At 47.5% G+C, this 70,875-nt stretch overlaps 3 protein-coding genes across 3 annotated transcripts; all 3 read right to left on the bottom strand.

Annotated features, from left to right (window-relative positions):
* Positions 1-11,806: 11,806 nt before the first annotated feature.
* LOC123352498 (ficolin-2-like) lies at positions 11,807-22,964 on the bottom strand. Its single transcript, XM_044992700.1, has 9 exons — positions 22,957-22,964; positions 22,062-22,186; positions 20,405-20,518; positions 19,951-20,004; positions 18,603-18,638; positions 16,964-17,091; positions 15,379-15,508; positions 14,643-14,777; positions 11,807-12,054 (listed from the first exon to the last, which is right to left on the bottom strand). Exons 1-9 carry the CDS (start codon positions 22,962-22,964, stop codon positions 11,807-11,809), a joined length of 978 nt encoding a protein of 325 aa, XP_044848635.1.
* Positions 22,965-30,565: 7,601 nt separating this feature from the next.
* On the bottom strand, positions 30,566-42,653 carry LOC123352497 (ficolin-2-like). Its single transcript, XM_044992699.1, has 10 exons — positions 42,572-42,653; positions 40,822-40,935; positions 40,287-40,340; positions 39,988-40,023; positions 38,769-38,813; positions 37,896-37,922; positions 37,140-37,267; positions 36,420-36,549; positions 35,680-35,814; positions 30,566-31,039 (listed from the first exon to the last, which is right to left on the bottom strand). The coding sequence occupies exons 1-10, from the start codon at positions 42,651-42,653 to the stop codon at positions 30,792-30,794; spliced, it is 999 nt and encodes a 332-aa protein (XP_044848634.1). The 3' UTR covers positions 30,566-30,791.
* A 15,333-nt stretch (positions 42,654-57,986) lies between these two features.
* LOC123352495 (ficolin-1-like) lies at positions 57,987-68,394 on the bottom strand. The gene is made up of 9 exons (XM_044992696.1): positions 68,131-68,394; positions 67,596-67,649; positions 67,297-67,332; positions 66,078-66,122; positions 65,205-65,240; positions 64,449-64,576; positions 63,729-63,858; positions 62,988-63,122; positions 57,987-58,356 (listed from the first exon to the last, which is right to left on the bottom strand). The coding sequence occupies exons 1-9, from the start codon at positions 68,264-68,266 to the stop codon at positions 58,109-58,111; spliced, it is 948 nt and encodes a 315-aa protein (XP_044848631.1). The 5' UTR covers positions 68,267-68,394; the 3' UTR covers positions 57,987-58,108.
* Between the last annotated feature and the right edge of the window lie 2,481 nt (positions 68,395-70,875).

Here is a 70,875-nt window from a genome sequence, read left to right as displayed (position 1 = left end):
GCCACATCCCTTTATCCCCACCTTTGCCATTGGTCCTTCTTGCATGAGTTACGGGATGGGCCGTTTTGCCATTGACCTCAGTGGGAGCAAGATAGAGCCTCTTATGCTTTTGTAAAACTTGGTGTCCCCTGTCTGTTACAGCTCCATTTTGTTTCTTAAAGCTGTCCCCTTACTCCATTTTGTTCTTGTTCTCCTCTGTGGCCGCCCTTCCCTGGCTGTTAAGTTGTTACCAGGGCCTCTGCCCTTCTCAAAGGGAGGGCCCCTTAAGTTGTTTAACAAAAGCCATTGCCCTTCTCAAAGGAATGGCCACTTATGCTAAGTGGGACCACTGCCCTGTTCAAAGGGTTAGTCCTGTTATCACCTTGTTAAAACCTGGGTTTGGTGTAGGGTAGGCTCTATCCAGAGCTGCAAGACTATTGTGTTTTTAAGATCCTGGGCATGAGTCATACCTCTGGGCTCAGGACTAGTCCAAACATGCCTCTGTGGCTACCTGCAGTTTTTCCCTGCTTGCTCTCCTCCCTGTGAGAAGGGGAACCAATCAGAGTTACTGGCGGGAAGCTGCCAGGGTTTGCCTTTATAAACAGACATCTTTTGAACAGACTTCAGAAAGGTTCTTGCATTGCTGCCTGGTCTGATCAGCCAGGGGTTCTGGGGGTCCTTTCTCCGCTCTCGTTTTATTTTTGAGCGTACCCCCGTTTTTGAACCCCCCCCCCCCGAACAACGAATTTTGCCTGGAGATCTCCTGATTATTGTGAACGAATTGAGCCCTCTCTGCATCCTCTGATGCTGCTGCTGCTGTGCCTGCTTCTGCCCCTGCTGCTGCTGCCTTGTGGGATGGTAAGAATCCCTCTGTGAAACTTTCTGTACTTTTATTTTATTATTTTAGCTGCTGGCTCTGTCTCCCCAGCACACAGACTCAAGCTAAACCTTGGTCTGTGTTTTAAAACCTCTCTCTTAAACCCCGTGACACTCTGCCACTGAAAATAAGTTTGTGCTGCTGCTAAGTTCTGCTCCTGTGGGCTTTGCCTTGGACTGTTTTCAGCTGTATCCACTGCTGCAGTCACACCCCCCCCCCCTTCTTTGGAGCTGTGTCCTGGACACACACCACTCAGCCCTCTGGAACTATCCTTAGCATAAGGTGCACCCATTAAGTTAAGTTTAGCATTATACTTTTGTAAGTTAGGCTTAGAGAATTGTTGCATTGTGTTTTAATTTGTGTAGTCTTGGTTAAGTTAGCTCATAAATAAGATTTTGCTGTGTTCTTTATAATTGTAATTGTCTGTCTTCCCACTGCAAACACCCCCCCCCCCCAGCTTCTCTGTGTCTTTCTACCTTGTTACACTCTCTCTGCTGCTTAAGCTTGCAACCTGTTTGCTCTGTCTCACTAAGTTTAAATCTCTAGCATAAAACCCCATTGGTTACTTTCTTCCTTTCTGGTACCCCTCACATTCTACATTTACACCACTGTGACACATTTTTACCTGGAATTGTTTGTTATTTAACACATTTTATCCATAACTGTTAGTTGGTTATATGCTGCTGTGACACACCTTTTAACATAGAAATCGCTAGCTACCTGTTACATTTATACCTCAGTGTTAACTGATTACCCACTGTATTGCATCCTACTGTGTTGTACCCCACTATTGAAACTCCCTTACTGTTCACCAAAAAGAAACCCCTCCCCAATTGTCTACCTTAACAACCCCATACCCCTCACTATTGAATTTTCCCTGTTTTTGTATTTTCTTAATAAAGTTTATTTTGCACCCCACCCGTGTGGTAATTGCTCCCCAAGATCCCATATACCTGCTGGCAGGGACATGGCGTCACGAACAGGATCTTGGGGTAACAATTACTGCCATCCCTGTCCCTGGAAAGAGGCCAAGACCTCTGGGACAGAGGAAGACCAGACCAACCACCTACAATACCACTTGCTGCAAAGCAAACAGCAGCCTGAGGCCCTAGAATGGGTCTGTACTATTGGCAATGGCCAGAGCTCCAGGATGTATACCACCCACCTGGGGCTCACTTATGTGGGGTGCCTCTTAACCTGCCACCCCACATTCAGGGCCAGCCCTGCTGATTCCAGCCTCAGGCCAGTCTGCACTAAGGCAGGAGAGCCAGCCGCAGATTCAGATCCCACCCGCCTCTGGAGAGAGGTGGGAAGGGTCATGAAAGCCTGCGGGGGGGCCCCATCTAAGCTCACCCCTGAACCTCGAATTTTGCAGGGGTCCCCCACCCACCAGATATTAACAGAACTGGTGCAAAAGCTGGATGAAATTCGAAAGCCCAAGAAACTGTGGCATGACATATATAAGCCCCAAAAGGTAGCCACAGTTACCTATGAGATCCTGGCTCAGGCCCTTGACAAACTAACTGTTTTCCATGGGGCCCTAATGACCTCGGCCAAGGAGGCCACTAGCCAGCCTAGCCAGGAGGGACCACCACTGACCCCAAGCCTGCCCAGTCCCAATAAATCCCCTGAAAAACCACCCCCATATACCCGCCCAGAGGCCTCATCTCCCCTCAAGAAAACCCCACTATATCCAGCCCTACCTTCAGCCCCTCTAGAAGCCCAAGCCCATGAACCTGCACCCACTGTCACCTCTGGTGAAGCCCTACCAGTATCCATCAGTCGTATAAAGATTGATGACCAGGGCAACACCACACAGGTGACAGAACTCCGGCCCCGCTCCAAAGCAGAGATGAAGGAGTTCATCTCAGACACCGCTAGGGGGGCCAATGAGCCACCACTACTGTGGCTAGGCCGCCTGGCTCTGGAAAATGGACAGGAGTTAGTGGATAGGGAAGAGGGCCTAGTATTAGCCAGGACCAGTAGCTGGTCCAGGGGTCTCTCAGGGAGCCTGGTGATATCTAACACTGCATGGCCCCTGACTGCCCCAGCCCTGGCCTTCCTCCATTTACAGCACTCCCTTCAAGGGATCCAAGTCCCCAGAGGAAGTGTCAAGGATATCCCTTCCCTGAGATGTGCCATCGCAGGGGGGTCCATCATGCTGTGGTCCCCTACCCAACACCCTCTCGGACTTACTCAGGCCCAGATTAACCAGGTCAATGCTTTCAGGCATGTTATTGACCCCACCGAGATACCCATAGCCGAAGCTGCCATTGACTTAGCCATGGATAGCAGTACCACCCCTGACACTGGGGCAGTTCTGTGGCTAAGGGGGTATGCTAGGCGCCCCATTGGGCGACTCTATGAAGCCCTCGAGAAAATAAGATGGCCCTCAGCCCAAGCTCTACCCATCAGTCCACCCCCACCGCACGCCAGTCCACCCCCACCACATACCAGTTCACAACCCAGGTCCCAGTACTCACAGCATTCATTTACAGAACGCAAAATCTTTGGGTTCTTATTGTACAAGGGCCTCACTAAGGAGGTTGTACGTAAGCTCAATAGTGAGCAGCAAAGAGCCTTGGCCATAGCTCTGGGATGGGAAGAGCGCCCAAAACCTTCCCAGCCAAAAAACGAATAGCGGCCGGGTGCTTGGCGGCGGCCGGCACCCGGCCAGGGGACCCCCGTCCCTATTATCCGCTAGTTTTTGACAAGGGTCTTGTCATCCCCTTTTTGCTGGACACGGGGGCACAGGTGTCCATTGTACCCCCTCACGTCCCTCACACTCCCACAGGACACACCATTTATGTGCAAGGCCTCAATAGCACAGAGCCCCGCTCAGAGGTAAAGGTACATGCACACATAAACCACACACCAGTAACATTTCGGGCCCTAGTGGGACCCACGCCCCTCCTTGGGGTTCAGGAGCTATGGAGTTTTAAACTGGCCAAAGCCGTGCTCGATGCACTACCAGTCACCCTATCGGGTGCCAGTGCCCCCCACGAGCCTGAACTGCTCAACCCCACACCCTGGAAATACAGACCCATACCCACAGATGGGCCTGTGGGCATCGCCATGCTTGCTGTCCAGTGTGCTCTCCCATGGGGTAAATCTGCCACAGGCACCCTAAAGGGGCCTCATGTGGAGCTTCTCCCATACCTCACCTTCACCCCGGCCCCCCAGTTCCAGGGAGCCCCTGCTACTTGGGAGCGACTTGTTTACCAGGCCCAAGAGGTATTTGGACATTGGGCCCTCAAGTCCTCCTCCACCACAGCTCCCACTGAGCCGGGGGCTATTGGCCAACTAAGTGCCTATGCCCCTTGGATTGTATCTGATGGGGGCACATCGCCTTCTCCCCGAGCAGGAATGCTATGTGCTACCTGTAACACCCTCAAAGTTAAACCCTTAGATTTTTCCAGCTCAGCTCAGAAGACCGAAGCAGAAGGCGTCCTGTTGGCAGCCTCTCACATTGTGGCAGCCCGCCCGAAAACACGTGTGGTCCTGGGAGTGGACTCAAGCTACTGCGTGTCCATCCTGGTGGGAGAAGGACGGCCCACCGCTCATGAAGAAATATGGGCACAGGTTACTCAACTGGCAGCACAGTCCAAGCTGCCATGGTTTGTTACCCATTGTCCTTCACACAGGTCTGACAGTAACCCTCTTCATTCCAGCCTGGATCCACAACTCCAAGAATATAAATGTAACACATTCCAGGTTAACATTACCTCTTGCAGCGATCCCTTCATCACCTGGCTCCATAAAGAGTGGGGGCACCTGCCTGCCCGTGCCCTACATCAGCTGTTGACTGACCGAGGGAGACGAACATCGAGTGTGTGTAGGCAGCAGTGCACCCAAGCTGTCCAAGGGTGTCTGAGCCGCCAACAGGCACGAGTCACTAACAAGCCTGTCTATGCTCATGGTGCTTATAGCCCTGAGCACTTTAGCCCGGGTAAAACCTGGCAGATGGACCTCATTGGCCCCCTCCCGGGGGCAAAACAGTATCTAATGTGTTCTCCCCTCAGGCGATCTACTGCACCAGCTGTTTCTGTAGCCCTTCTCCAGGTAATTGCTGCCTGGGGGGCACCCGAAGAGATCCAGACCAATGGAGGGCCACCGTTCAGCAGTAGAGCTATAGACCAGACGGTGTCCCAGTGGGGGGAACCAGTCGCCATGATTGCCGCCCCGCCTCGAGAAAACCCCCTGGTTGCCTGGTTGAGAGCCTACGCCCTACAGGAGGTCCTCATCGGGAACCTGTCAGATGTCCCCCCATCACACGATTGCGTTGCCTGTACAAGACCAGAGGCCTCAGAGGGAGGGTCCCCCTTCCTCTGGGAGTTCCTCCCCCTCACGAACCTGACTCCACAGCATCCAGCTTCAGCCTGCAACGACACAGACTGGGTTCATCGGCCTCTGTTCACATGCCACACCACCAGTGACGCCCTCACTATCCTAGCCAGCTACGCCGAGCAGAACCGTCTTCTGATCCAGACCAACCTACAGAAGGACTTTTGTGTTGCCTTAGAGGACCCTGATCCTCGCTTTAAGGGACAATGTTGCCTGCACCTTCAGCCTGGGTGGAACAACATCTCAGCCGTGGCTGACCAACTGTCCTCCTTCGCCATGCAGATTCGTAAGGAGCGTAAGCAGTGGGATCCTGGGCCCAGTCCATTAAGCAGTGGCTTATTACTGTTGCTATTGTTCTTGTAGCCTTTTTGTTGGGGATGGCAGTGGTCAAGCAGCTAATTCGTAAGGTTGTGTCAGCCCTGCCTTTGCAGGTGAGGTATTCCTCCATCCCCTTGGACAGCAGCAAACCACCACCTCCATACTACGAAGACGACGACTTGTAAAACACCTATTTTTTTTTCTTTTCTCTTTTACCTTTTTTTGGTCTTTGCATGGGATATCCCCCTCACAGCCCGTTCAGGTCGGCCAGGGGGGCATGTCTGTTACAGCTCCATTTTGTTTCTTAAAGCTGTCCCCTTACTCCATTTTGTTCTTGTTCTCCTCTGTGGCCGCCCTTCCCTGGCTGTTAAGTTGTTACCAGGGCCTCTGCCCTTCTCAAAGGGAGGGCCCCTTAAGTTGTTTAACAAAAGCCATTGCCCTTCTCAAAGGAATGGCCACTTATGCTAAGTGGGACCACTGCCCTGTTCAAAGGGTTAGTCCTGTTATCACCTTGTTAAAACCTGGGTTTGGTGTAGGGTAGGCTCTATCCAGAGCTGCAAGACTATTGTGTTTTTAAGATCCTGGGCATGAGTCATACCTCTGGGCTCAGGACTAGTCCAAACATGCCTCTGTGGCTACCTGCAGTTTTTCCCTGCTTGCTCTCCTCCCTGTGAGAAGGGGAACCAATCAGAGTTACTGGCGGGAAGCTGCCAGGGTTTGCCTTTATAAACAGACATCTTTTGAACAGACTTCAGAAAGGTTCTTGCATTGCTGCCTGGTCTGATCAGCCAGGGGTTCTGGGGATCCTTTCTCCGCTCTCGTTTTATTTTTGAGCGTACCCCCGTTTTTGAACCCCCCCCCCCCGAACAACGAATTTTGCCTGGAGATCTCCTGATTATTGTGAACGAATTGAGCCCTCTCTGCATCCTCTGATGCTGCTGCTGCTGTGCCTGCTTCTGCCCCTGCTGCTGCTGCCTTGTGGGATGGTAAGAATCCCTCTGTGAAACTTTCTGTACTTTTATTTTATTATTTTAGCTGCTGGCTCTGTCTCCCCAGCACACAGACTCAAGCTAAACCTTGGTCTGTGTTTTAAAACCTCTCTCTTAAACCCCGTGACACTCTGCCACTGAAAATAAGTTTGTGCTGCTGCTAAGTTCTGCTCCTGTGGGCTTTGCCTTGGACTGTTTTCAGCTGTATCCACTGCTGCAGTCACACCCCCCCCCCCTTCTTTGGAGCTGTGTCCTGGACACACACCACTCAGCCCTCTGGAACTATCCTTAGCATAAGGTGCACCCATTAAGTTAAGTTTAGCATTATACTTTTGTAAGTTAGGCTTAGAGAATTGTTGCATTGTGTTTTAATTTGTGTAGTCTTGGTTAAGTTAGCTCATAAATAAGATTTTGCTGTGTTCTTTATAATTGTAATTGTCTGTCTTCCCACTGCAAACACCCCCCCCCCCCAGCTTCTCTGTGTCTTTCTACCTTGTTACACTCTCTCTGCTGCTTAAGCTTGCAACCTGTTTGCTCTGTCTCACTAAGTTTAAATCTCTAGCATAAAACCCCATTGGTTACTTTCTTCCTTTCTGGTACCCCTCACATTCTACATTTACACCACTGTGACACATTTTTACCTGGAATTGTTTGTTATTTAACACATTTTATCCATAACTGTTAGTTGGTTATATGCTGCTGTGACACACCTTTTAACATAGAAATCGCTAGCTACCTGTTACATTTATACCTCAGTGTTAACTGATTACCCACTGTATTGCATCCTACTGTGTTGTACCCCACTATTGAAACTCCCTTACTGTTCACCAAAAAGAAACCCCTCCCCAATTGTCTACCTTAACAACCCCATACCCCTCACTATTGAATTTTCCCTGTTTTTGTATTTTCTTAATAAAGTTTATTTTGCACCCCACCCGTGTGGTAATTGCTCCCCAAGATCCCATATACCTGCTGGCAGGGACATCCCCGACTCCCCACTTGGTCAAACGAGTACAAACATGGAGTGAGCCCACTGATGTTAGTGAAGTCACTGCGGGGTAATCAGGGCTGGACTAATGCATAGGCAAGCTGGGCATGTGCCTACGGCCCAAATTCAGGGAGGAGGAGGGAGGGATTGTTGTTTTGTTTTGTTTTGACCATGATATAGTGAGGACCAAGCAAAATGTGACTGAATGGCATTGTGAGCTGGTGTGCGGGGTTACAGCACTGCTCAGGTTTGGCCCAGCCACCCCTCCATCATAATGGGGGGGTAGCTGGGCCAAATGTGCGTGGCCAAGTGACCTGGCATGTGGGGTTGCAGCCACCACTCAGGTTTGACCCAGCTGCCCCCACACCACGACTACAGAATAAACACCTGCTTCTGGGGTAAGTACTGGGGGACTCTCCTGCTGCCAGCGCTACCTCTTTGGAGAGAAAAGCGGCCCCTGCTTCTGGAGAAGGGAAGGATACCTCATGGCATGGCTGGTGAATCCCCTGGAAGGGGAGGATGGCCCTGCCACTTGCATTCCAAGTTGGCAGAGGCCATTTTGGGAGACACCTTGGGACACGGATCGCTTTAATCTGGCCCTGAGGGCAGGTTTAAGGGTTAGCGCATAGTCGTCAACCATGCAGCGCGGGGCCCAATGGTCACATCACCGTAGGCTTTTATTTTGAATCAGAAAACATTTTTTTTAAAAACCCCATGCATCTCTGTGTCCCGCAGCAAGAGGCGGCTATGGAAGCGACATGTCCCATCAGCAGCCCCTCCAGCACTGGCACACGCCCAGCGGCTGCGGCCCCTGCAGGATGGGGAAGGAAACTTCTACTAGCAGCAGCCTTTGCTGGCCATGCTCAGATGCTGCGGCATTTTTGCAATGGGCTTGCAGGGCGGGTGGCTGAGGTGACAGGGGGCATGCAGGGTCAAGTGCCCCCCCACCCCCAATTGGCCTGCCCAGGGGGCAGCCGGGCCTGGGTGGGGGGGTGGCTCGCCCCTGCTACCACCTCCCCAGCTAGGTTCTCTCAGGCAGCTGCTGTGCTGCACAACCCGGAGCAGCCAGCTTCAGCTAGTGTGAGAAGTGGCTCCATCCCACTCCCCACCCAGGCCTGGCTGCCAGGGAGAGCGGCCACCCATGCCAGAGGGGAGTGCAGTGGGAGAAGGACAGAGCCTCCCCCCGCCTGCAGGTAACGTGGGGCAGGGAGAATGTGATGGACACAGACTGGGCTGCAGGATGGTGGTGGGGTCACTGGGCAGAGGAGACATGGGGGGGGTTCACATGTCCTTCCCTTTAGAGCGTGCCCCCCCACTATGGGGGAGGAGCATGAGCCATCTATGTCTGGGAGCCCTATAAGAATTGGGGCTGACTGCCAGGGATGGGGTTAGACACGTGCAACCCATGCAATTGCATCAGCCCTGAGCCGGGGAAGGGGCCCCCTTGCCACGGTGACTGAGAGGGGTTCTTGTGAAGGTGGGTGCAGGAATTGAGCGGGACAAGGTAGGCGACAGGGGCAGATGAATAGCTGGTGCAGGCTCAGGGCTGCTTGGCCGTACAACATATACCCAGTGCAGCCGCAGCTGTGGTTTGGGGCCTGCTGGAACCCCTAGGAAGAGCCGTGCGCAGGGAGGGGGACTCCAAAAGGGTGGCTCTGCCGCAATGGCGTCGCCAACGTGGGATATTTGTGTGGGCAGGTAATTCCAGGGGGGCTGGGAGGGATGGGGGGCCCACATCCCCCCAACCCTGCAGCCGGCATGGCCAGGGGCTCCCTGCGGCCTGGGCGTGCACCTAGCTCTGGGAGGAGACGCTGCTCTCCAGCGCTCCTGGCTCCCTTCCAGGTCCTTCCGCCCCACGCCGGGCCCGACTCCCCCAGGTGGCGGGCCTACCTTTTCTGAAGATCTCCTCTAGTGCCGCCAACCACCCGCTCGTGAGCAGGAGCACCAGGCGAGCAGAGCAGAGCAAGCCCCACACCCCGACCCCACTCCCCAGCAGGAGCGCTGGTGGGGCGGGCAGAGTGGGACGAGCCCCCCCCGTTCCAACCTCACTTCCCGGCAGTAGTCACCCAGGCCCGCGTGTGGCTGCGCCCCTGCTCTGCAGGGATGTCAGACAAGTGGGACCGCTAATGGCAGAGCCTCCATTTTGGTTGGAAGCCCCCCCCCACCCCATGCTGCCTCCCGCTCTGACTCCAACTCTGCTGGCAGCAGCAGCTGTGGTTTGCGGCTCTGACTCCCGCGGCAGCAGGTCTGGATTTGGCAGAAGCAGTGGTGATGGCTCTTGCAGCAGCAGCGCTGGTGCAGGGCCCGGGCCAGAGGGAGCAGACAGCAGGGCCTGGAACTGGGTGGGGGTGTTAGGATGGACGGGGGAGCAGAGCAGGAGGTGCAGAGGCAGGGATGAGTGGGGTGGGGGGTGAGGGAAGTGAGCATGTGGGACTTGTGGTGGCATAGGGAGGCCCACAATAAAAACCTGCACCCAGGGCTGGCCTTAGGGAAAATGGCACCCTGGACGAATGTGTATTTTGGTGCCCCTGGGCCCTGTGGGCTCCCACTCCCCCTTTGCACCCTTAACCCTTGCGCCCCTAACACCTGCACCCACATGGGGAAACTGACCTGGATGCATGGAGCGGCTGGCATTGCTGCTTGCTTCCCCACTTTGAACACTGCTCCTCCGTGCACCCCTTGGGGGCTGGAGGGGGGCTAGGAGCGAAGTCAGGACTCCCTGTATCCGGGTCACTTTGCCCTCCCCTGACGCAGCCAGGTGGGAAGAGAGCAGCAGCTTGCTGATGCTCACCTCACAGCACAGACCAGGTGGGGAAAGTGACCTGAACGCACGGAGTGCTTGGTGTTGCTCCTTGCTCCTCCCCATACAGTCCTCTGGGGGTTTGGAGGAACGTGGGGGGGGAGCAGTATTTGTGTGTCACCGCTCCCCCACGGATGCCCCTGCCTCCCAGTGCTGACCTGCCAGCTGGGAGCAGTTTCTGACTCTGAACTGGCAGTGCACACTTCTGTACAGCACCCCGCTTCACCATGGTGCCCCAGGGCAGTCACCATGGCGCCCCTCTCCTAAGGCCGGCCCTGCCTGAATCAATGCTCATCTTTTTGCTCCTCTGCCACAGGGAGAGACGGAGACGCGTGGTGGGGGGGGGAGGTTGGACATGGAGTCCAGCCAGCATTTGCTCACCTACCTGACTGCTAAATCTTCCACTGGGACTCATACCAGCACAAAGAGGGGAGATTGTGGCCTGTTCTGCCTCACAAGGCACGAGCAGGCATGGGCTGAGCGATGGGACTTTCTAGTGCAGGTTTAGCCTGAGATCGTCTCAGTGCTCTTCTGTTTGCACCATCACCCTATTTAGACATGCCCCTTCTGCAGCCACAGCACTGCTGGCAGAGGGAGCACCCCTCTCTTGTACTCCCCAGGGGAGCCAGACCAATAATATCCCTGGCTGCCCAGGGTGCACTCTGCCCACAGTGTTCACAATGCAGGGCCAGGCACATTTGGGCTTTAATGCTATTGAACTGACTTGTGCGTACAAACAAATCTGAGATGGGGAAATCATTGAGCAGCCTTTACTTTATTGACAGAGGGGAAGGTTCTCCAGAGGCAGAGGCAGCATCTGAGGGTAGTGAGTCACTAACACCACAGGAAGAATTGCATGGCAGCGGTAGGAGCTGTCTGTGGTGCTTCTGGGAATGGAATCAAGCGACAGTGGAGCCATGTAGGAGAGGAGACGTAACCTAGACAGAGCTGGCTGACATTTTTCAAACTACGAGTTTCTCTGTGGACAAACAGCTTTTGAAAAAAAATATGAAAATGTTCATGAAATATCATTGATGTGGTTGTAATGTTTTGTTTGGCAGGAAAAAAATCATATATTTTTTAATGGTTTCAGCAATTCTTTTTGAAAATGTTCTCAGGCTAATGACTACATTTTTTTTCTTTACAGAAAGCCAGGGTTTTTTTTTAAATGATAAAATAAAATAACATTGTCTGATATCAGGGAGAGGAATGAAAAAAAAATCTGCAAAAATTTAAAAACACAAAAGCAGAAATGGGTTAATTTAGAACCCATTGCAATGAAAACAACTTAGAAGTTTCATTTCCCCTCAACAAAACTATTTTAATCTTTTTTACTAGCTGTAGTCCTAGTGCACTGCGCTAGGTAAGTGTGTACGATGATGTCTGCCCCCTAGTGGCTGGTGCATAAGGAAAAGAGCTTTACTGTCATCTCCAGATAAATGTTCATTATGCCAGGCCTATAATGCTATGTAAGAGCTAAGTATAATTATTATAACTGCCTCTCTGATTGGCTACATGGGCCTAATTTTCATCTCAGACAACCAGTAGGAGTACTTGTGCCCTTTGCCTGAAGCCCAGTTCACCCCATCAGCATAGCTTTCATAGGCTCCACTCAGGTATAATCCGTTCAGGTTGGACATATGACAATCCCGGTACCACCAGGCCCCTTTAAAGGTTATAGCACAGTTAGTTATAGAGAAGTCGTTGTCTCTGTCTTGGGTTGTAAACATCATGCCGTTGTGGTCAGTTAAGGAATCCCCTGTAGAAACAATTGGGTTTTTTTATTACATGTTTTTACAGAGACCAGGTGGGTGAGATAATCTCTTATTGTTTATTTTTTACATTTTATAGTTCAGTTCTCCCTTCACCACTCAGCAGAACTCTCCCTCGGGTGCAGGCGAGAGACTGCAGTTCTACTTCCAGTGAGGAACATTTTTCATCAGGCCATATTTTGATCTCAGTTACACAACTATAGCTCCAGAGTAACTCATTGCAGTCAATGTGCTTAGTCCTTCAGTGTCCTGAAGTCAGTTTGCAACATTGTGTGGTATAATGTGAGCCCACTGTGCTCCTAAACTAACAGCTTAGCCGAGAGCCTGCTGAGGATTCAGGATCATAGAATCACAGAATCATAGAAATGTCGGTCTGGAAGGGATCTTGAGAAGTCATCAAGTCCAACACCCTGGGCTGAGGAAGCGCCAAGTAAATCTAGACTGTCCCTGCCAGGTGTTTCCCCAACCTATTCTTAAAAACTTCCAGTGATGCAGATTTCACAACCTCTGTTAGAAGCCTATTCCAGAGCTTAACTACCCTTATACTTAGAAATTAATTCTAATTTAGATCTCTTTACCACAGATTAAGTCCATAACTTCTTGTCCTACCTTCAGAGGACATAGAGAACAATTGATCACAGTCCTCTTTATAACATCCCTTAACATATTTGAAGACCATTACCAGATTCCCCCCTCAGTCTTCTTTTCTCAAGACTATACATCACTAGTTTTTTAACTTTTCCTCATAGGTCAGGTTTTCTAAACCTTTTATCATTTTTCTTGATCTCCTCTGAACTCTCTTCAATTTGTACACATCTTTTCTAAAGTGTGGTGCCCGGAATTGGACACTGTTCTCTGGCTGAGGCCTCACCAGTGCTGAGTAGAGCAGGACAATTACCTACTGTTTCTAAAGTGACACAGTCTTGCAAACACACCCAGAATGGTATTAGCTTTTTGTGCAACTGCATCACATTGTTGACTCATATTCAATTTGCGATCCACTCTAAATCCCAGTTCTTTTTCAGCAGTACTACCACCAAGCCAGTTATTCTCCATTCTGAAGTTGTGAATTTGATTTGTCCTTCCTAAGTGAATCCCTTTGCACTTGTCTTCTCCAATTTGCCAAGGTCATTTTGCATTCTAATCCTGTCCTCCAAAGTGCTTACAACCCCTCCCAGCTTTGTGCCATCTGCAGATTTTATAAGCATATGCTCCACTCAATTATCCAACTCGTTAATGAAAATATTGACTACTACCAGACCCAGGACTGACCCCTGCAGAACCCCATTAGATACACGCTCCCAGTTTGACAGCAAACCATTGATAACTACTCTTTGAGCACTGTCTTTCAACCAGTTATGCTCCCACTTTATGGTAATTTCATCCAGATGGCATTTCCCTAGCTTGCGTATTCCAAATGTCATGTGGGGTTTTGTCAAAAGTGTTATTAAAATCAAAATATGTCACATCTACTGCTTTCCCCTTATCTGCTAAGCCAATAACCTTGTCAGGAAGGGAATTAAGTCTAAAATGGCTGGTCCCCCTGGTTACTTCCTCCACAAAATGGTGTCCCCATTACATTCCAAGGACTTATCAGAAATGTTGTGTTTTTCTGTATTATTTTTCTAACAAACATCTCGGTAGTTAAAGTCCCCCATTACCATAATACACCTGTACCAAGAGGTCACTTCAATTTTTTACCCTTTTTCTCTTTACCCAGAGACTATCAATTGGTCTGCTTCTCGCCTCCTCCTGGAGCAGAGAACAAGTGTATATACTCTGGCTGTATAATTCAACACCGCCTCCCTTTTTATCCTGCTTGTCCCTCCTAAACAAGCTAAATCCCACTATACCAACATTCCAGTAATGAGACTTATCCCACCCAGTTTCTGTGATGCCACTTAAGTAGTAATTCTACTATTATACTAATCCTTCCAGTTCTTCCTATTTATTCCCCATCCGCCTGCAATTTACATACAGGTATCTCAGATCTTGAGCAGATTCCTCGACTGATTTCCCACTCCTTCCTCCTCGGACCCTACTTGCCCCCCCACAGATCTAGCCCTCTGTTAAGGTGGCCCTTTTTTATGCTTAGCTGTTGGCTTTTGTCACCTGGACTTTTAAATCTAGTTAAAAGGCCTGCTCCCTCCTTGCCTTGTCAGTGTGCCTAAGCAATCCTGCAGTGATGTGTAGCAGGCTTTGCATGCCACAGAATATTCCTGTCTCTGGTATCCGGAAGTCCGGATGCATAGTTTGCATGAAATGGGGCATATCTACCGACCCAATGACTTGTACTAATCCTGATGTGCCTACTTAGATTAATTCAGATATTTCTATGGGGCATTAAAGCTAATGTAGAAAAGCAACCAGCACGAGGTAGGATATCCATATTATACTATATGTTTTGTTGTCACTAGACCTTGTATTCCTCCTATAATACTACAGTTGCAGAATAACTGATGTTTCCTGAAAGAGATCACTTCCACAGATCACCTCGCCTTTGCTTCTGCCATAGAATATTCGGCATCACATTTTTCCATCTGCCACAAGGGTAAAGGACGAGATCAGAACCTACCTGCAGTGCCATTAACAAACTCTCCAAGGATCAGCTTGTATCTCTCGGACTCCCCTGCAATTTTGAATGATCTGTATATAGCAAATTGATAGTTGAAGTCAAAATCTCTGAGATCGACGCGAAGCTCCTGGGGACCTTTAGAAAACAATTTGAAAGCAAAATGTTCAGCACCTTCTATTAGTGTTTATTACTATTAATGTTTGTTTTTATCGCAGGAGCCTCTAGAGGCCCCAATCACGAATCAGGCTTCATTATGTTGGGACCATTATGAAAATCTAGTTTGAATTGCCTGCATCACACACATCACAGAGTTTCACCCACTGATTCTTGCATCAAGCCAATATCTTCATATTGACCTTTATCAATTCAATTTCCACCCACCAACCTAACCTCCCTATTAAAAACCTGCTCCGTGTTATGCTTTGCTAAGGTCGTTCAGAATCTATGACCTCATCCGCGCTGTAACATCCCTTATTGCCGTACTGTGGGCGAACCACCAGAGGACCAAATGCTGCTCCATGAATCATGACTGGAGCCAGCCCAGCTACCACAGCATTATTGGTTTCAATAGCTTTGTGTGGCAGGGCTATAAGGAACAGGAAGGGGTGTCTGGAGCTGAAGTGTTACCTCTACCAATAGTACAACTCTATACTCTGTAACCATGGTTAAAGTGTGGGAACAAAGCTTGGTGGAAAAGGTTGCAGTTAGGAAAAGAACACATCAGTGATGTCTTTACCAAGGGATGTTAGCAGGTGGATATTGTCATTCCCCAGCCAGAATTCTGACAGCCGGCTGCCAAAACCTCTCTTGTACGAACTCCAGTCACGGTAAAAATCCACAGAACCATCCACCCGTCTCTGGAACACCTGCAGGGAAACAGGAGGTTCTTAGCTGGGAAATCCCACATTGGTTTCCATCCTACGTTGAGCAGGAGACCAGAAACTCTGAGACTGTAAATCACTGGATGAAATTTAACGGGGTCAGATCTATTTCAGCCTCAGATGACTATCGCTGATGGATGTTTGTCCCACAGGATCATATTGAATCTTGGCAGCAACAGCACTAGATTAAAGGATCACATGGTCTGAAATCTACAGCACTGGGCTAGCAATCAGGAGGCCTGGGTTCTATACCCAGTTCTGCCACTTGGGCAAGTCACATCACCCCTGCTTTCTGTGCGGCCCTTTGTCTGCCTTGTCTATGGAAACTGTGAGCTTTAAGGGACAGGGGCTGTCACTCTGTGCGTGTGTTCAGCACCCAGCACAATGGGACCCTGATCTTCATCAGATTCTCTAGGCACGAGATATAAATAAGCAGAATAATAAATTGGAAGGTTTAAATGTGATGTACATACAGGGTTCAAACCCCTCATCTCCTCAGCTCCCTAAAACGTTCTCTCCTCTCATACTCAGGGGCTGCCTGAGCGATAGAGCAGCTGAGGCACCAGGCCTGTGACAGAAGTGGAAGGAAGAAGGAATTCTGGTTCCAGAGTCTGGGCAGCTATTGAGGAGGCTCTGAGAGCAGGCAGAGAATAGCCAGGAGAAGGGAAACCTGGTTAACTGTGTCAGACCAGTGACAAATGTCCCCTCAGACTGGGTCTTTTAGAGTCTAAAGCTCTGGGTTCCCACCATGAAACCCACTGTGTTCACAACCAAGGTGTCTCCACAACCAAGGATTAGGAGGAGTAGAAGGGCTCATAGGTGCCAACTTTCCCCAGCGCCGGTGGGTGCTTGTGCCCTCCCGCTCCCCCGGCCTGGCCCCGCCCCACCCCACCCTTTCCTTGCCCCTACCCTGTGCCCATTCCAACCCTTTCACCAAAGTCCACACCCCAACTCCGCCCCCTCCCTGCCCCTATTGGACCCCTTCCCCAAATCCCCGCCCCAGCCCCGCCTCTTCCCCCAGCGCGCCGTGTTCCCCCTCCTCCCCCCTCCCTCCCAGCCACGCGAAACAGCTATTTCGTGGCGCAAGTGCTGGGTGCTAGGGCGAAAAAGCAGGCATGCGGCATGCTCAGGGGAGGAGGCGGAGGCAGAGCAGAGGCAAGCTGGGCAGGGAGTTGCCAGTGGGTGCTGAGCACCCACCAATTATTCCCCATGGGTGCTCCAGCCCCGGAGCACCCTCGGACTCGGTGCCTATGGGTTCAGGAAGTGTTTGTGTTTTTGTTCAGCTAACCATGGTGATCTGACAGTTTCAGAGTTTCCGTCTTCATGCTTTTCTACTATCTACAACCCACTGGTTAAGGGCCACCTCCCATTCTTGGGACAAAAAACTGTTTGTTGTTCAAGAAAAAATATCCAGTGAGTTTCATTATGCTCTGTTCTTACAATCCATCCTCCACCATCTGTATTCATGTCACACAGCACGGTCATGGCATTACAGTCATGGGGGTAGATGGTGTACCAGTCGCTCTGGACGTTGCCTCTAGCTAACAACTCCTTGCAGTTCTTTGCTCCTGGTCAAAAGAGGAATTAAAATATGTAAATTCATTGTATTAACGCTCTGCTTTATGTTGCAGCAAGGGCCAGAACAATTGCAGAATCAGGTAACTGGAAAAGAATCTTTGAGTCATCTCCTCTCCTCCCCACTGTAGCGTTTGGGAATTGGGTACTATCCCTTTCAATAGTTTGTGGTCCCTCTGTGTTCTATCTTTGGAAACCTACCACAGCAGCAGCGTATGTACCCATCTAGGCTTTTCATGCTCTCTGTAGTTGGCAAACCAAATTATTTAGACTCCAATGTGCCAGTGTGGTTGTATTAAGTTTATTTGAAGGAGGAAAAGATGCAACCACCTGCCCAACCCCCTGTGTTCTGTGTGATACCAGCTCAACCTGAACAGAGGATTGGCTCAAAGCATCATGAAAACTCATGGAAACTGAAATGTGCACAAAGATTTGTACTGCAAGTGCCTATGCAGCATTTTGAAATCTCTCTGTGAGTCTCTTTGACGATAGTTTGAGAACAGCAAATTGGGTAAATCACAGATGTATTTTTTTGTAATTTGCCTATCTCTAATGGGTTTTCATGTTTGGGTCTCTGGATGGAATGAGATGACATTTAGTGGTCATAAGAAACACTCACCTTTCTTACACTGCATGTTCTCCAGCACTTCCTCTCCTAGTCATGAAAAGAAACAAAATAGAAAGTGAAATGGAACCAGAAAATGTTCTACTGTCTTTTAAATTATGTAATTGGCCAACAGTGACCGCTGGGATAGCAAAGTACTAGTTATCTTGAAAATGCTCTAGACAGGTTTTATTTGTGAAAATCCAAGTGCTAATGGATTCACACACATCTCTGATCTGAGCCTTCCAGCCTGAACCATCGAGACGGCTCTCATTATGTAGCCAACACTATTTTGTAACCCTCTCATGAGGCACCTACTTGCACGGCTAAGAATTAGTCCTTAATAGACTAAATTAATTACTGGTCAGTACATAGGAGCAATGCCCACAAAGTCAGGGGAGTTGCATATGCTTACACTAGCTGTGAATTTGACTCAATATTAAAAAAAAAAATTCCAAGTGACAATGGGAGAATATCAGTTAAATAAAGTACTAGCAGAAAAAGGGTAATTCCTTTAACTGGACATTTAAACAAGATCCATTGTTTTGTGATTCGTACTCCGCACTCCCAGTATGTTGGAAATATAAAGAGAGGTAGGAGAAGGTAACCTTTTCTAGATCTACAGATTTCACTTACATTTCAGCTGTTCTCTCTAATACCAAAGGTCATCTGGCTAGCATTGTTCCGGATGTCACAACACATGGATGGCCACCTGTTTTTGTAGGTGGGGCTATTTCTCTCTTTGTAGATCCCAAATCTTACAGGGGAATCAGTGGGCTTGATATTGTGGACATGGTAACTATTCAAGAGGCAAGCTTCTTAAGCCACTTAATGTTTAGTGCTGCAGAAATAAAGCTGAAAGGATGTGCTCAGTATAAAGGAGAGTGCAGAGGGTCTCACCAGGTATTCCAGGGCGTCCAGGGTCTCCCGGGTCTCCTTTACTTCCTAAAATAAGAACTCAGAATGAAATCCTTGTTTTGCCTAGAGCTCACCTACATAATTCAAGATCTCACTACAGCGATCGCTTGGGTTTAATTATGTAGGGGGCTAGTTCAAGGCCTATCCACCACCTACACTCTGCACAATCTGTTAAAGTTGGTGTTTTGTGGGACTTTGATGCATTTACAATGTTGCCAACAATCATGAGTCCCATGATAACTATTGTTTTCCTTAAAGCCCAAGCTCCTGGGGTCAAATGGATATGACACGATTTCAGCCTTCAGTCTTAAAGAAAAAATAAGTTTCTACCCCATTGAGGCTTTGGAGAAAGCTTCAAAATGTGACCCCAGTGCACCCTAAAGGTTCAAAAAGCAGAAGGCAATAAAAGAACATCACATCTATTATTTTTACATAATCTCATGATTCTAAAACCAGTCTCCTGATTTTTGATGAACCTGACTAAAGATTTTCAGAGATTTGGGGCTGGCAGTACTGCATTTATCTTATCTTGTCTTCTGCATTGGCTGAATTTCACCCTTATGCTATGTCTATACTGCAGTTGGGACCTATTCCCTGTGACTACATAGGACATTGTGACATATCAGACATTATAATTAGAGCTGGGTGAAATTTTTCCGGTTAATATTTTATTCACCGAAAAATGCAGTTTCGGGTCTCAAACAGTTCATGAATTTGGGTCACATTTGTTAAATACATTCAGCCAAGTAGAAGATTTTTCCACATACTCCTAAAGTTTTGTTTCAACATTTATGAAATGTTCAAACACTTTGTTTTGTCATTTGGCTATTAAACAAAAACAAAAAGGGGACACTTCTTGTTCAACCAGAACCAATTTCATTTCAGCTTCTGTTTGGCAAGAAGCTGGAAGGAAAAATTCTACAGTGAAACGGGGCGGGAGGGGGGATTGTTGCTCCCAATTTCTCTATCACCATGAATAGCATCATAAAGTGCCCTGCTCTGCAGTGAGAAGAATCAATTAAGGTCTCTCACCTTTCAGTCCCTGGGGGCCCGCAGCACCTGTTTGTCCTGAATGAACAAAAAATAAGATAGTAAAGACTGATCAGAGATACTGAGATCTTGACAGTGGATCAGATCTGAAGTTCTGTTGCAACAATAAACCCTTTATTGTCAAATATAGAGTGAAGGGAAGTTATGGTGGTTTTGGAGCCCAGATACTATAGGAATTGGTATTTTATAACTAGCTCTAATTGATATTTGATTAAAAACTTATTTCCTGTTCTTAGGTCACCTGTAGGAAAACACAGTTCTCTGCCCTTTGTTACTTTACCTTTTCGGCCAGCTTTCCCCGCCTTTCCAGGGATCCCCTGAGGTCCCCGTTGTCCTGAAAACACAGAAAACTGATTGTATATTTTTCAAGGTATTGTAAGTACTGAGTACATAATCCCCACCCACCATCCCAACCTGGAATTACAATATCCCATTTGTGTCGAAATTCAAATAATGTATCTGCATCTGGTTCCCTGAGTCCCTGATCTCTAAGGTCACACAGCGAGCCAGTGAGAGAGATGGGGAAAACACCAGAGGATTTGGTTGCCAGTCTGATACCCCAAAGGGAATGGACCATATTTCAGAGCTTGAAGCTCCAATCCCTCACCACTGGACATGGGGGATTGGCCATCTGAGTTGGGCAGAGTTTCCTCATATTGGGATCAAGGGGAATCTCCGAAATCTGAGCATATTACAAAAGTAATTACCATCCCTGGCTGATTCTCATTCAGTACCTGTATGTCCTGCAGCTCCTTGGTCTCCTCTGGGCCCTGCAGCACCCGGAATTCCAGGGCAGCCTTGGAGAATAATGAGTTTCTCGGTACTGTTGAGACCCACTACCCTCACCACTGGGGAAAGAAATGATCCATAAACAATGATTGTCAGGTTCTCAGGATTGGAAACATGTTGCAGAAATCCAGAGGCATAAACCCAGCAAATAGCCTAGACAGTTCCTGCATTTTCTTTTCTCTATTAGCAATGATATCCAACATTTTCTTCGGTTTTATGCATTTCAGAGACAATGCCTTAATATGAAAAGTTGGGGGTTATTACTATTAGTCTTTGTTTTCAGTTATAGTGAAAACAAAAGTTAAAAATAAGTTAATTAAAGTTTTGTATTTAAAATAAATCACTTCAGAGTTAATTTTGACGTACACCTCCCTCTGCAGTGTTTGCAACCCGACCATTGCAGCATTGTGTTAGCTCACGAGAATCACTTAACAAAATTAACTATAGAGAAACAAAAGTGACACTGATTAGTCGGTTCTCATTGTGCAAGTGAAATGAAATGCAGAGGAAAAACAAATAGCTGCCATTCAGCGAAGAAATTGTCCAAAAGTAAATTAATTTAAAAAACAGTTGCTGTTAGAAGCTCAGGAAATACATTTTAAAGAACTAAATATGTTTTTTAACCTAACAGTGCCCTCCTTATATTACACACATTGTGAGATTTAAAATTATTAATAGGCACATCAGTGGAGAAAAATAGGGACACACCTGTCAACTCCATTGAGCTCTATTGATGTGGAAATTTTGGAGGTAAACAAAATGGGGACATGGTTTATATTTCCTCTGATATAGGAACTCTGCCTCCCAATTTGGAACTTTTTGGGTAGAAATTGTACATAGCAAATGATTTTAAAATGATCATGAATGTAAGTAATGGAAATGTGAAAAGAAATACTGCTCTGAAATAATACTAAAATAAACCTTCAAATGCTGCTGGATTCTCAACCCAAAGCGCAGAAATCAATGTGTTGACACGGAAAGAGTTGTATAGTGGATTTGTGGTGATAGATACACAACAGTTGCGATTTTACAAATAATCATCTTAATTTGGTAAATGTGAATTTTAAAAAGCAGAGGGATCTGAAATCATAGGCTCACTCTGAGCTTTGAAGATTGAGATTTTATTTTCCAGAATTTAGGTCATCTGCCTGTGTGGGTCGGTCAGTCGCCAGATTGGAAATGCTTTGGCCCCAATATGGAGAGGAGATGGGAGCTTTAGACAGAGAGATTCCAGCAGCAGTGTAGAGAGGTTAGAAGACAGTAAATGGACATGAGGGAGAGGAGGTCAAGTCAATTTTTGAAGATTCTCAATAAAGACAAGAGACAACAATTTCACAACATTTTTTGCAAAAACTGTGTCCTATTTTTTGAACACCTCTCGTCTGTGATGGGCACTTATGCAATATAGAGTAATTTCTACAAAGGAATTTTGTGCAGAGAAGCTGTTCTTTTTATTATTTAAAAAGCACCACAAGCTGGCAAAGCACTTTATAGACATGTAGGACAAGAAACATTCCTGAACAGTTCCCAGTCCCCCAGGGTCCAGGTTGGCAAGAACCACACTATGAAACGCAGTTGGGAACAGGATTGTCTTTCACTCACCTGGGCAGGTGTCCTGAGCCTGACAAACCGCTGCTGCTAGACAGAGTAAAGAGAGGAGGGTTTTCTGGGCAGCTCTCCCCATGGCTAGTGCTGGGCTCTGCAATGGCAGCTCCACTTGTCTTCTCCTCACCTCCTCCTCTACTTTAGTATTTCAGTCCCTGTAAGCCTTTTATATGCAATAGCGAAGAGCCTACAGCAAATAAAGCTCTCTGCCTCCGGCATCTCAGCGCCTCCTTCCCACTCTCCACATTCCAGCAGTTTCCACTGAGATGTTTATGCTGCAGTGGTCACAACCATAGCTGATAAAATGGTCTGATAGAACATGTTCAGTACTGGACTGGCAGCCGTTGCTTCCCCGCAGAGCAAACATGGTATCGTGCAATGACGATTATTGAACAGAGCCAGTCTGAACCTTTGCTCGCAAAGTTAAGTCATGTGAATGTGTCTTCTGAAATATTAAAATACGGTGCTAAATAAAGAGCCCAAGCTGTCTTTCTCCATCCTTTCAAAGCCCCGTGTTGGCTTCAGTGGGAACCTTTGGGTGAACAAGGAGAGCAGGATTGGGTGAATTTACTAGCCAACTGCTCTGTTATTATTATTTGTATGACAGTAGCCACAGGAAACCTCACGTCAGATTGGACCCCTCTGTGCTGAATGCTGTGCAAACCCATAGTAGGAGACAGTAATAGAGGGATAGGTCCAGAAGTGACCATTGTTATCATCTTGTTTCACCTCCTCTATAACATAGGCCACCGCACTTCCCAAAAATAATTCCTAGGGCAGAGCTTTTAGAAAAACATCCAATCTAGATTTTAAAATGGTCAGTGATGGAGAATCCACGACAACCTTGGGAAATGGCTCCAGTGGTTAATCACACTCACCATTAAATATTTACAACTTCATTTCCAGCCTGAATGTGTCTAGCTTCAACTTCCAGCCATCTCTTTCCCAAACACCTTACAATCTAAATAGCCAAGACAAGTGAAGGGTAGAAGAAAAGAATTATTATCCCATTTTTTTTCAGTGCTCTGTGTGCCTGTGTCATAGAAATGATAAATAATAATGATGCATGCCCAGGCCATATCTGCTCATATACCACTGCTTCACTTTTCTATATTTACATGTGATTTTTCAGTGACTGCTGCACGGCGGATGCTATTGATGGCAGATCACTGCCGAGGTTCATTTCTTTATGTGCATGTGTGTTTGCATGATTCCAGTCCGCACAGCAAGAAGGCAGCTGCTGTTCTGCCTCTATGCAAAGGACATTTCCTCTCTTTACACTAGGGAAGCGTGATGACACTTCCCAATGTGGTATTGTGGTTTGTAATTGGAATCAGAGATTCAAAGCTGCAAAAGAGACTATTGTAAGATATGGATCTCACTTTGGATAAAGCAGTAAGTCTGTGTCCGGCAGCAGAAATCATTCAACAGAATAGAAATTATGGAAGGAAAGCAGAACACTGCCTCACTGGATAGAGTGACAAGAGAGACAAAAAACTGGCCAGCAGTCTGTCAGTACAAAATAAATAACATAGAAATGCATGAAAAATGCAAAGCACAAGAGTTTGTAAAAGCTTCAAGGATTGCTCATGATGTGAACAAAAATGACAATGCCCAGCTTGTGGTAAGTGCTGCAATACAGTAACTCCTCACTTAACATTGTAGTTATGTTCCTGAAGACACTAATGGGACTCTTATAACCTACAAATTGTGCACTGATGCTCAGGCGAATGTTGTTTCAGGTACTACTTTTAAAAGGTTGGAAAAAACTCAGGGAACATGGTGAGCGAACAGGTCAAACTGAAAGCTTATAATGGGGGAAAACTCATTCCTACATGTGTACTAGCAGTGACAGTAAAAGATCAAACAGAATTGTTGGACTTTGAGGTAGTGCAAGGGAATAAAGCACGTACATTGGATTTAAAAACATGCCCAGCCCTTGCGCTGATACAAAGAGTGCACGTGGGAGAGGAAGTACGGGACACATTATCCTGAACATTTGATAAAACTGTAATAGAAACGGGGGTGGAGTCAGACAGTGCACATCAGATGGATAAAAAAAGAATTGTCCAGCCTCAGACAGGAAGTGGAAAGAATTTTCTCGGGCTACAGCTAATGGTGAGACTTTACAGAGGGTATTAAGGCTATTACTGCAGGGTGGCCAGGACATTATATACCATGTCCCTATTTACAGTTAGGGTGACCAGATGTCCCAATTTTATAGGGACAGTCCCGATATTTGGTGTTTTTTCTTATATAGGCTCCTATTACCCCCCACCCTGTCCCGATTTTTCACACTTGCTGTCTGGTCACCCTATTTACAGTTTAAAGCAGAACTATCTGTTATTGATGGCATGTTGTTTCTCTAAACAACAAGGAGTCCAGTGGCACCTTAAAGACTAACAGATTTATTTGGGCATAAGCTTTTGTGGTTTCTTTTTCATGAGGTTTTTTACCCACAAAAGCTTATGCCCAAATAAATCTGTTAGTCTTTAAGGTGCCACCGGACTCCTTGTTGTTTTTGTGGATACAGACTAACACGGCTACGTCCTGATACTTGACACCATGTTGTTTAGAGGAAATAGGAGAGTAGTACCTAAGATGTTACAAGCTGACATGCTCACTAGTATACAGGAAGGGTATGGCAAAAGGTAAATACAGAGCCAGAGAGAAAACTGTTAAAATGTGTTAAAGTGTCAAAAATACCAACGAAACAGAAAAAAGTTCCTATGTTTTTACACAATGAACAGTTAAGAGTGTAGGATGAAATTGGCATGGATTTATTTACCTATGCTGGTAAAAACAACATTTTGATAGTGGATTGTTATTCCCATTGGCTTCGGTGAGGATGATGGTGTTAATGCAGTGATCTTTTCAGTAGCTGTGAAGGATAGGGGAGGGATAGCTCAGTGGTTTGGCATTAGCCTGCTAAACCCTGGGTTGTGAGTTCAGTTCTTGAGGGGGACATTTAGGGATCTGGGGCAAAAATCTGCCTGGGGATTAGTCCTGCTTTAAGCAGGGTCTTAGACAAGATGACCTCCTGAGCTCCCTTCCAACCCTGATATGCTATGATCTTCTGGAGGCATCATTTGTGGTACCTCTTGAGTTGCTGTTGATAGGTCACCCAGGTTTTGCATCCATAAAAGAGTGTAGGAATAACAATTGTCTTATAGACCTGGATCTTGGTGTACTGCTGCAGGTCATGGTCCATGAAAACACATTGAAGCAATTTCCCAAAGGAAGCACTTGCATAGTTTATCCTGTGCTGGATCTCACTGTCAATTTTTGCATTTTGAGAAAGTTGGCTACCAAGGTAGCAGAAGTGCTCAACTGTCTTCAAAGTCTGTCCCTCAATGGTGATGTGGTGATGTGGTAAGTCATGTGCAAGGCCTGAAGCAGGCTGATGGAGCACTTTAGTCTTCTCAATATTGACTAAGAGTCCTAGTCTTTGGTAAGCTTGTGCAAAAAAATCCAGTGTGGATGGAAGGTCATTCTCAGTGTGTATGAGGATGGCACAGTCATCAGCATATTGAAGATCAGTAATGGATGCCCTGAAGACATCAAAGATTAAAACGCCACCCATCCATTCTGTATTGAATGTCAACTCCACTGGGGAGGCAGTCTTTAACGAGTACCAAAATGGCTGCTAAATAGATGGAGAACGGGATTGGGACAATAACGCATCCTTGCTTAAATCCAGTTTTGATGACGAAAGTGTCAGTCTCCAGGCCATTACAGAGAATGGCAGCAGTCATCTGATCATGAAGAAGACTTAGTACCTTCATACATTTTGGAGGACAGTCAAATCTATCCAGCGTCATCCTCACTGAAGCCATTGTCACCAGCATTGAAGCAATGATCCTCATGCACCAGTTGACAGTCCCACTGGGAGTAGGGGGACCCGTCCCCCTCACGGCCACCATATCACCTCCCCCATGGTCATCTCCCTCGGCCCCGGGATGCAGCAAGAACTGTTGCCATGAAGCCGCGAGCCACCTGCCCGCCAGGCCTTCCCAGCAGACCCAGAGATGGTTGCAGCACACCGCCTCAGGGGAAATGTGCCTGACAGTGGCAGGGCCGTCCAAGTGTCATTCCCCTTCTGACACCCCCTGGAGGGGAAGTGGAGAGGGAGCTGTCATCCCAGGCCAGCTGCCCGAACCTGCTGTGTTGAATCCTCCAGGCAGACTGCACGGACCCCACCCATTCACCTCTTAATGGTTTCACGCCCTCTTGAACTCTCTCTTCAAAGTTCTTTTCAACTTTCCCTTATGGTACTTGTTGACTATCTGGCTTGTGCCAGTATTTAGCCTTAGAGGGAGTTTACCACCTGCTTTGGGATGCATTCCCAAGCAACCCGACTCCAAGATGACCCAGTCCCAGAACGCCAGGGGCCACCACTGGCCTCACACCATCCACAGGCGGTGCCTTGATCAGAAGGACGTAAGCACCCTAGAGCGGCATCAGGGAGTGAGTCATCTGCACACCACATTTCCCACACCCCACTGCAAGATGGGGATTTGGCGCTGGGGTCTTCCCTGTTCACTCGCCATTACTGAGGGAATCCTGATTAGTTTCTTTCCCTCCACTGACTAATATGCTTAAATTCAGCAGGTTGCCACATCTGATCTGAGGTCACAGTCAGATGGGCACCCAGCAGTAGTTCTCATGTCTGATAATGTTCCACAGTTTGATGGAAACGAATTTAAATAATTGGCTCAAGAGGATGGGGTTAAGCATGGAACTTTGAGTCCCAGGTATCCTCAGTCCAACGGGTCTTGTAGAGAATGGTGTGAAAATTGTTAAATAGCTTTTGAAAAAGGCCACTGCCACATGTACAGATCCATATTTGACTATACTGAACTATAGAGCAGCACCAGTGACTCATGGACTGTCCCCTGCAGAGAGATTGTTTGGCAGGCAGCTGAGAACAAGACTCTGTAACTCAGTAGTGAGCCTGAAAGGCAATACTGACTTAGATACCCATCTATAAAAAGGGAAGTAAGGCCAACCTGGCAATTACAGACCAGTCAGATTAACATCAGTACCCAGAAAGATAATGTTGGTTTGTAGCTCACCTGGTCTTCTGGTGTGCTAGTTTCAAGCAAAGTTTCTCTGGACATATCAGCTACTACCACAGCAGCAACTTGTGTGGTATTGCACAAATGGTTTTCCTGACTTAAACCTTTCCACAATGACAGACTCATCTGCCCTGAATTGAGATGCAGCTCATACGTTTCTACTTTAGACTCCAGGGATTGATCAGGCAGTTTAGAAAATGAGAGTTTCTGCTTCTTAGGAGCTTTGGAGGCCGTTTGAAATAACAAAACATCACTTTTTCTTTTTGTTCTCTAAAATCAGACCCGTCTTTTTATTTATGGCTTTCATTTTCAGACCCCATCCAGAAGGAGAATAACTAAGCGGGCAGCGTAGGCCTAAATGAAGTGTATTTTTGTGCTGCTTAATTTATCCTTGATTGTGGGGGGAAATCCTAAAAAAAAAAAAAAAAAAAAGTTGATTTTCCGTGCAGAAGCTAGCAGAGCTAAGCAAAGCTGGAGTGGGGCTGGGGAGAGGCCGCAGCAGGCAGACACATGCCTCTCAGTGTCCCACTGCATGAGAAGGCTCTAGACACAACACATCCCACCAGCAGCTCCGCCGGCACTGGCGCATACCCAGAGGCTGCGGCCCCCTGCAGGATGGGACAGGAAACGTCTACTCACAGCAGCCATCGCTGGGCATGCCCAGACGCTGTGGAGTTTTCAAAGGCCTTGCAGGGCAGGTGGCTCTGGGTGCCCTGGGAGCAGCGGTGATATGTAGGGGGCTCATGTGAGGCCAAGTGCCCCCCCCCCCCCGCCTGGCCTGCCGAGTGATGGGGGAGAGGGGCCCTGTCCTCCTGCTGCGCCTGCCCACCCGGCATGCTTGGCGCCTGTCCCTGGCAGCAGGGCCGGGGCAGGGGGGAACCCGCTGCTGCTGCCACCTGCCCAGCCAAGCTCTCTCAGGCAGCTGCTGTGCTGCATGGAATAGCGACCTGGAGCGGCCGGCTTCAGCCAGCGTGAGAAGTGGTTCCATCCCTCTCTCCACCTGGCCAGGCTGCCAGGGAGAGTGACTGAACATGCCAGGGGGAGGCACAGTGGGAGGACAGAGCCTCCCATCCCCCACCCTCACCCCAGAGATAATATGGGGCGGGGAAAGCATGGCGGCTGGAACTCCTAGGACGAGCCATCCTGAGACCCACAGCCCACATTTGAGTTTGCCCAAGGAGGGGGGACTCCAAAAGGATGGCTCTGCCGTGCACTCTGGTGAATGGGACCGCACATGGCAGAGCCTTCATTTCCCTCCCCTCCCGCTGCCTCCTAGAAGCTCCGACTCCAACTCTGCTGGCAGCAGCAGCTGTGGTTTGCGGCTCTGACCCCCGCGGCACCAGGTCTGGCTTTGGCAAGAGCAGTGGTGATGGTTTTTGCAGCAGCAGTGCTGGTGCAGGGCATGGAACCGGGTGGGAGCAGAGCAAGAGGTGCAGAGGCAGAGATGGGAGGGGGTGAGTGAGGGAAGTGAGAACGTGGGACTTAGAATCATAAAATAGAATCATAGAATATCAGGGTTGGAAGGGACCTCAGGAGGTATCTAGTCCAACCCACTGCTCAAAGCAGGACCAATCCCCAACTAAATCATCCCAGCCAGGGCTCTGTCAAGCCTGACCTTAAAAACCTCTAAGGAAGGAGATTCCACCACCTCCCTAGGTAACCCATTCCAATGCTTCACCACCCTCCTAGTGAAAAAGCTTTTCCTAATAGCCAACCTAAACCTCCCCCACTGCAACTTGAGACCATTGCTCCTTGTTCTGCCATCAGGTACCACTGAGAACAGTCTAGATCCATCCTCTTTGGAACTCCCTTTCAGGTAGTTGAAAGCAGCTATCAAATCCCCCCTCATACTTCCCTTCTGCAGATTAAACAATCCCAGTTCCCTCAGCCCCTCCTCATAAGTCATGTGCTCCAGCCCCCTAATCATTTTTGTTACCCTCCACTGGACTCTTTCCAATTTTTCCACGTCCTTCTTGTAGTGTGGGGCCCAAAACTGGACACAGTACGCCAGATGAGGCCTCACCAATGTCAAATAGAAGGGAATGATCATGTCCCTTGAGCTGCTGGCAATGCCCCTACTTATACAGCCCAAAATGCCGTTAGCCTTCTTGGCAACAAGGGCACACTGTTGACTCATATCCAGCTTCTCATCCACTGTAACCCCTAGGTCCTTTTCTGCAGAACTGCTGCCTAGCCACTCGGTCCCTAGTCTGTAGCTATGTGTGGGATTCTTCCATCCTAAGTGCAGGACTCTGCAGTTGTCCTTGTTGAACCTCATCAGGTTTCTTTTGGCCCAGCCCTCTAATTTGTCTAGGTCCCTCTGTATCCTATCCCTACCCTCCAGCGTATCTACCACTCCTCCCAGTTTAGTGTAATCTGCAAACTTGCTGAGGGTGCAGTCCACGCCGTCCTCCAGATCGTTAATGAAAATATTGAACAAAACCGGCCCCAGGACCAACCCTTGGGGCACTCCACCTGAAACCGGCTACCAACTAAACATGGAGCCATCGATCACTACCCCTTGAGCCCGACGATGTAGCCAGCTTTCTATCCATCCTATAGTCCATTCATCCAGCCCATACTTCTTGAACTTGCTGGCAAGAATACTGTGGGAGACCGTATCAAAAGCTTTGCTAAAGTCAAGGAATAACACATCTACTGCTTTCCCCTCATCCACAGAGCCAGTTATCTCCTCATAGAAGGCAATTAGGTTAGTCAGGCATCACTTGCCCTTGGTGAATCCATGCTGACTATTCCTGATCACTTCCTTCTCCTCTAAGTGCTTCAGAATTGATGGGCAGAGTGCACCGAGGCCCATCTTTTTGTTCCTCTGCCCCAGCACAGGGAGAGGGAGATGGGGGAGTGGGTGGGACTTGCTGGTTGTTAAATCTTCCACTGGGACTCATACCAGCACAAAGAGGGGAGATTGTGGCCTGTTCTGCCTCACAAGGCACAAGCAGGCATGGGCTGAGCGATGGGACTTTCTAGTGCAGGTTTAGCCTGAGATCGTCTCAGTGCTCTTCTGTTTGCACCATCACCCTATTTAGACATGCCCCTTCTGCAGCCACAGCACTGCTGGCAGAGGGAGCACCCCTCTCTTGTACTCCCCAGAGGAGCCAGACCAATAATGTGCCCGCTGCCCAGGGTGCACTCTGCCCACAGTGTTCACAACGCAGGGCCAGACACATTTGGGCTTTAATGCTATTGAACTGGCTTGTGTGTACAAACAAATCTGAGACGTGAACTCATTGAGCAGCCTTTGCTTTATTGACAGAGGGGAAGGTTCTCCAGAGGCAGAGGCAGCATCTGAGGGTAGTGAGTCACTAACACCACAGGAAGAATTGCATGGCAGCGGTAGGAGCTGTCTGTGGTGCTTCTGGGAATTGAATCAAGCAAATCAAGTGGTTTGAACTGCAAACCACTTTAAAATTCAATCTTTTCCCCACAAAACTATTCTTATGGTTTTTTTTACCAGCTCTAGTCCTTGTGCACTGCGCTGGGTAAGTGTGTACGATGATGTCTGCACCCTCATGGCTAGTGGATAAAGAAAAGATCTTTATTGTCATCTGCAGATTAATGTTCATTATGACAGGCCTATAATTGCTTTATAAGAGTTAAGTATAATTATTACAATTGCCTCCCTGATTAGCTACACGGGCCTCATTTTCATCTCTGCCCTCTTGTAGGAATACGAGTACCCTTTGCCTGTCTGCCAGTTCACCCCATCAGCATAGCTTTCATGGGCTCCTTTCAGATATAATCCGTTCAGGTTGGCCGAATGACATCCTCGGTACCACCAGGCCCCTTTATAGGCTACAGCACAGTTAAACTCAGCTATGTCATTGTCCTGGTCGTGGGTTGAAAACATCATGCCGTTGTGGTTAGTTAAGGAATCCCCTGTGGAAACAATTGGGTTTATTTATTACATGTTTTTACAGACACAAGGTGGGTGAGATAATCTCTTACTGTTTATTTTTTACATTTTTACAGTTCAGTTCTCACAGCCTGGTGGTTCTGGAGTGGGGTTTCTAAATTTCTCCCTTTACCAGGCAGCAGAAATCTCCCTGGGGTCCGGAGAGAGACTGCAGTTCTTTTTCCAGAGAGGGACATTTTTCATCAGGCCATATTCTGACTGTATCTCCACACAAGATCACATAGGAAACTCTACAGCCTGTCATGACTTAAGTCAAAGACCAAAGTCAAAAAGGTGCTAATCAGGGAACTTCTATTCGCTGATGATGCTTCCCTCAGACCCCACAATGAAGATCTATTAAGAACTCATGGACAGCCTTTAAAGTACCTGTCAGGCATTTGCTCTCACCATCAGCATCAAGAAAATGGTTGTATTAGGACAGGGGGGTTCAGAAGATCCTTCAATCACCTTAAATGCCAACCAGCTAGAAGTTATCCAAAAAGTTCAGCTATTTAGGTTCTACAGTGACCACAAACCTCTCACTGGATGAAGAACGAAATGTTTCCATTGGAAAGTCTGCCACCACCTTCAGCAGACTAACTAAAAGAGCATGGAACAACTCACAGCTGACCATCAAGACCAAAATGCTAATGTATCAAACCGGCTTCCTCAGCACTCTCATGTATGGTGGGGAAACATGGACAACTTATGCTCATCAGGAGAAAAGGTTAAACAGTTTCCACTTATGCTGTTTACGCTGCATACTCAACACCAAATGGGAAGATAAAGTCACCAATGCAAAGGTTCTTCGAAGGGCAAATTTACCAAGTATGACAAGCAAAGATGACTGCACTGGCTGGGCCATCTGAGTAGATTGGAAGATGGACGCATACCCAAGGACATGCTATAAGGGGAGCTATCAGAGGGAACAAAAACAACAGGACGTCCCAAGCTTCGCTATAAAGATAAGCAAACGAGATATGAAAGAATTGGAGTTAAAGCTGACCTATGAGGAATCTTGGCAAGTGATCATAACAAGTGGCACCACTGTTTCCATCAGGGTTTCAAAGTCCATGACAGAAGCTGGCTCCTACAGCTTGAAGAGAAAAGAGCCCATAGGAAGCAAGCAGCTTCCAACCAAGATAGATACATTTGCAAAAACTACCAAAGATCATGCAGATCTTGTATTGGACTATTCAGTGACATGAGACATTGCAAACCATCTATATCATAGGCTGCAATTCCCACCATCTCTTGTAGATGAAAGGATGCCAAAAAATTATAGTCTCATCTCAGTTACACCACTATAAATCCAGAGTAACTCATTGCCGACAATGTGCTCAGTCCTTGGGCATCCTGAAATCAGTTTCCACCATTGTGATGGTGTAACGTGAGCCCAATGTGCTCCTAACCTAATAGCTTAGCCTGGAGCCTGCTGTAGATTCAGGATCATAGAATCACAGAAATGTCTCTCTGGAAGGGACCTTGAGCAGTCATCAAGTGCAACCCTCTAGGCTGAGGCAGCACCAAGTAAATCTAGAGCATCCCTGCCAGGTGTTTGCTTAACCTGTTCTTTAAAGCTTCCATTGATGCAGATTTCACAACCTCTGTTAGAAGCCTATTCCAGAGCTTAACAACCCTTATACTTAGAAATGTAATTCTAATATCTAACCTAGATCTCCTTATCACAGATTAAGCTGGTCACTTCTTGTCCTACCTTCAATGAACATTGATCATAATTGTCTTGGGTCCTGCTAGTGAAGGCACGGGACTGGACTCAATGACCTTTCAAGGTCCCTTCCAGTTCTATGAGATAGGTATATCTCTTTATAACAGTCCTTAACATATTTGAAGACTGTTACCAGATTCCCCCTACCCCCACCCACCAGTTTTTTTTAACTTTTCCTCATAGGTCAGGTTTTCTAAACATTTTATCATTTTTCTTGCTCTCTTCAGAACTGTCTTCAGGTTTGTCCACATCATTCCTAAAGTGTGGTGCCCAGAATTGGACACTGTTCTCTCTGTGAGGCCTCACCTCTGCTGAGTAGACCAGGACAAGTATCTACTGTTCCTTACATGCCACAGTCTTGTAAACACACTCAGAATGATATTAGCTTTTTGTGAAACTACATCACATTGTTGACTCATATTCAATTTGCGATCCACTCTAAACCCCAATTCTTTTTCAGCAGTACTACCACCAAGCCAGTTATTCCCCATTCTGAAGTTGTGCATTTGATTAGTCTTTCTTAAGTGAATCACTTGCATTTGTCTTTGCTGGATTTCATCTTGCTGAATTCAGATCAGTTCTCCAATTTGCCAAGGTCATTTTGCATTTTAATCCTGTCCTCCAAAGTGCTTACAAACCCTCCCAGCTTGGTGCCATCTGCAGATTTATAAGCATATGCTCCACTCAATTATCCAACTCATTAATGAAAATATTGACTACTACCAGACTCAGGACTGACCCCTGCAGAACTCCATTAGATACACACTCCCAGCTTACCATTGATAACTACTCTTTGAGCACAGTCTTTCAACCAGTTGTGTACCCACCTTATAGTAATTGCACCCAAACTGCATTTCCCTAGTTTGCTTATTAAGAATGCCATGTGGGATTTTTGTCAAAAGTCTTACTAAAATCAAAATATATCATGTCTACTGCTTTCCCCTTATCCACTAAGCCAATAACCCTGTCAAAGAAGGAAATTAGGCAGGGTTGACATGGTTTGTTCATGAGAACTCCATGGTGGATATTGCTAATTAAGCCTACTGTCCTCTAGGTGTTTACAACTTCATTGTTTAATAATTTGAGTGAGTATTTTTCCAGGTATCAAAGTTAGGCTGACTGGCTTAAAGTTCCCCAGGTCCTGTTTGTTTCTCTTTTTAAAGCTAGGTACTATGTTTGCCCTTCTCCAGTGCTCTGGGACCTCACCCATCCTCCAGGAGTTCTCCAGATAATTATTAATGGTTCTGAGATTGTTTCAGCTAGCTATTTTATTCCCTTAGGATGAGTTTTGCCAGGCCCTCCCAACTTGAATATATCTAACTTATCTAAATATTGTTTAACTTTTCCCCCCATTATTTGGGCTTGTTGTTAATAGTGTATTGAGTATGTCATCACCAGTAACCTTTTGAGTGAAGATTGAAACACACTAGTCATGAAACACCCAAGCCTTCTTGATGTCATCAGTTACTAGCTCTCCATTCCTGTTAAGTAAGGAACTACACTTGCTTTCATCTTTCTCTTACTGCTAATATGTGTAAAGAACCCCTTCCTATGGATTTTTCTGTTCCTTCTTAGGTGTAACTTATTTTGTGCCTTAATCTTTTTGATTTTGTCTCTACATGGATATGCTACTCTTTTGTACTTCTCCTTAACAGTTTGTCCATGTTTCCACTCCTTCCTTTCCTTAGAATAAAGAAATCTGTGATTTCATGATCACTTTCACCCAAATTGTCTTCTGCCTTCAGATTCGCTCCCAATTCCTCCTTGTTGATCAGAATTAAGTCTAAAATGGCTGGTCCCCCTGGTTACTTCCTCAACAAAATGGTGTCCCCATTACATTCCAAGGGCTTATCAGAAGTTTTTTGTTTTTCTTTATTACTTTTCCAACAAACATCTGGGTAGTTAAAGTCCCTCATTACTATAGTACACCTGTATCAAGAGATCACGTCTATTTATTATGCTTTTTTTCTTTCCTCAGAGACTGTCAGTTGGTCTGCCTCTCGCCTCCTCCTGGAGCAGAGAACAAGTGTATTTACCCTGGGTGTATAATTCAACACCTCCTCCCATTTACCTTGCCTGTCCCTCCTAAACAAGCTGTACGCCACTATACCAATAGTCCAGTAATGAGACTCATCCCACCAAGTTTCGGTGATGCCACTTAAGTAGCAAATTTACTATTGTACTAATCCTTCCAGCTCTTCCTGTTTATTCCCCATCTGCCTTGCATTTATGTATCGGTATCTGAGATTTTGAGTATATGCCTCTACTGGTTACTCTCTTCTTCCTCCTCTGACCCTACATGTCCCCGCCCCCCAAAAATCTGGCCCTCTGTTAAGGTGGCCCTTTTTTATGCTTAGCTGTTGGCTTTTGTCCCCTGCCCCTTTTAAACCTAGTTAAAAGCCCTTCTCCCTAGTTGCCTTGGGGGTCTGCCTAAGCAATCCTGCGGTGATGTGTAGAAGACTCCGCATGGCGCAAACTATTTCTGTCTCTGGTATGCGGGGGTCTGGATGCAGAGTTTGCATGAAATGGGGCATATATAACCACTCAATGACTTGTACCAATCCTGATGTGCTTACGTCATTTAATTCAGATATTTCTATTGGGCATTAAGATCTAATTTAGGGAAGCAATCAGCAGTAGCTGTGCCTACCTCGGCTCATTATTCTGCTTTCAGACCTCCACTAGGCAGGATATCCATATTATACTATATGTTTTGTTGTCACTAAACCTTGTGTTTTTCCTTTAATAGTTCAGCAGGAGAATAACTGGTGTTTCCTGACACATCACTTCCACAGATTACATTGCCTTTTGCTTCTGCCATAGAATACTCTGCGTCACTTTTGCTTTCCATTTTTCCATCTGCCACAAAGGGAAAAGGATGAGCTGAGAATCTACCTGCAGTGCCATTAACAAAGGGTCCAATGAACAGTGTGTAATTCGAAGTCTCTCCTGCAACTCTGAATGACGAGAAGGAAGCAAATTCATAGTTGTTGTCAAAATCTCTGAGATCGATGCGAAGCTCCTGGGGACCTATAGAAAACAATTTGAAAGCAAAATGTTCAGCACCTTCCATTAGTTTTTATTACTATTATTGATTGTTTTTATTGCAGAAGCCCCTGAAGACTCTAAACACGAATCAGGCTCTATTATGCTGGGACCATTATGATCATCTAGTTTAAATTTCCTGCATTACACACATCATAGAATCTCACCCACTGATTCTCGCATCAAACCAATATATTCATATCGACCTTTATCAATTCAATTTCTGCCCACCAACCTAACCTCCCTATTAAAAACCTGCTCCGTGTTATGCTTTGCTAAGATAGTTCAGAATCTATGACCTCATCCACGCTGTAACATCCCTTATTGCTGTACTGTGGGCGAACCACCAAAAGACCAAATGCTGCTCCATGAATCATGACTGGAGCCAGCCCAGCTACCACAGCATTCTTGGTTTCAATAGCTTTGTGTGGCAGGACTGGGCTGTAAGGAACAGGAAGGGGGTCTGGAGCGGACGGGTTACCTCTACCGATAATACAACTTTATACCCTGTATACATGGCTAAAATGTGGGAACAAATCCTGGTGGAGAAGGTTGCTGTAAGGAAAAGAATGCATCAGTGATGTCTTTACCAAGGGATGATAACAGGTGGATATTGTCGTTCCCCAGCCAGAATTCTGACAGCTGGCTGCCAAAACCCCTTTTGTATGAATTCCAGTCACGGTAAAAATCCACAGAACCATCCACCCGTCTCTGGAACACCTGCAGGGAAACAGGAGGTTCTTAGCTGGGAAATCCCACATTGGTTTCCATCCTACGTTGAGCAGGAGGCCAGAAACTCTGAGACTGTAAATCACTGGATGAGATTTAATGGGGTCATATCTATTTCAGCCTCAGGTGACTGTCACGGATGGAGGCTTGTCCCACAGGATCATATTGAATCTTGGCAGCAACTGCACTAGATTAAAGGATCACATGGTCTGAAACCTATAGCACTGGTCTGGCAATCAGGAGACATGGGTTCTATACCGAGTTCTGCCATTTGGGCAAGTCACATCACCTCTGCTTTCTGTCTGGCCGTTTCTCTGCCTTGTCTTTGGAGACTGAGCTGTAAGGGACAGGGGCTGTCTCTCAGTGTGTGTGTTCAGCACTCAGCACAATGGGACCCTGATCTTCATCACATTCTCTAGGCACGACTGGGATATAAATAAGCAGAATAATAAATTGGAAGGTTTGTGAGGTACATACAGGGTTCAAACCCCTCATCTCAGCTCCCTAGAACGCTCTCTCCTCTCAACTGTTTGTTGTTCATGAAAAAATATCCAATGAGTTTCATTATGCTCAGTTCTTACAATCCATCCTCCACCATCTGTCTCCATGTCACACAGCACGGTCATGGCATTACAGTCATGGGGGTAGATGGTGTACCAGCCGCTCATGATGTTCCCTCTGGCTAGCAGTTCCTTGCAGTTCTTTGCTCCTGGTTGAAAGAGAAATTGAAATATGTAAATTGGTTGTATAACTCTCCTTGTACAGGGATTCACAGGCTGCTTTCTGTTGCACTGAGGGTCAGATCAATTGCAGATTTAGGTAACTGGAAAACAATCTTTGAGCCACCATCTCCTCTCCTCCCCACCGTAGTGTTTGGGAATTGGGTAGTATCCCTTTCAATAGTTTGTGGTCCCCTGGTGTTCTATCTTTGGAGACCTACCACGACATCAGCGTATGTACCCATCTAGGCTTGGCATTCTCTCTGTAGTTAGCAAACCAAATTATTTAAACTCCAATGTGCCAGTGTGGTTGTATGAAGTTTGTTTTCAAGAGGAAAAGACACAACCACCTGCCCAACCCCCTGAGTTCTGTGTGAGACCAGCTCAACCTGTTTGCAAGTGAACCCATCAGCTGAGGGAGAAAGATTCACTGGCCAATTGCTAACAGCAAACACCTTCATTTTAAAAGATCCAAGTCTCTTTGCGGATAGTTTGAGAACAGCAAATGTGGTAAATCACAGATGTATTTTTTTGCAATTTGTCTATCTCTAGTGGGTTTTCATGTTTGGGTCTCTGGATGGAATGAGATGACATTTAGTGGTTATAAGAAACACTCACCTTTCTTACACCGTATGTCTTCCAGGTCTTCCTCCACTGGTCATGAAAAGAAACACAATAGAAAGTGAAATGGAACCAGAAAATGTTTTACTGTCTTTTAAACTATGTAATTGTCCAACAGTAGCAGCTGGGATAGCAAAGTATTAGTTATCTTGAAAATGCTCTAGACAGGCTTTTAATTGTGAAAACCAAATGCTAATGGATTCACACACATCTACAGCGAGACAGCTCTCATTATGTAGCCAACACTATTTTGTAACCTTCTCATGAGGCTCCTACTTGCACGGCTAAGAATTGGTCCTTAATAGACTAAATTAATTGCTGGTCAATAACTAGAAGCAATGCCCACCGAGTCAGGGGAGCTGCATATGCTTACACTAGTTGTGAATATGACTCAATATTTAAAAAAAAAATTCCAAGTGACAATGGCAGAATATCAGTTAAATAAAGTACTGGTAGAAAAGGGGTCATTCCTCTAACGGGACATATAAATAGGATCCATTTCTTGTGGTTCATACTCTCCACTCCCAGTATGTATGAAATAGAAGGAGGGATAGGAGAAAGAAGCCTTCTCTAGGATACACATCCAGATCTACAGATTTCACTTACATTTCTACTATTCTCTCTCATACCAAAAGTCATCTGGCTAGCGTTGTTCCAGACATTACAACACATGGATGGGCACCTGTGTTTGTAGGTGGGGCTATTTCTCTTTTTGTAGAGTCCAAAACTTACAGGAGGATTGATATAGATATTGTGGACATGGGGTGGACATGGTAACTATTCAAGCTTTCTAAGCCACTTAATTGTTAGTGCTGCAAAATAAAACTGAAAGGACGCGCTCAGTACAAAGGCGAGTGCAGAGGGTCTCACCAGCTGTTCCAGGGGCTCCCGTAGCTCCCAGGGCTCCTTTATCTCCTAAAAAAAGAACTCAGAATAAAATCCTTGTTTTGCCTGTAGCTCAGCTACATAATTCAACATCTCACTACAACAATCGCTTGGGTTTAATTGTGTGGAGGGGCTAGTTCAAGGTCTATGCACCACCTAAACTCTGCACAATCTGTTAAAGTTGGCGTTTTGTGGGACTTAAGTGATGTATGTTGCCAGCTCTCATGATTTTGTCATGACTCTCATGATAATTATTCTTTTCCTTAAAGCCCAAGCTCCTGGGGTCAAGTGCATATGACATAATTACAGCCATCAGCCTCAAAAAAAAGGTAAGCTTCTAACCCTCAAAGCTATGGCAAAAGCCTCAAAATGTGACCCCAGTGCACCCTAAATACTCAAAAAGGCAAATAAAAAGAACACCACATCCAGGGCCGACTCCAGACCCCAGCGTGCCAAGCGCGCGCTTGGGGCGGCATTTTGCCGGCAGGGCGGCAGGCGGCTCTGGCAGACCTTCCGCAGTCATGCCTGCAGAAGCTCCACCGGAGCCGCAGGACCAGCGGACCCTCCGCAGCCACGTCTGCAAGAGGTCCCCCGGAGCCGCGGGACCGGTGACCGGCAGCACGCCCCCAGTGGCATGCCACCGTGCTTGGGGCGGCCGGATTCCTAGAGCCGCCCCTGACCACATCTATTATTTTTACATAATCTCATGATTCTAAAACCAGTCTCCTGATTTTTGATGAACCTGACTGAAATTTTTCAGAGATTTGGGGCTGGTAGTACTGCATTTATCTCATCTTGTCTTTTGCATTGGCTGACATGAAACAGGCTTCGGCTACGTCTCCACTGCAGTTGAGATCTTTTTCCTGTGGCTGCATAGGACTCGTGGCATATCAGACATTATAATTAGAGCTGGGTGAAATTTTTCAGGCTAATATTTTATTCACAATTTTGAAATGTTCCAACTCCTCATTTCAGAACAACGTTTTGTTTTGTCATTTGTCTATTAAACAAAAACAAAAAGGGGACACTTCTTGTTTAACCGGAACCAATTTCATTTCAGCTTTTTTGTTTGGCAAGAATCTGGAAGGAAAAATTGTACAATGAAACAGGGTGAGAGGCTGGATACTTGCTCCTAGTTTCTCTATCGCCATGAATAGAACCAAAAAGGGCTCTGCAGTGAGAAGAATCATCTGAGGTCTCTCACCTTTCACTCCAGGGGCGCCAGCAGGACCTCTTTCTCCTGATTGAACAAAAAATAAGATAGTAAAGACTGATCACAGATACCGAGATCTTGACAGTGGATCAGAACTGAAGTTCTTTTGCAATAATAAATCCTTTATTGTCAAATATAGAGTGAAGGGAAGCTATGGTGGTTTTTCGAGCCCAGATATTAGAGGAATTGGTGTTTTATAACTAGCTCTAATTGATATTTGATTAAAAACTTATTTCCTGTTCTTAGGTCACCTGTAGGAAAACACAGTTCTCTGCCCTTTGTTACCTTACCTTTTGGGCCAGTTACTCCCGCCTTTCCAGGGATCCCCCAAGGTCCCAGTTGTCCTGCAAACACAGAAAACTGACTGAATAGTTTCCAAGGTAGCACAAATATTGAGTACATAATCTCCACCCACTACCCCAACCTGGAATTACAATAACCCATCTGTGTCGAAATTCACATAATGTCTCCGCATCTGGCTTGCTGAGTCCCTGATCTCACATCAGGATCCCCTAGCATGGACTCTTGCATGGAGGCCCATTGAAGTCAAAGGGACAAGCACATCTTGCGGCCAGGTGAGAACAGATCAATGAAATGTGCCTCAGATAATCTCTGGGAGGTAAAGGACCATTATAGCTGACAACCCAAAGGGAATGGACAATATTTCAGAGCTTGCTTATTCTGCATCTCCAATCCCTTGCCACAGGATACGGGAGATGCCATGTGAGTTTCCTCATATCAGGGTTGAGGAGAATCTCCAAAGTAATTCCCATTTACCTCAGTACCCAGCCATCCCTGATTCCCATTCAGTGCCTGAGAACGTACCTCGCGTTCCTGGATTTCCTGAATCTCCTCTGGGTCCTGTGGCACCTGGAATTCCAGGGCAGCCTTGGAGAATGGAGAGTTTATCGGTACTGTTGAAACCCTCTAAGCTCACGTCTGGGGAAAGAAATGAACCCATAATCAATGATTGTTAGGTTCTCAGGATCTGAAACATTCTGCAGAAATCCAGAGGGAGAACCCCAGCAAATGAAAGCCTAGATAGTTCCTTGGTTTTCTTTTCTCTATTAGTGACAAATCCAACATTTTCTTCAGTTTTAAGCATTTCAGAGACAATGCCCTAATATGAAAAGTTGGGGGTTATTACTATTAGTCTTTGTTTTAAGTTATTGTGAAAACAAAAGTTAAAAAGAAATGATTAAATATTTGTATTTAAAAGAAATCATTGCAAAGTTCATTTTGATGTACACATCCCTCTGCAATGTTTGCAACCCAATCCTTGCAGCTTGTGTCAGTTCATGAGAATCTTTTAACGAAATTAACTACACAGAAAAAAAAGTGGAATGAAATGCAGAGGAAGAACAAATAGCTGCCATTCAGTGAAGAAATTGTGCAAAAGTAAAATAATTTTAAAAACAGTTGCTCTTAGAAGCTCAGGAAATACATTTTAAAGAACTAAATATGTTTTTAACCTAACAGTCCCCTCTCTATATTATACACATTGTGAGATTTAAAATTATTTATAGGGACATCACTGGAGAAAAATAGGGACAAACCTGTCAACTCCATTGAGCTCTACTGATGTGGAAATTTTTGAGGTAAACAACATGTGGGTAGACATGGTTAATATTCCCAGTGACATAGGAACTCTACCTCCAAATATGGAACATTTGGGCATAAACTGTACATAGCAAATGATTTTCAAAATGATCATGAATGTAAGGAGATGAAACGAGACAGCAATACTGCTCTGAAATAATATATTAATTTATGCATAAGATGGCAAAGCCTGTATTCAATCCTTATTTAGCAAACTACACATTTCCTTCAAAGAGACCATTTGCCTGAATGATGTCTGCACAAATTTGACTAAATCTTGCATAAGGATTTCCAGGATTTCATGATGAACTTCAAATGCTGCTGGATTCTCAGTGTGAATGTGTTGACATGGAAAGAGTTATGTAGTGGATTTGTGGTGATAGATACACAACAGTTGCGATTTTACAAATAATCATCTTAATTTGGTCAATGTGAATTTTAAAAAGCAGAGGGATCTGAAATCATAGGCTGACTCTGAGCTTTGTAGATTGAGATTTAATTTTCCAGAATTTAGGTCATCTGCCTGTGTGGGTCGGTCAGTCGCCAGATTGGAAATGCTTTGGCCCCAATATGCAGAGGAGATGGGAGCTTTAGACAGAGAGATTCCAGCAGCAACGTAGAGAGGTTAGAAGACAGTAAATGAACATGAGGGAGAGAAGGTCAAGTCAATTTTTGAAGATTCTCAATAAAGACAAGAGACAACAATTTCAGAACATTTTTTGCAAAAACTGTGTCCTTTTTTTGAACACCTCCAGTCTGTGACGGGCACTTCTGCAATATAGAGTAATTTCTACAAAGGAATTTTGTACAGCGAAGCTGTTCTTTTTAGTATTTAAAAAGCACCATAAGCAAGCAAAGCACTTTATAGACACGTAGGACAAGAAACATTCCTGAACAGTTCCCAGTTCCCCAGGGTCCAGGTTGGCAAGAACCACACTATGAAACGCAGTTGGGAACAGGATTGTCTTTCACTCACCTGGGCAGGTGTCCTGAGCCTGACAAACCGCTGCTGCTAGACAGAGTAAAGAGAGGAGGGTTTTCTGGGCAGCTCTCCCCATGGCTAGTGCTGGGCTCTGCAATGGCAGCTCCACTTGTCTTCTCCCCACCTCCTCCTCTACTTGAGTATTTCAGTCCCTGTAAGCCTTTTATATGCAATAACGAAGAGCCTACAGTAAATAAAGCTCTCTGCCTCCGGCATGTCAGCGCCTCCTTCCCACTCTCCACATTCCAGCAGTTTCCACTGAGATGTTTATGCTGCAGCGGGCACAACTGTAGCTGATAAAATGGCCTGATAGGATATGTTCAGTACTGGACTGGCAGCCGTTGCTTCCCCGCACAGCAAACACGGTATCGTGCAATGACGATTATTGAGTGGAGCCAGTCTGAACCTTTGCTCGCAAAGTTAAGTAATGTGAATGCGATTTCTGAAATATTAAAATACGGTGCCAAATAATGAGCCCAAGCTGACTTTCTCCTTCCCTTCAAAGCCCCCTGTTGGCTTCACTGGGAACCTTTGGGTGAACAAGGAGAGCAGGATTGGGTGAATTTACAAGCCAACTGCTCTGTTATTATTATTTGTATGACAGTAGCTACAAGAGATCTCGCCTCAGATTGGACCCCTCTGTGCAAACCCATTGTAGGAGACAGTAATAGAGGGATAGGTTCCAAGACCAGAAGTGACCATTGTGATCATCTTGTCTCACCTCCTCTATAACACAGGCCACAGCACTTCCGAAAAATAATTCCTAGGGCAGAGCTTTTAGAAAAACATCCAATCTAGATTTTAAAATGGTCAGTGATGGAGAATCCACCAAAACCTTGGGAAATGGCTCCAGTGGTTAATCACGCTCACCGTTAAATATTTACAACTTCATTTCCAGTCTCAATGTGTCCAGCTTCAACTTCCAGCCATCTCTTTCCCAAACACCTTACAAACTAAATAGCCAAGACAAGTGAAGGGTGGAAGAAAAGAATTATGATCCCAATTTTTTTCAGTGCTCTGTGTACCTGTGTCATAGAAATGATAGATAATAATGATGCATGCCCAGGCCATATCTGCTCATATACCACTGCTTCACTTTTCTATATTTACATGTGATTTTTCAGAGACTGCTGCACGGTGGATGCTATTGATGGCAGATCACTGCCAAGGTTCATTTCTTTATGCGCATGCTGCATCCTCGCTTCTCCACCCTCCCTCCTGCCCGGGGCAATTAGCTGGTTTGCGGTGTTCAGGAGGCAGGGGAGGGAGGGGGGGCCTGCGCACTGAGTCCTCCCTCCTCCCCCCTCCCTCCTAAACGCTGCAAGCCAGCTAATTGCCTCCGACAGGAGGCAGGGGGAGGAGGGAGCAGGCGCTGATCTGCGGAGTCTGCCGGTAGGTGGGAGGCCCTGGGGGGAAGGGGGCAGCATAGGGATGCTGACAGCTGTGGAGAAAGCAGGCAGCCAAACAACGTAATAGTGGAGCATTGCACAACTTTAAAGGAGCATGTTCCCTAATTGATCATCAACGTAACAATGTTAATCGGGACGACTTTCAGTGAGGAATTACTGTATTTGTAAGAAATACAATCATTGTGCCAAAGTCTGCAACCACGTTCAGCAACTGCGGAAGAGGAAGCGAAGCCTGTATGCTTATGCAAGTAATCCAGAAAGAGAGCACAGGCAACGTCTCAGGAGTTCTATCTAGGGAGCTGTATCTGAAGAGGAAGGAAGAGATGAACGGGCAATTTCCTTAGACACCAATGGGACTCATATAACCTACAAATTGTGCACTGATGCTCAGGCGAATGTTGTTTCAGGTACTACTTTTAAAAGGTTGGAAAAAACTCAGGGAACATGGTGAGCAACAGGTCAAACTGAAAGCTTATAATGGGGGAAAACTCATTCCTACATGTGTACTAGCAGTGACAGTAAAAGATCAAACAGAATTGTTGGACTTTGAGATGCAAGGGAATAAAACATGTACATTGGATTTAAAAACATGCCCAGCCCTTGGGCTGATACAAAGAGTGCACGTGGGAGAGAAAGTAAGGGACACATTATCCAGAACATTTGATAAAACTGTAATAGAAACGGGGGTGGAGTCAGACAGTGCACATCAGACGGATAAAAAAAGAATTGTCCAGACAGGAAGTGGAAAGAATTTTCTCGGGCTACAGCTAATGGTGAGACTTTACAGAGGGTATTAAGGCTGTTACTACAGGGTGGCCAGGACATTATATACCATGTCCCTATTTACAGTTTAAAGCAGAACGATCTGTTATTGATGGCATGTTGTTTAGAGGAAATAGGAGAGTAGTACCTAAGATGTTACAAGCTGACATGCTCACTAGTATACAGGAAGGGTACTTGGGTATAGCAAAAGGTAAATACAGAGCCAGAGAAAGACTGTATTGGCCACAAATGAACAATCAGAGACAAAACTGTTAAAATGTGTTAAATGTGTCAAAAATACCAACGAAAAAGAAAAAAGATCCCAGGTTTTTACACAATGAACAGTTAAGAGCATGGTATGAAATTGTCATGGATTTAGTTACCTATGCTGGTAAAAACAATGTTTTGATGGTCAGGGCCGGCTCCAGACCCCAGCGCGCCAAGTGCGCGCTTGTGGCAGCATTTTGCCGGCAGGGCGGCAGGCGGCTCCGGCGGACCTTCTGCACTCATGCCTACGGGAGGTCCACCGGAGCCGCGGGACCAGCGGACCTCCCGCAGGCATGACTGCGGAGGGTTCGGTGGTCCCGCGGCTCCGGTGGACCTCCTGCAGGCATGACTGCGGAGGGTTCAGTGGTCCCGCGGCTCCGGTGGACCTCCCGCAGGCATGCCTGCGGATGCTCCACCAAAGTCGTGGGACCGGTGACCGGCAACGCACCCCCTGCGGCATGCCGCCGTGCTTGGGGCAGCCAAATTCCTAGAGCCGCCCCTGTTGATGGTGGATTGTTATTCTCATTGGCTTCAGTGAGGATGCTGGTGTTAACGCAGTGATCTTCTCACTTGATGTGAAGGATCTTCCGGAGGCGTCATTGGTGGTACCTCTCCAGACTCTTGAGTTGCTGTCAATAGATCACCCAGGTTTTGCATCCATGAAAGAGCATGGGGGAAAGTGCAGCAGCGGTCAGCTCCCTTGGCCCCGAGTCATAGGTTTATTCCCCACTTTAAACTTTAGCATCCACAAGATGGGGACCTGCATGGACTCCTCTAAACTTAAATCCTAGTTTAGATCTGGTAAAGCTGCCACCAGCTAGAAATTCCAGTGTCTAGCACACTCCCTGTTCTCCCAAACTTTCCCCGGGGAACACAGATCCCAACTTCCTTGGATCTTAACACAAAGGGAAATCATCCATCCCCCCCACCTCCCCCTCCCTTAGCCGTCGGGAGAGATCACCTTGATTCAAACTCCTTGAATCAAAACAAAGAGGGACTCACCTTCCCCCTCCCTCCTCCTCTTCCTCTGAGATTCCAAACAAGGGAAGAAATCAATCAGGTTCTAAAAAGAAAAGATTTTATTAAAAGAAAAAAAAGAAAGTACACGATCTCTGTAACACCAGGCTGAAAAATATACAGGGTCTAGCTTATAAACTTCGAGAGACTTCCTCCCCCCACTCCTTTCTCAGAATAATCAAAGTAACAGCAAATAAAAATAAAGATATTTCTCCAGCAAACACACAATTGCAAATGTAGAAATTAATTATAAGACTAAACCGCCTTTCTAATACTCACTATACTAAATAGAAGAAAATACTTCACGGAACTTGGAGAGCCTGGAAATACGTCTGGCCCCTCTTAGATCCAAAGAGAGAACAAAACCCCAAACAAAGAACACAGACAAAGACTTCCCTCCACAGAGATTTGAAATTATCTTGTCCCCTGATTGGTCCTCTGGTCAGGTGTCCGTCAGGTTACTGAGCTTGTTAACCCTTTACAGGTAAAAGAGACCTTAACCCTTAACTATCTGTTTATGACACCCCGGGATGCAGCAAGAACTGCTGCCTGGTGGCTGTAACACTCCCTGCCATGAAGCAGCGAGCCACTTGCCCACCAGGCTTTCCCAGCCGACCCAGAGCTGGTCACAGCACACCGTCTTGGTGGAAATGTGCCCGACTGGGACAGGGCCGTCCAAGCAGCTCTTCCCTTCTGACACCCGCTGGAGAGAAGGGGGATCTGTTGTCCCGGGTCAGCTGCCTGAACCTGCCAGGTTGAATCCTCCGGGCAGACTGCGTGGACCCCACCCATTTACCTCTTAACAGTTTCATGCCCTCTGAACTCTCTCTTCAAAGTTCTTTTCAACTTTCCCTTATGGTACTTCTTGACTATCAGTCTTGTGCCAGTATTTAGCCTTAGATGGAGTTTACCACCTGCTTTGGGCTGCATTCCCAAGCAACCTGACTCCAAGAAGACCCGGTCCCGGAATGCCAGGGGCCACCACTGGTCTCACACTATCCACAGGCTGTTCCTTGATCAGAAGGACTTAAGCACCCGAAAGCGGCACTAGGGAGTGGGTCATCTGTACACCACATTTCCCTCAGCCCATTGCAGGATGGGGATTCGGTGCTGGGCTCTTTCCTGTTCACTCACCATTACTGAGTGACAAGAGTTCGCCGGGGCTCGACCCTCTCCGGGGCGGTGGGGAGCCACACCGGCTCACTACACCCTGTTAGTTCTGGGAAATTAGTCTGGCCAGGGGGTCTCCCCTCGGTAGCCCTTGCTGTAGCCGGCCGAAATGCGGTTAGCCCGGCCCTAGGTCAGGGCGGGGCAGCAAACGCTGAGTCAGGGGGCTCAGGCCCTCAGGCAGGGCTGAGCAGTAACAACAGGCTCCAGCCTCCTCAGGCCAGGGGGAGGGGGAGATGCCACCCAGGAGTTGGGTGGCAGGGGGGACGCAGGCCCTCCCACTCCACTGCGTCCCAGCCCGGGGCCCTAGCAGCAGCAGAAGACCCGCTGCTTAGTCAGTGGGGATCCTGGCCACAACATACCGACATGGGCTCTGGTAGTGCTGCAGTCAGACTGGGATCGGCTGCCCCCGGGCTACTTCCACGCTCCCCCTCGGGCCCTAACTGGGTCCTGGTGTTGGCCTCTGGGGGATCCAGGAGCATGGGTTCGTCGGGGCAGGGGTTGGTCGGCAGGCTCGGCAACTCCTCGGGATAACGGGCACAGGGTAGGTCCGGTAACTCCTCCGGATAGCAGGTGCAGGCCCGGCCATTCTGGGCAACTGCCTCGAGCCATGGGAGCTTCCCAGTCGCGGGCTCCACTAGGGACATCTGCTCTCTCCAGCGGCTGGGCTCCTACTGAGCGCCGAGGCCCGGCCTTTATAGTTCCGGGTCGCCGCCTGACCCTCTGAGGGGTGGGCTCAGAGCTCCCTAGCTCCGCTCACTCTGGCCTCCAGATGGGCTCTTCCTCCTCCGGGGCAGTGGGGAGCCGCACCGCCTCACTACACACACCTCCCCCTCAAGTCTGGCTCCCACTCTTCGGGGCCAAGCTCTTCCATCCCTCCGAAGCAGGACAGGAAGTCTGCGTTCACATGCTCCTTGCCAGCCCTATGCTGGATGGTGAACGCATAGGGCTGTAAGGCCAGATACCATCGCAGTAATCGGTCATTGTTATTTTTCATTTTCATCAACCATCGGAGGGGGGCATGGTCCGTGACTAGCGTGAACGGAGCCCCAAGGAGATAGTAGGGTAGGGCGTCACAGGCCCACTTTATGGCCAGTGCTTCTTTCTCAACCATGGCGCAGTTCTTCTCCCAGGAAAATAATTTACGGCTGAGGTATAGAACCGGATGGTCCTCTCCATCAACTTCTTGGGACAGGACGGCCCCCAGCCCCACCTCTGAGGCATCCGTCTGCAAGATGAACCCCCGGCGGAAGTCCGGGCTGTATAGGACCGGCTCCTGGCAGAGACACGTCTGGAGTGTCTGGAAGGCATTTTCACAGTCTGGGGATCACCGCACCTGCCAAGGACTATTCTTCATCAACAGTCCTGTTAAGGGCACTGCGATGGAAGCAAACTGGGGGATGAACCGCCGATTGTTCCCGATGAGCCCCAGGAACTGTCGGACATGGCGTTTCGTGGTGGGCATTGGGCAGGCTGCCAAGGCTTGCACTTTCCCGACGAGGGGTTCACTCATCCTCCCCCAATAGTGTATCCTAGGTACGTGGTCTCCTGCCATCCGATGCGGCACTTTTTTGGGTTGGCTGTCAGTCCTGCCTGCCGCAGGGACCTCAGGACCGCTGCTACCTGTTCCAGGTGTTCTTCCCAGTGGCGGCTATAGACCATGACATCATCCAGATAAGCTGCCGCATAGTCTCGATGGGGCCGTAGTAGGCGATCCATTAGCTGCTGGAAAGTCGCCGGGGCCCCATGGAGGCCAAAAGGCATTCGCGTAAACTGGTAGAGTCCCGTCGGAGTGGCGAACGCCATCTTTTCCTTAGAGGGGTCATCGAGCGGGATCTGCCAGTACCCTTTACTGAGGTAGAGGGTGGTGATGAGCCGTGCCTCCCCAAGGCAGCCAAGCAGCTCGTCCACACGGGGCATAGGATAGGCGTCGAACCGTGAGATGGCATACACCCGCCGGAATTCTATACAAAACCGGCGGGTGCCGTCGGGCTTGGGTACCAAGACCACTGGGCTACGTCACTCACTCTGAGACGGCTCGATGACTCCTAAGGCCAGCATGGCCTGTACCTCTTCCTCCGCCTCTTGTCGCATCTGGTACGGCAGTGGCCTGGTCATTTCCCGGATTACTTTCCCTGGCTCGGTCTGGATAGAGTGATAGACCAGGGTCATGTATCCAGGTAGGGCCGTGAAGCTTCCTTGGAAAGCCTGCAGGAGACATTTGGCCTGCTTGCGCTGCTCTTCCATAAGAGTGTCGCCAAGCAGAGGAGCAGCGGGGTCCTCTGTCTGGGGCGCGCGGGGACCCAATTCAGGCTCTGGCGAGTAAGGGTTAATTAACAGGCCCTCCCGCTCCTGCCATGATTTCAGCAGCTTCACGTGGTATCGCTGGGTCTTCTTGCGCCGGTCGGGTTGGTGGATCTCGTAAGTGACGGGCCCAACCTCCCGAGCTACCTCGTAGGGTCCCTGCCAACGGGCCAGTAGCTTCAACTCGCTCGAGGGCAGGAGGAACAGGACCCGATCTCTGGGTTCAAAGTCACGCACCTGCAGCTCCTGGTTATAAGGTTGTTCCTGCCTGTCCTGGGCAGCCTTTAAGTTTCCACGAGCCAGGGCCCCAGCCTGAGCAAAGTACTCCTGCAGCTGGAAGACATACTTCAGGAGCCCCTGGGTTGGAGAGGGGGATTGCTCCCAAGTTTCCCGCATTAAGTCCAACAGGCCCCACGGACGGCGCCCATACAACAGCTCAATGGGGAAAACTTGGTTGATGACTGAGGTACCTCACGGATGGCTAGCAGCAGGGGAGGGAGCAACTGGTCCCACCGGCGTAACTCCTCCAGGGGAAACTTCCGCAGCATCTCCTTGAGGGTCCAGTTGAATCGTTCCACCAGCTCGTCCGTCTGTGGGTGGTAGACGGAGGCGCGTAATTGTTTAACCCCCAGGAGCTCGCAGACCTGCTGTAACAACCTGGAGGTGAAATTGGTGCCTTGATCTGTTAAGAGTTCTCAGGGCAGGCCCACCCTAGCAAAGACCTTCACCAGTTCTCCGGCGATGGTCTGGGCAGTGGTGCTCCGCAATGGAATGGGAAACGGGTGCCTCGGGGAAACGGGTGGCGTAGTCAACGATGACCAGGACATACTGGAACCCTGAAGCACTTTTGGGGAGTGGGCCCACCAGGTCCATGGCCACTCGTTCAAAAGGCGTCTCTATTATAGGCATGGGGACAAGGGGTGCCCTGGGCACTCGCGGGGGAGCGGCTAACTGGCACTCCAGGCAGGAGCTACAATAGTTCCTCACCTCCTGGTGAACGCCGGGCCAGAAGAACCATGTCAAAATCCGGGCGAGGGTCTTCTCATGGCCCAGATGCCCGGCAGCTGGGATGTCATGCGCCAGCTTCATCACAGTTCGCCGGTGACACCGCGGTACCAGCAGCTGTGTTTGGGGTTCCTTCGTGCAGGGGTCACGGTCGATCCGGTAAAGGCAGTCCCAGCATAGTTCGAAGTGGGGCCACTGGGTTGCGCGCTGGGGGTCAATGATGGTCCCATCAACTGCCACTAGCTGTTCATAGGCCCGGCTAAGGGTAGGGTTAGCTCTCTGGTCATGGCAAAAATCAGTATGGAGGAGGGGTTCGACTGCGGGTCCCAGCAGAAGATTATCAGTTTCTTTAGACCCTGCTTTGGTTCCTGGGGTCCCGCACTCCTCTTCCGGTAGGGCCTCCTGGCACTCCCCCTCCAGCTCCGGGTCGACTGGAGGACCTCCTCAAAGGCGGGCCAGTCCCGCCCCAGGATCACCCGGGTACGCCAGTCGAGGGGCTAAGCGAAAAACAATTCGTCGGGTGACACCAGCCACTGTTAACGGGACCAAAGCACTAGGGTAAGGCCGGACATCCCCATGGATGCATTGCAGGTGAATTGTTCCCAGGTGGGGGTCCGCCCGGGGTCCCAAAGCCTGGCGAATCAGTGTCTGGCCGCAGCCAGAGTCGATCAAAGCCTGGGTGGCATGCTCCCCAACCACTACCGGGACCGTGATTTTGGGAGCCTGTGGTAGCCGAGCCCTGGTGTCCCCTGCACAGACCTGCCTGAAGCTGCAGTCCATTTCCGTGCAGTCCCGCTGCAAGTGTCCTGATTTCCCACAACGGAAACAGGGTCCAAGTTCAGAGCGACCACCCCAGGAGGGGGCTCCCCTTGGACTCCTAGGGGGACTCCAGTGGACCCTCGTGACACTCGGCACGGGGGACACCGGTCCAGGCCAAGGGGAAGATTCCGTACATCTGAGCCGAGGTCCAGGGCAGGCCTCCTGCCCGCAGCCAAGGCTCCGTGGCCTGGTCGGGGCATCCCCTTTTCTTTCAGCATTAGGGCGTTTGGGTCTGGGGGTTTGAGTTGGAAAGGCGGGCCCCACGTGCATTTCGGCCGCGGGAAAGTCCTCCATCAGCGTGATGGCCGCAGCTAATGTCGCCGGCTGCTGGCGGAGCACCCAGGCCCATCCTCGGGACGGGAGGATGTGCACAAACTGTTCCAGGATGATTTGCTATGTAACCTCCTCTGCCGTCCTCGTCTCGGGCCATAGCCACTGCTTACATGCCTCCTTCAGGGCTTGGGCCACCAGCTGGGGTCTGGTACCCGTGGGGTACATCTGGCTCCGGAACCGCTGCTGAAAATTCTCTGGGCTGACATCTTAGGCATCCAGGATTGCGGCCTTTACCCGGCTGTAATCCCCTGCCTCTTCCATTCCCAGCCCCGGGATGCCGTCTGGGCAGTCCCTGTTAGGTATGGGGCCAAAAGGGTGGCCCATTGGTCCTGGGGCCACCCAGCAACCAGTGCCACCCGTTCGAACGTTACCAAGAATGTCTCGGGGGTCATCGTTGGGACCCATCTTGGTTAGTCGCACTGGGGCGGCCGGGCGTGGTGATGAAGCCCGTCCCCTGGCTGCGGGTCTACGGTGTGTGATAATGCTGTCACCAGCTGTTGCAGCTGGGCTCCGACCTGCTGAATGAGCTGCTTCTGCTGCTGGAGTTGGGCGGCCTGCTGCCACTCTGGACTCTCCATCAGCAGCTTAAACAGTCGCTCCATCTCCATGGTTCTCTGGGGGTGGCTCTCCCCCTCCGGCCCCTTCTCACAGGGGTCAAGGGATCAAATCCCCACTTCTGGTACCACGTATACAAGAGTTCACCGGGGCTCAACCCTCTCCGGGGCGGTGGGGAGCCACACCGGCTTACTACACCCCGTTAGTTCTGGGGAATTAGTTTGGCCAGGGGGTCTCCCTCGGTAGCCCTTGCTGTAGCTGGCCGAAATGCGGTTAGTCCAGCCCTAGGTCAGGGCGGGGCAGCCAACGCTGAGTCAGGGGGCTCAGGCCCTCAGGCAGGGCTGAGCAGTAACAACAGGATCCAGCCTCCTCAGGCCAGGGGGAGGGGGAGATGCCACCCAGGAGTTGGGTGGCAGGGGGGACGCAGGCCCTCTCACTCCACTGCGTCCCAGCCCGGGGCCCTAGCAGCAGCAGAAGACCCGCTGCTTAGTCAGTGGGGTTCCTGGCCGCAACACACCGACATGGGCTCTGGTAGTGCTGCAGCCAGACTGGGATCGGCTGCCCCTGGGCTACTTCCACATTCCCTCTGAGGCCCTATCTGGGTCCTGGTGTTGGTCCCTGGGGGATCCAGGAGCATGGGTTCGTCGGGGCAGGAGTTGGTCGGCAGGTCCGGCAACTCCTCCGGGTAACGGGCGCGGGGCAGGTCCGGCAACTCCTCTGGTAGCGGGCACAGGGCAGGTCCGGCAACTCCTCCTGATAGTGGGCGTGGGGCAGGTCCGGCAACTCCTCCAGATAGTGGGCGCGGGGCAGGTCCGGCAACTCCTCCAGATAGCGGGCGCGGGGCAGGTCCGGCAACTCCTCCGTATAGCGGGCGCAGGGCAGGTCCGGCAACTCCTCCGTATAGCGGGTGCAGGGCATGTCCGGCCAGTCTGGGCGACCGCTTCGGGCCATGGGAGCTTCCCAGTCGCGGGCTCCACTAGGGATGTCTGCTCTCTCTGGCGGCTGGGCTCCTGCTGAGCTTTGAGTTCTGGCCTTTATAGTTCCGGGTCGCTGCCTGACCTTCTGAGGGGCGGGCTCAGAGCTCCCTAGCTCCGCCTACTCCAGCCTCCGGATGGGCTCTTCCTCCTCTGGGGCGGTGGGGAGCCGCACCGCCTCACTACACTGAGGGAATCCTGATCAGTTTATTTTTCTCCACTGAGTAATATGCTTAAATTCAGCAGGTCGCCACGTCTAATCTGAGGTCACAGTCGGATAGGGATCCAGGGGCAGTTCTCATGTCTGATAATGTTCCACGGTTTGATGGAAACAAATTTAAATAATTGGCTCGAGAAAAAAATAATCAGAGATATGGTATTTGTTGCTTTGATTCTATGAGCTCCGTTCTGTACAGGCCCTGCCCTGCTTTGAGGCAGCGTGGAGCCCTGCCCTCGTGGGAGCTCCCCCTTCCCTCCCCAGGGGCCGCAGGGATATGCTGGCTGCTTCTGGGAGCAGTGTGTGGAGGGGGAAGCGCGCGGAGCCACCTAACCCCGCTTACCTCAGGAGGCTCCCGGTCAGCGGTGTGCAGCGGGGCTAAGGCAGGTTCCCTTCCTGCCATGAAGAATGGAGGTTTGTAGAAAAAACATGAAACTAGCCATTTGGCATCTCACTTTCATTGATAAAACTGAATCTTGAAAGTGCGTTTTGTCAGTTGGGACTGTCAAACCTATTTTAACAGGAAGATTCCTTTGGCCTGCTTCATTACTGACTTACTCATCGATAAGATCTTAGGTTTTGCTCCTTTCAAGATCATCTACAGCCGTGGTTCTCAACCAGGGGTCTGGCTGGGCCCCTGGGGGGCTGCGAGCTGGTTTTGGGGGTTCCGCCAACATGGCTGGTGTTAGACTCGCTAGGGCCCAGGGCAGAAGGCTGGAGCCTCACTGTGCAGGACTGCAGTCCGGGGCCCTGAGCTCCAGCCGCTGGAGCTGAAACTGAATCCTGAGCAACTTCGTTTTGTGGTGCCTCCCTTGGTGTGGGCCCCCGGGCAATTGCCTTGCTTCCTACCCCTTAATGTCAGCCATAGATTTTATATGGAGAAAAACAATTGTTGTGGTACAGGTGGGCCATGGAGTTTTCAAAGCATGCGGGCGGGGGCTCAGAAAGAAAAAGGTTGAGAACCCCTCATCTTCAGGGTCTTTGGGTTTTATTTGATTGTAAGATCATTTATGGGATCTCTCACTTTGTTGGTTTGTAGCTCATCTGGTCTTCTGGTGTGCTAGTTTCAAGCAAAGTTTCCCTGGACATAACAGCTACTACCACAGCAGCAACTTGTGTGGTATTGCACAAATGGTTTTCCTGACTTAAACCTTTCCACAATGACAGATTCATATGCCCTGAATTGAGATGCAGCTCTCACATTTCTACTTTAGACTCCAGGGATTGATCAGGCAGTTTACAAAATGAGAGTTTCTGCTTCTTAGGAGCTTTGGAGGCCGTTTGAAATAACAAAACATCACTTTTTCTTTTTGTTCTCTAAAATCAGACCCGTCTTTTTATTTATGGCTTTCATTTTCAGACCCCATCCAGAATGAGAATAACTAAGCCGGCAGCGTAGGCCTAAACGAAGTGTATTTTTGTGCCTCTTAATTTATCCTTGATTGTGGGGGGGAAATCCTAAAAAAAAAAAAAAAAAAAAAAAAAAGTTGATTTTCCGTGCAGAAGCTAGCAGAGCTAAGCAAAGCTGGAGTGGGGCTGGGGAGAGGCCGCAGCAGGCAGACACATGCCTCTCAGTGTCCCACTGCATGTGAAGGCTCTAGACACAACACATCCCACCAGCAGCTCCGCCGGCACTGGCGCATACCCAGGGGCTGCGACCCCCTGCAGGATGGGAAAGGAAACGTCTACTCGCAGCAGCCATCGCTGGGCATGCCCAGACGCTGTGGAGTTTTCAAAGGCCTTGCAGGGCAGGTGGCTCTGGGTCCCCTGGGAGCAGCGTCGATATGTAGGGGGCTCATGTGAGGCCAAGTGCCCCCCTCCCCCGCCTGGCCTGCCGAGTGATGGGGGAGAGGGGCCCTGTCCTCCTGCTGCGCCTGCCCACCCGGCATGCTTGGCACCTGTCCCTGGCAGCAGGGCCCAGGCAGGGGGGAACCCGCCGCTGCTGCTACCTGCCCAGCCAAGCTCTCTCAGGCAGCTGCTGTGCTGCAGGGAATAGCGACCTGGAGCGGCCGGCTTCAGCCGGCGTGAGAAGTGGTTCCATCCCGCTCTCCACCCGGCCTGGCTGCCAGGGAGAGTGACTGAACATGCCAGGGGGAGGCACAGTGGGAGGACAGAGCCTCCCATCCCCCATCCTCACCCCAGAGATAATATGGGGCGGGGAAAGCATGGCGGCTGGAACTCCTAGGACGAGCCATCCTGAGACCCACAGCCCACATTTGAGTTTGCCCAAGGAGGGGGGACTCCAAAAGGATGGCTCTGCCGTGCACTCTGGTGAATGGGACCGCACATGGCAGAGCCTTCATTTCCCTCCCCTCCCGCTGCCTCCTAGAAGCTCCGACTCCAACTCTGCTGGCAGCAGCAGCTGTGGTTTGCGGCTCTGATACCCGCGGCAGCAGGTCTGGCTTTGGGAAGAGCAGTGGTGATGGTTTTTGCAGCAGCAGTGCTGGTGCAGGGCATGGAACCAGGTGGGAGCAGAGCAGGAGGTGCAGAGGCAGCGATGGGAGGGGGTGAGTGAGGGAAGTGAGAACGTGGGACTTAGAATCATAAAATAGAATCATAGAATATCAGGGTTGGAAGGGACCTCAGGAGGTATCTAGTCCAACCCACTGCTCAAAGCAGGACCAATCCCCAACTAAATCATCCCAGCCAGGGCTCTGTCGAGCCTGACCTTAAAAACCTCTAAGGAAGGAGATTCCACCACCTCCCTAGGGAACCCATTCCAATGCTTCACCACCCTCCTAGTGAAAAAGCTTTTCCTAATATCCAACCTAAACCTCCCCCACTGCAACTTGAGACCATTGCTCCTTGTTCTGCCATCAGGTACCACTGAGAACAGTCTAGATCCATCCTCTTTGGAACTCCCTTTCAGGTAGTTGAAAGCAGCTATCAAATCCCCCCTCATACTTCCCTTCTGCAGATTAAACAATCCCAGTTCCCTCAGCCCCTCCTCATAAGTCATGTGCTCCAGCCCCCTAATCATTTTTGTTACCCTCCACTGGACTCTTTCCAATTTTTCCACGTCCTTCTTGTAGTGTGGGGCCCAAAACTGGACACAGTACGCCAGATGAGGCCTCACCAATGTCAAATAGAAGGGAATGATCATGTCCCTTGAGCTGCTGGCAATGCCCCTACTTATACAGCCCAAAATGCCGTTAGCCTTCTTGGCAACAAGGGCACACTGTTGACTCATATCCAGCTTCTCATCCACTGTAACCCCTAGGTCCTTTTCTGCAGAACTGCTGCCTAGCCACTCGGTCTCTAGTCTGTAGCTATGTTTGGGATTCTTCCATCCTAAGTGCAGGACTCTGCAGTTGTCCTTGTTGAACCTCATCAGGTTTCTTTTGGCCCAGCCCTCTAATTTGTCTAGGTCCCTCTGTATCCTATCCCTACCCTCCAGCGTATCTACCACTCCTCCCAGTTTAGTGTAATCTGCAAACTTGCTGAGGGTGCAGTCCACGCCGTCCTCCAGATCGTTAATGAAAATATTGAACAAAACCGGCCAAAGGACCAACCCTTGGGGCACTCCACCTGAAACCGGCTACCAACTAAACATGGAGCCATCGATCACTACCCCTTGAGCCCGACGATGTAGCCAGCTTTCTATCCATCCTATAGTCCATTCATCCAGCCCATACTTCTTGAACTTGCTGGCAAGAATACTGTGGGAGACCGTATCAAAAGCTTTGCTAAAGTCAAGGAATAACACATCTACTGCTTTCCCCTCATCCACAGAGCCAGTTATCTCCTCATAGAAGGCAATTAGGTTAGTCAGGCATCACTTGCCCTTGGTGAATCCATGCTGACTGTTCCTGATCACTTCCTTCTCCTCTAAGTGCTTCAGAATTGATGGGCAGAGTGCACTGAGGCCCATCTTTTTGTTCCTCTGCCCCAGCACAGGGAGAGGGAGATGGGGGAGTGGGTGGGACTTGCTGGTTGTTAAATCTTCCACTGGGACTCATACCAGCACAAAGAGGGGAGATTGTGGCCTGTTCTGCCTCACAAGGCACAAGCAGGCATGGGCTGAGCGATGGGACTTTCTAGTGCAGGTTTAGCCTGAGATCGTCTCAGTGCTCTTCTGTTTGCACCATCACCCTATTTAGACATGCCCCTTCTGCAGCCACAGCACTGCTGGCAGAGGGAGCACCCCTCTCTTGTACTCCCCAGGGGAGCCAGACCAATAATGTGCCCGCTGCCCAGGGTGCACTCTGCCCACAGTGTTCACAACGCAGGGCCAGGCACATTTGGGCTTTAATGCTATTGAACTGGCTTGTGTGTACAAACAAATCTGAGACATGAACTCATTGAGCAGCCTTTGCTTTATTGACAGAGGGGAAGGTTCTCCAGAGGCAGAGGCAGCATCTGAGGGTAGTGAGTCACTAACACCACAGGAAGAATTGCATGGCAGCGGTAGGAGCTGTCTGTGGTGCTTCTGGGAATGGAATCAAGCGAATCAAGTGGTTTGAACTGCAAACCACTTTAAAATTCAATCTTTTCCCCACAAAACTATTCTTATGGTTTTTTTTACCAGCTCTAGTCCTTGTGCCCTGCGCTGGATAAGTGTGTACGATGATGTCTGCCCCCTGGTGGCGGGTGGATAAAGAAAAGATCTTTATTGTCATCTGCAGATTAATGTTCATTATGACAGGCCTATAATTGCTTTATAAGAGCTAAGTATAATTATTACAATTGCCTCCCTGATTAGCTACACGGGCCTCATTTTCATCTCTGCCCTCTTGTAGGAATACGAGTACCCTTTGCCTGTCTGCCAGTTCACCCCATCAGCATAGCTTTCATGGGCTCCTTTCAGATATAATCCGTTCAGGTTGGCCGAATGACATCCTCGGTACCACCAGGCCCCTTTATAGGCTACAGCACAGTTAATCTCAGATATGTCATTGTCCTGGTCGTGGGTTGAAAACATCATGCCGTTGTGGTTAGTTAAGGAATCCCCTGTGGAAACAATTGGGTTTATTTATTACATGTTTTTACAGACACAAGGTGGGTGAGATAATCTCTTACTGTTTATTTTTTACATTTTTACAGTTCAGTTCTCACAGCCTGGTGGTTCTGGAGTGGGGTTTCTAAATTTCTCCCTTTCCCAGGCAGCAGAAATCTCCCTGGGGTCCGGAGAGAGACTGCAGTTCTTTTTCCAGAGAGGGACATTTTTCATCAGGCCATATTCTGACTGTATCTCTACACAAGATCACATAGGAAACTCTTCAGCCTGTCATGACTTATGTCAAAGACCAAAGTCAAAAAGGTGCTAATCAGGGAACTTCTATTCGCTGATGATGCTTCCCTCAGACCCCACAATGAAGATCTATTAAGAACTCATGGACAGCCTTTAAAGTACCTGTCAGGCATTTGCTCTCACCATCAGCATCAATAAAATGGTTGTATTAGGACAGGAGGGTTCAGAAGATCCTTCAATCACCTTAAATGCCAACCAGCTAGATGTCGTCCAAAAAGTTCAGCTATTTAGGTTCTACAGTGACCACAAACCTCTCACTGGATGAAAAACGAAATGTTTCCATTGGAAAGTCTGCCACCTCCTTCAGCAGACTAACTAAAAGAGCATGGAACAACTCACAGCTGACCATCAAGACCAAAATGCTAATGTATCAAACCTGCTTCCTCAGCACTCTCATGTATGGTGGGGAAACATGGACAACTTATGCTCATCAGGAGAAAAGGTTAAACAGTTTCCACTTAGGCTGTTTACGCTGCATACTCAACACCAAATGGGAAGATAAAGTCACCAATGCAAAGGTTCTTCGAAGGGCAAATTTACCAAGTATGACAAGCAAAGATGACTGCACTGGCTGGGCCATATGAGTAGGTTGGAAGATGGACGCATACCCAAGGACATGCTATAAGGGGAGCTATCAGAGGGAACAAGAACAACAGGACGTCCCAAGCTTCGCTATAAAGACAAGCAAACAAGATATGAAAGAATTGGAGTTAATCCTGACCTATGAGGAATCTTAGCAAGTGATTGTAACAATTGGCACCACTGTTTCCATCAGGGTTTCAAAGTCCATGACAGAAGCTGGCTCCTACAGCTTGAAGAGAAAAGAGCCCATAGGAAGCAAGCAGCTCCCAACCAAGATAGATACATTTGCAAAAACTACCAAAGATCATGCAAATCTTGTATTGGACTATTCAGTGACATGAGACATTGCAAACCATCTATATCATAGGCTGCAAGTCCCACCATCTCTTGTAGATGAAAGGATGCCAAAAAATGATAGTCTCATCTCAGTTACACCACTATAAATCCAGAGTAACTCATTGCCGACAATGTGCTCAGTCCTTGGGCATCCTGAAATCAGTTTCCACCATTGTGATGGTGTAACGTGAGCCCAATGTGCTCCTAACCTAATAGCTTAGCCTGGAGCCTGCTGTAGATTCAGGATCATAGAATCACAGAAATGTCTCTCTGGAAGGGACCTTGAGCAGTCATCAAGTGCAACCCTCTAGGCTGAGGCAGCACCAAGTAAATCTAGAGCATCCCTGCCAGGTGTTTGCTTAACCTGTTCTTTAAAGCTTCCATTGATGCAGATTTCACAACCTCTGTTAGAAGTCTGTTCCAGAGCTTAACAACCCTTATACTTAGAAATGTAATTCTAATATCTAACCTAGATCTCCTTATCACAGATTAAGCTGGTCACTTCTTGTCCTACCTTCAATGAACATTGATCATAATTGTCTTGGGTCCTGCTAGTGAAGGCACGGGACTGGACTCAATGACCTTTCAAGGTCCCTTCCAGTTCTATGAGATAGGTATATCTCTTTATAACAGTCCTTAACATATTTGAAGACTGTTACCAGATTCCCCCTACCCCCACCCACCAGTTTTTTTTAACTTTTCCTCATAGGTCAGGTTTTCTAAAGCTTTTATCATTTTTCTTGCTCTCTTCAGAACTGTCTTCAGGTTTGTCCACATCATTCCTAAAGTGTGGTGCCCAGAATTGGACACTGTTCTCTCTGTGAGGCCTCACCTCTGCTGAGTAGACCAGGACAAGTATCTACTGTTCCTTACATGCCACAGTCTTGTAAACACACCCAGAATGATATTAGCTTTTTGTGAAACTACATCACATTGTTGACTCATATTCAATTTGCGATCCACTCTAAACCCCAATTCTTTTTCAGCAGTACTACCACCAAGCCAGTTATTCCCCATTCTGAAGTTGTGCATTTGATTAGTCTTTCTTAAGTGAATCACTTGCATTTGTCTTTGCTGGATTTCATCTTGCTGAATTCAGATCAGTTCTCCAATTTGCCAAGGTCATTTTGCATTTTAATCCTGTCCTCCAAAGTGCTTACAAACCCTCCCAGCTTCGTGCCATCTGCAGATTTATAAGCATATGCTCCACTCAATTATCCAACTCGTTAATGAAAATATTGACTACTACCAGACTCAGGACTGACCCCTGCAGAACTCCATTAGATACACACTCCCAGCTTACCATTGATAACTACTCTTTGAGCACAGTCTTTCAACCAATTGTGTACCCACCTTATAGTAATTGCACCCAAACTGCATTTCCCTAGTTTGCTTATTGAGAATGCCATGTGGGATTTTTGTCAAAAGTCTTACTAAAATCAAAATATATCATGTCTACTGCTTTCCCCTTATCCACTAAGCCAATAACCCTGTCAAAGAAGGAAATTAGGCAGGGTTGACATGATTTGTTCATGAGAACTCCATGGTGGATATTGCTAATTAAGCCTACTGTCCTCTAGGTGTTTACAACTTCATTGTTTAATAATTTGAGTGAGTATTTTTCCAGGTATCAAAGTTAGGCTGACTGGCTTAAAGTTCCCCAGGTCCTGTTTGTTTCTCTTTTTAAAGCTAGGTACTATGTTTGCCCTTCTCCAGTGCTCTGGGACCTCACCCATCCTCCAGGAGTTCTCCAGATAATTATTAATGGTTCTGAGATTGTTTCAGCTAGCTATTTTATTCCCTTAGGATGAGTTTTGCCAGGCCCTCCCAACTTGAATATATCTAACTTATCTAAATATTGTTTAACTTTTCCCCCCATTATTTGGGCTTGTTGTTAATAGTGTGTTGAGTATGTCATCACCAGTAACCTTTTGAGTGAAGATTGAAACACACTAGTCATGAAACACCCAAGCCTTCTTGATGTCATCAGTTACTAGCTCTCCATTCCTGTTAAGTAAGGAACTACACTTGCTTTCATCTTTCTCTTACTGCTAATATGTGTAAAGAACCCCTTCCTATGGATTTTTCTGTTCCTTCTTAGGTGTAACTTATTTTGTGCCTTAATCTTTTTGATTTTGTCTCTACATGGATATGCTACTCTTTTGTACTTCTCCTTAACAGTTTGTCCATGCTTCCACTCCTTCCTTTCCTTAGAATAAAGAAATCTGTGATTTCATGATCACTTTCACCCAAATTGTCTTCTGCCTTCAGATTCGCTCCCAATTCCTCCTTGTTGATCAGAATTAAGTCTAAAATGGCTGGTCCCCCTGGTTACTTCCTCAACAACATGGTGTCCCCATTACATTCCAAGGGCTTATCAGAAGTTTTTTGTTTTTCTTTATTACTTTTCCAACAAACATCTGGGTAGTTAAAGTCCCTCATTACTATAGTACACCTGTATCAAGAGATCACGTCTATTTATTATGCTTTTTTTCTTTCCTCAGAGACTGTCAGTTGGTCTGCCTCTCGCCTCCTCCTGGAGCAGAGAACAAGTGTATTTACCCTGGGTGTATAATTCAACACCTCCTCCCATTTACCTTGCCTGTCCCTCCTAAACAAGCTGTACCCCACTATACCAATAGTCCAGTAATGAGACTCATCCCACCAAGTTTCGGTGATGCCACTTAAGTAGCAAATTTACTATTGTACTAATCCTTCCAGCTCTTCCTGTTTATTCCCCATCTGCCTTGCATTTATGTATCGGTATCTGAGATATGCCTCTACTGGTTACTCTCTTCTTCCTCCTCTGACCCTACATGTCCCCGCCCCCCAAAAATCTGGCCCTCTGTTAAGGTGGCCCTTTTTTATGCTTAGCTGTTGGCTTTTGTCCCCTGCCCCTTTTAAACCTAGATAAAAGCCCTTCTCCCTAGTTGCCTTGGGGGTCTGCCTAAGCAATCCTGCGGTGATGTGTAGAAGACTCTGCATGGCACAAACTATTTCTGTCTCTGGTATGCGGGGATCTGGATGCATAGTTTGCATGAAATGGGGCATATGTAACCACTCAATGACTTGTACCAATCCTGATGTGCCTATGTAGTTTAATTCAGCTATTTCTATGGGGCATTAAGATCTAACTTAGGAAAGCAACCGGCAGTAGCTGTGCCTACCTCGGCTCATTATTCTGCTTTCAGACCTCCTCTAGGCAGGATATCCATATTATACTATATGTTTTGTTGTCACTAAACCTTGTGTTTTTCCTTTAATAGTTCAGCAGGAGAATAACTGGTGTTTCCTGACACATCACTTCCACAGATTACATTGCCTTTTGCTTCTGCCATAGAATACTCTGCATCACTTTTGCTTTCCATTTTTCCATCTGCCACAAAGGGAAAAGGATGAGCTGAGAATCTACCTGCAGTGCCATTAACAAAGGGTCCAGTGAACAGTGTGTAATTCGAAGTCTCTCCTGCAACTCTGAATGACGAGAAGGAAGCAAATTCATAGTTGTTGTCAAAATCTCTGAGATCGATGCGAAGCTCCTGGGGACCTATAGAAAACAATTTGAAAGCAAAATGTTCAGCACCTTCCATTAGTTTTTATTACTATTATTGATTGTTTTTATTGCAGAAGCCCCTGAAGACTCTAAACACGAATCAGGCTCTATTATGCTGGGACCATTATGATCATCTAGTTTAAATTTCCTGCATTACACACATCATAGAATCTCACCCACTGATTCTCGCATCAAACCAATATCTTCATATCGACCTTTATCAATTCAATTTCTGCCCACCAACCTAACCTCCCTATTAAAAACCTGCTCCGTGTTATGCTTTGCTAAGGTAGTTCAGAATCTATGACCTCATCCACGCTGTAACATCCCTTATTGCTGTACTGTGGGCGAACCACCAAAAGACCAAATGCTGCTCCATGAATCATGACTGGAGCCAGCCCAGCTACCACAGCATTCTTGGTTTCAATAGCTTTGTGTGGCAGGACTGGGCTGTAAGGAACAGGAAGGGGTGTCTGGAGCGGACGGGTTACCTCTACCGATAATACAACTTTATACCCTGTATACATGGCTAAAATGTGGGAACAAACCCTGGTGGAGAAGGTTGCTGTAAGGAAAAGAATGCATCAGTGATGTCTTTACCAAGGGATGATAACAGGTGGATATTGTCGTTCCCCAGCCAGAATTCTGACAGCTGGCTGCCAAAACCCCTTTTGTATGAATTCCAGTCACGGTAAAAATCCACAGAACCATCCACCCGTCTCTGGAACACCTGCAGGGAAACAGGAGGTTCTTAGCTGGGAAATCCCACATTGGTTTCCATCCTACGTTGAACAGGAGGCCAGAAACTCTGAGACTGTAAATCACTGGATGAGATTTAATGGGGTCAGATCTATTTCAGCCTCAGGTGACTGTCACGGATGGAGGCTTGTCCCACAGGATCATATTGAATCTTGGCAGCAACTGCACTAGATTAAAGGATCACATGGTCTGAAATCTATAGCACTGGTCTGGCAATCAGGAGACATGGGTTCTATACCGAGTTCTGCCATTTGGGCAAGTCACATCACCTCTGCTTTCTGTCTGGCCGTTTCTCTGCCTTGTCTTTGGAGACTGAGCTGTAAGGGACAGGGGCTGTCTCTCAGTGTGTGTGTTCAGCACTCAGCACAATGGGACCCTGATCTTCATCACATTCTCTAGGCACGACTGGGATATAAATAAGCAGAATAATAAATTGGAAGGTTTGTGAGGTACATACAGGGTTCAAACCCCTCATCTCAGCTCCCTAGAACGCTCTCTCCTCTCAACTGTTTGTTGTTCATGAAAAAATATCCAATGAGTTTCATTATGCTCAGTTCTTACAATCCATCCTCCACCATCTGTCTCCATGTCACACAGCACGGTCATGGCATTACAGTCATGGGGGTAGATGGTGTACCAGCCGCTCATGATGTTCCCTCTGGCTAGCAGTTCCTTGCAGTTCTTTGCTCCTGGTTGAAAGAGAAATTGAAATATGTAAATTGGTTGTATAACTCTCCTTGTACAGGGATTCACAGGCTGCTTTCTGTTGCACTGAGGGTCAGATCAATTGCAGATTTAGGTAACTGGAAAACAATCTTTGAGCCACCATCTCCTCTCCTCCCCACCGTAGTGTTTGGGAATTGGGTAGTATCCCTTTCAATAGTTTGTGGTCCCTTTGTGTTCTATCTTTGGAAACCTACCACGACATCAGCGTATGTACCCATCTAGGCTTGGCATGCTCTCTGTAGTTAGCAAACCAAATTATTTAAACTCCAATGTGCCAGTGTGGTTGTATGAAGTTTGTTTTCAAGAGGAAAAGACACAACCACCTGCCCAACCCTCTGAGTTCTGTGTGAGACCAGCTCAACCTGTTTGCAAGTGAACCCATCAGCTGAGGGAGAAAGATTCACTGGCCAATTGCTAACAGCAAACACCTTCATTTTAAAAGATCCAAGTCTCTTTGCGGATAGTTTGAGAACAGCAAATATGGTAAATCACAGATGTATTTTTTTGCAATTTGTCTATCTCTAGTGGGTTTTCATGTTTGGGTCTCTGGATGGAATGAGATGACATTTAGTGGTTATAAGAAACACTCACCTTTCTTACACCGTATGTCTTCCAGGTCTTCCTCCACTGGTCATGAAAAGAAACACAATAGAAAGTGAAATGGAACCAGAAAATGTTTTACTGTCTTTTAAACTATGTAATTGGCCAACAGTAGCAGCTGGGATAGCAAAGTATTAGTTATCTTGAAAATGCTCTAGACAGGCTTTTAATTGTGAAAACCAAATGCTAATGGATTCACACACATCTACAGCGAGACAGCTCTCATTATGTAGCCAACACTATTTTGTAACCTTCTCATGAGGCTCCTACTTGCACGGCTAAGAATTGGTCCTTAATAGACTAAATTAATTGCTGGTCAATAACTAGAAGCAATGCCCACCGAGTCAGGGGAGCTGCATATGCTTACACTAGTTGTGAATATGACTCAATATTTAAAAAAAAAATTCCAAATGACAATGGCAGAATATCAGTTAAATAAAGTACTGGTAGAAAAGGGGTCATTCCTCTAACGGGACATATAAATAGGATCCATTTCTTGTGGTTCATACTCCCCACTCCCAGTATGTATGAAATATAAGGAGGGATAGGAGAAAGAAGCCTTCTCTAGGATACACATCCAGATCTACAGATTTCACTTACATTTCTACTATTCTCTCTCATACCAAAAGTCATCTGGCTAGCGTTGTTCCAGACATTACAACACATGGATGGGCACCTGTGTTTGTAGGTGGGGCTATTTCTCTTTTTGTAGAGTCCAAAACTTACAGGAGGATTGATATAGATATTGTGGACATGGGGTGGACATGGTAACTATTCAAGTTTTCTAAGCCACTTAATTGTTAGTGCTGCAAAATAAAACTGAAAGGACGTGCTCAGTACAAAGGCGAGTGCAGAGGGTCTCACCAGCTGTTCCAGGGGCTCCCGTAGCTCCCAGGGCTCCTTTATCTCCTAAAAAAAGAACTCAGAATAAAATCCTTGTTTTGCCTGTAGCTCAGCTACATAATTCAACATCTCACTACAACAATCGCTTGGGTTTAATTGTGTGGAGGGGCTAGTTCAAGGTCTATGCACCACCTAAACTCTGCACAATCTGTTAAAGTTGGCGTTTTGTGGGACTTAAGTGATGTATGTTGCCAGCTCTCATGATTTTGTCATGACTCTCATGATAATTATTCTTTTCCTTAAAGCCCAAGCTCCTGGGGTCAAGTGCATATGACATAATTACAGCCATCAGCCTCAAAAAAAAGGTAAGCTTCTAACCCTCAAAGCTACGGCAAAAGCCTCAAAATGTGACCCCAGTGCACCCTAAATACTCAAAAAGGCAAATAAAAAGAACACCACATCCAGGGCCGACTCCAGACCCCAGCGTGCCAAGCGCGCGCTTGGGGCGGCATTTTGCCGGCAGGGCGGCAGGCGGCTCTGGCAGACCTTCCGCAGTCATGCCTGCGGGAGGTCCACCGGAGCCGCGGGACCAGCGGACCTCCCGCAGGCATGCCTGCAAGAGGTCCCCCGGAGCCGCGGGACCGGTGACCGGCAGCACGCCCCCAGTGGCATGCCACCGTGCTTGGGGCGGCTGGATTCCTAGAGCCGCCCCTGACCACATCTATTATTTTTACATAATCTCATGATTCTAAAACCAGTCTCCTGATTTTTGATGAACCTGACTGAAATTTTTCAGAGATTTGGGGCTGGTAGTACTGCATTTATCTCATCTTGTCTTTTGCATTGGCTGACATGAAATAGGCTTCGGCTACGTCTCCACTGCAGTTGAGATCTATTTCCTGTCGCTGCATAGGACTCGTGGCATATCAGACATTATAATTAGAGCTGGGTGAAATTTTTCAGGCTAATATTTTATTCACAAGTTTGAAATGCTCCAACTCCTCATTTCAGAACAACGTTTTGTTTTGTCATTTGTCTATTAAACAAAAACAAAAAGGGGACACTTCTTGTTTAACCGGAACCAATTTCATTTCAGCTTTTTTGTTTGGCAAGAATCTGGAAGGAAAAATTGTACAATGAAACAGGGCGAGAGCCTGGATAGTTGCTCCTAGTTTCTCTATCGCCATGAATAGAACCAAAAAGGGCTCTGCAGTGAGAAGAATCATCTGAGGTCTCTCACCTTTCACTCCAGGGGCGCCAGCAGGACCTCTTTCTCCTGATTGAACAAAAAATAAGATAGTAAAGACTGATCACAGATACCGAGATCTTGACAGTGGATCAGAACTGAAGTTCTTTTGCAATAATAAATCCTTTATTGTCAAATATAGAGTGAAGGGAAGCTATGGTGGTTTTTCGAGCCCAGATATTAGAGGAATTGGTGTTTTATAACTAGCTCTAATTGATATTTGATTAAAAACTTATTTACTGTTCTTAGGTCACCTGTAGGAAAACACAGTTCTCTGCCCTTTGTTACTTTACCTTTTGAGCCAGTTAGTCCCGCCTTTCCAGGGATCCCCCGAGATCCCCGTTGTCCTGCAAACACAGAAAACTGACTGAATAGTTTCCAAGGTAGCACAAATATTGAGTACATAATCTCCACCCACCACCCCAACCTGGAATTACAATAACCCATCTGTGTCGAAATTCACATAATGTCTCCGCATCTGGCTTGCTGAGTCCCTGATCTCACATCAGGATCCCCTAGCATGGACTCTTGCATGGAGGCCCATTGAAGTCAAAGGGACAAGCACATCTTGCGGCCAGGTGAGAACAGATCAATGAAATGTGCCTCAGATAATCTCTGGGAGGTAAAGGACCATTATAGCTGACAACCCAAAGGGAATGGACAATATTTCAGAGCTTGCTTATTCTGCATCTCCAATCCCTTGCCACAGGATACGGGAGATGCCATGTGAGTTTCCTCATATCAGGGTTGAGGAGAATCTCCAAAGTAATTCCCATTTACCTCAGTACCCAGCCATCCCTGGTTCCCATTCAGTGCCTGAGAACGTACCTCGCGTTCCTGGATTTCCTGAATCTCCTCTGGGTCCTGTGGCACCTGGAATTCCAGGGCAGCCTTGGAGAATGGAGAGTTTATCGGTACTGTTGAAACCCTCTAAGCTCACGTCTGGGGAAAGAAATGAACCCATAATCAATGATTGTTAGGTTCTCAGGATCTGAAACATTCTGCAGAAATCCAGAGGGAGAACCCCAGCAAATGAAAGCCTAGATAGTTCCTTGGTTTTCTTTTCTCTATTAGTGACAAATCCAACATTTTCTTCAGTTTTAAGCATTTCAGAGACAATGCCCTAATATGAAAAGTTGGGGGTTATTACTATTAGTCTTTGTTTTAAGTTATTGTGAAAACAAAAGTTAAAAAGAAATGATTAAATATTTGTATTTAAAAGAAATCATTGCAAAGTTCATTTTGATGTACACATCCCTCTGCAATGTTTGCAACCCAATCCTTGCAGCTTGTGTCAGTTCATGAGAATCTTTTAACGAAATTAACTACACAGAAAAAAAAGTGGAATGAAACGCAGAGGAAGAACAAATAGCTGCCATTCAGTGAAGAAATTGTGCAAAAGTAAAATAATTTTAAAAACAGTTGCTCTTAGAAGCTCAGGAAATACATTTTAAAGAACTAAATATGTTTTTAACCTAACAGTCCCCTCTCTATATTATACACATTGTGAGATTTAAAATTATTTATAGGGACATCACTGGAGAAAAATAGGGACATGCCTGTTAACTCCACTGAGCTCTATTGATGTGGAAATTTTTGAGGGAAACAGAATGTGGGTGGACATGGTTAATACTCCCAGTGACATAGGAACTCTACCTCCAAATATGGAACATTTGGGCATAAACTGTACATAGCAAATGATTTTCAAAATGATCATGAATGTAAGGAGATGAAACGAGACAGCAATACTGCTCTGAAATAATATATTAATTTATGCATAAGATGGCAAAGCCTGTATTCAATCCTTATTTAGCAAACGACACATTTCCTTCAAAGAGACCATTTGCCTGAATGATGTCTGCACAAATTTGACTAAATCTTGCATAAGGATTTCCAGGATTTCATGATGAACTTCAAATGCTGCTGGATTCTCAGTGTGAATGTGTTGACATGGAAAGAGTTGTGTAGTGGATTTGTGGTGATAGATACACAACAGTTGCGATTTTACAAATAATCATCTTAATTTGGTCAACGTGAATTTTAAAAAGCAGAGGGATCTGAAATCATAGGCTCACTCTGAGCTTTGTAGATTGAGATTTAATTTTCCAGAATTTAGGTCATCTGCCTGTGTGGGTTGGTCAGTCGCCAGATTGGAAATGCTTTGGCCCCAATATGCAGAGGAGATGGGAGCTTTAGACAGAGAGATTCCAGCAGCAACGTAGAGAGGTTAGAAGACAGTAAATGAACATGAGGGAGAGGAGATCAAGTCAATTTTTGAAGATTCTCCATAAAGACAAGAGACAACAATTTCAGAACATTTTTTGCAAAAACTGTGTCCTTTTTTTGAACACCTCTAATCTGTGATTGGCACTTCTGCAATATCGAGTAATTTCTACAAAGGAATTTTGTACAGAGAAGCTGTTCTTTTTATTATTTAAAAAGCACCATAAGCAGGCAAAGCACTTTATAGACATGTAGGACAAGAAACATTCCTGAACAGTTCCCAGTTCCCCAGGGTCCAGGTTGGCAAGAACCACACTATGAAACGCAGTTGGGAACAGGATTGTCTTTCACTCACCTGGGCAGGTTTCCTGAGCCTGACAAACCACTGCTGCTAGACAGAGTAAAGAGAGGAGGGTTTTCTGGGCAGCTCTCCCCATGGCTAGTGCTGGGCTCTGCAATGGCAGCTCCACTTGTCTTCTCCCCACCTCCTCCTCTACTTTAGTATTTCAGTCCCTGTAAGCCTTTTATATGCAATAACGAAGAGCCTACAGCAAATAAAGCTCTCTGCCTCCGGCATCTCAGCGCCTCCTTCCCACTCTCCACATTCCAGCAGTTTCCGCTGAGATGTTTATGCTGCAGCGGGCACAACTGTAGCTGATAAAATGGCCTGATAGGACATGTTCAGTACTGGACTGGCAGCCGTTGCTTCCCCGCACAGCAAACACGGTATCGTGCAATGACGATTATTGAGTGGAGCCAGTCTGAGCCTTTGCTCGCAAAGTTAAGTCATGTGAATGTGTCTTCTGAAATATTAAAATACGGTGCCAAATAATGAGCCCAAGCTGACTTTCTCCTTCCCTTCAAAGCCCCGTGTTGGCTTCAGTGGGAACCTTTGGGTGAACAAGGAGAGCAGGATTGGCAGTTACTAGCCAACTGCTCTGTTATTATTATTTGTATGACAGTAGCTACAAGAGACCTCACGTCAGATTGGACCCCTCTCTGCAAACCCATAGTAGGAGACAGTAATAGAGGGATAGGTTCCAAGACCAGAAGTGACCATTGTGATCATCTTGTTTCACCTCCTCTATAACACAGGCCACAGCACTTCCGAAAAATAATTCCTAGGGCAGAGCATTTAGAAAAACATCCAATCTAGATTTTAAAATGGTCAGTGATGGAGAATCCACCACAACCTTGGGAAATGGCTCCAGTGGTTAATCACACTCACCGTTAAATATTTACAACTTCATTTCCAGTCTCAATGTGTCCAGCTTCAACTTCCAGCCATCTCTTTCCCAAACACCTTACAAACTAAATAGCCAAGACAAGTGAAGGGTGGGAGAAAAGAAT

The sequence above is a fragment of the Mauremys mutica genome, chromosome 18, assembly GCF_020497125.1.
Source record: "Mauremys mutica isolate MM-2020 ecotype Southern chromosome 18, ASM2049712v1, whole genome shotgun sequence".
Lineage (NCBI taxonomy): Eukaryota > Metazoa > Chordata > Testudines > Geoemydidae > Mauremys > Mauremys mutica.
Note: the sequence above shows the minus strand (reverse complement) of the source record. Positions and strands in the feature narration are given on the sequence as shown.

Coding starts and splice junctions, on each gene's coding strand:
- LOC123352498 (XM_044992700.1), bottom strand. Junction 18,639..19,950: donor GGGGAAAGCTGGCCGAAAAG/GTAAAGTAACAA, acceptor TAGGAAGTAAAG/GAGACCCGGGAGACCCTGGA. Junction 14,778..15,378: donor CCACCTGCTAACATCCCTTG/GTAAAGACATCA, acceptor TGTTTTCTAAAG/GTCCCCAGGAGCTTCGCGTC.
- LOC123352497 (XM_044992699.1), bottom strand. CDS start 42,653: ATGGGGAGAGCTGCCCAGAAAACCCTCCTCTCTTTACTCTGTCTAGCA. Junction 40,936..42,571: donor GGCTCAGGACACCTGCCCAG/GTGAGTGAAAGA, acceptor TTCTTTCCCCAG/ACGTGAGCTTAGAGGGTTTC. Junction 36,550..37,139: donor CAGATGGTGGAGGATGGATT/GTAAGAACTGAG, acceptor GTTTCCCTGCAG/GTGTTCCAGAGACGGGTGGA.
- LOC123352495 (XM_044992696.1), bottom strand. CDS start 68,266: ATGGGTTCATTTCTTTCCCCAGACGTGAGCTTAGAGGGTTTCAACAGT. Junction 63,859..64,448: donor CAGATGGTGGAGGATGGATT/GTAAGAACTGAG, acceptor GTTTCCCTGCAG/GTGTTCCAGAGACGGGTGGA. Junction 63,123..63,728: donor CCACCTGTTATCATCCCTTG/GTAAAGACATCA, acceptor TGTTTTCTATAG/GTCCCCAGGAGCTTCGCATC.